This window comes from Dinoponera quadriceps, unplaced genomic scaffold (assembly GCF_001313825.1).
Source record: "Dinoponera quadriceps isolate SergipeBrazil2010 unplaced genomic scaffold, ASM131382v1 scaffold676, whole genome shotgun sequence".
Lineage (NCBI taxonomy): Eukaryota > Metazoa > Arthropoda > Insecta > Hymenoptera > Formicidae > Dinoponera > Dinoponera quadriceps.
In genome coordinates this window covers 113,250-183,422 of record NW_014554818.1, presented here as the reverse complement: position 1 = coordinate 183,422, position 70,173 = coordinate 113,250, and the positions used below count along the sequence as shown (strand labels likewise).

Genomic DNA, 70,173 nt, shown 5'->3' with positions numbered 1-70,173 from the left:
ACAAGTTCATCAAAGGACAATATTGATAAACGATGAAACTTTGTCGAGTGTGCAAGCTAAATATCTGTCCTGCAGTTAGAAATTATGGCAGTCAAAGGTTTGAATCTCGTTCTGTGGTTTTTGTCGAATTGTTGAGCTCAAACTGTTCCTTTTAGCTGCACTTTCTGTACTTTCTTGCAATCTTTCCCTTATGTTTTCCTCCAAAACACAGTACATTTTATCTTACTCGGAATGCAGAAAGTAACATGATGTAGTTAAAGGTGAGAGTTATAAAAATAGTTGTAACGTGACTTCATCAATATATGTGATATTTAACACATTTTTCCTTAGATACCAGCAAAATTATTATGAGACGTTAAAAGTTTCACCTGAGGCATCGCAGGAAGACATCAAGCAAGCCTTTTTCAAATTGTCAAAGCAAGCAAGTATTTAATATGTATCAAAATTAATATTCTGGATTGTTTACTTTTGATGAAAAATACCTTTGATGAAGGATATCTGTTAACAACAATATTTTGATATTTTGATGTTTCTCTGTGATATATCTTTATACAAACTTTACTTTTGTTTTTATTAGCTTCATCCTGATATTAATGGAAAAAACAGTCACACTGATTTTGTGAAACTAAATGAAGCTTATTCAGTACTAGGGAAGGTAAATACAAGACGCAAGTATGATGCAGATATAAAGTATAGGTATAATCCATATACATATGGCTATTCACAGGACAAGTAAGATTACATTCAGTATGTTATAATATAGACTGTATCGATACAATAATTATTAGTTAATGACAATGTGACGAATGCTCCCTTATAATATTATACTAAATAATCCATATCGATATAAATATACCGGAATAAAAATAGACTTGATTTAAGAAAAAACTCTTTAGTTGGTTTTGGTTATAAGAAATATAATGTAATTGATAAAAAATGTAATATATTACAGACAATATGGGAGTCAGTGGGAATATGAGGTACGTACAGCAGGAGGAATGTGGCCACCTCCTAAACAAAAACCAAACTCATCTATTGGACTCGTTGTCTCCCTTTTATTTTTCGGGATGGGGATGTTTCAACTCATTTTTATGGTTTATTCGATGAAAGTGAAAAACCTTAATCAATTACGAAGTATACAATTAGAACATCAGTATCAGGATATACAAAATGTATCACGTAATCGATACAATAACATACGTGAGCTAGAAGCAACAAATCTTAACGAGTTCCTTGCTGAGAACGATAGTGAATGTAAATAAACATTTTATTAGTAACTGGATTAAAAGAGAGTAACACAAGTTGTTGCAGATATCAGTATTTTTCTTACCTTTTCATGTTTTCCCGATATGGTTTTCCTTGCCATATTAAAGAATGAAAAAACATCACTTTTTTATAAGTGGACCTTAAGTTCAAAATGAAGTTTTATATTTGTAATTTTGAGCTCTGCTTTATTCTCATCAAATTCTATTTACAGTTCAAAATATGGAAAATTTAAAAGCGTGTGATATTTTTAATATAGGTTTGATTCTATAGATTTGAACCTAACCTAACCTAACCCTTTTAATAAAATACCTAATATTCTTTTATATAAAAAGATGCAAGGATGAATAACTGCTTTTAATCATAATTACATTTTGAAATCTTTACAAAACCTTTTTTTACAATAAAAATTAGTGCACCTGCAATAAGGAAAAAAGTTATTTTAATAATGAAACCTGTTCACTTATATATACTTTACATTATATCTTATGAATGATATCATACGATGTAAAGAAAGAGTGAATTAATCGTTAAATAACTTATGTCTGAACATTTTTGTGACCACGCGCCGATAGTACAATTTTTTTTATGTTATAAATAATTACAATCAATTTCTCATTATTTCAGAATAATTTATACCTCTTGAAATCATTATATCTATTGCCATATCACTTACAATATACATCTATCTTTCTATGCTGTACAATAAGTTATAAAATATAGCGATTTCGTTTTCCTCGGTCGTGTTTGAAAAATCGCGGTCGTATTAACTATACGTCTCTAACACGACTTTCTTTCTTAAAACAAACGTTTCGTGTCGGGTCTTCAGTTTTAGAGATGACTTGATATGGTCCTCATAATTTCTTCACATATGAGGTCACCGATGTATGAGGTAACACAGGTGAAAAAATTGGCTTTCCATCGTCATCCACGTAGTCACTGTAATCGAGCTTGTACACCATGTCGAAGCCGGCTCGTGCGCAGAGCTTGGCGGAGAACAGGGACGTGCAGTCTGCCCTCACGTAATGAAACTCTTGTTCCTTCGCGATTTCCCTGCAACGCAAATGAATGGAAAGCATCAGTTTACGTTTTCTGATCTTTACATCAACCGTCTTAAATGGAATCAGTCAACGTTAGTACTTTCTTCGTTGCATAATTAAATAACGGTGACGTTGCAGACACTACAAACGCCGATTTAAACGCGTTACTTGCATCACGTAATACTTACACCGTCTTTTCTATAAGGGCCTTCGCGATGCCTTGTCCCCTCCAATTTGTATCCACCGAGATTATTCGAATCTCCATGATGTTCAAGTCCCGAAATTGACCGCCTGCGTTCACCCTTTCATCCACGTAGCGCAGTAATCGCAATATTTTCTTGAATTTCACGTTTGTGCATGACCATATGTATTCTGGCTCTTCGCTCGACGGAGGATCCATTTTGCCTATAAAGATACATCTCGGGTTATGTATTGAGTCGATTAGTAGCCCATTTACATACATTTGTTCATTTTAAAGTTACCTCTCTACTGCGAGCGTTATATATAGTTCATAAATCGCGTTTTGCCTATACTTATTAATATGTAATCAAACTATGTTAAACTGTATGTAATGGGGCAAATGATTATAACGTTTCCCTTATTTGCTATCTCGTCGCTTATAATATATTATCACATACAAGTTGCAGTAACCATTAAAAGTTCCTCTCTCGTGATCATGCGAGCCATTAGCAATTATATGCGATTATTCGCGACGCTCCGAAACAAAACTATTTTTTTTTTAGTTTTTTTCTTTTTTTTCTCGCTTAATTTTCCACGCTTGTTCTAATAGATGCGATCCCATGCACGTGACGGATATAGCCACGCGCCTTGCGATGAATTTACATGTTACTTCAATGATGGCCGTTAATTGCGACCCAAGTGAATTAAATTAGCAATCGCACAAGTGGTATGACGAATAAAGAGTGTATACGTGTGTTTTGTTCGCGGAAAATCACAAATAGACTAGCAGTGACATATTTTCGAACAAATTGTGCCATCGAATCGCTCGATACGCGGTTCCGCGGATATTATCGATCGTTTAGAATATCTTGCTAATGCCTCTCGCAGCACTGTTAGAACAGCATGACTCGTATTTGAGCGATGTTTCATTATAATTTTCGTAATCTTGTTTGCGTGTTTAACGCGCATTCGAATGTGGATACATATTTATTAGCAGAATCCGTGCGCGATGCAGTTATCTATTTTGAATCACAACCGGTATTGTATAATAGCTCACGGAGTCATTCGAGATCCATAACGCCTTACGTAACACCGAATGGTACCGTTGTATCTCTTCGGTTTCCTCCTCGTGCTGCATTTATCTACATACGTGATATATCTCAAATTAACGGGTAATTTTTTGCCTCTATTCAACCGAGACTTACGCGCACTAAAAAGAGTACGAAGACAAAAACCGTTTATCCTCTCCATTTCTTGCCCATATTCGTTTTATTGTCCATATTCGTCTTATCTCTACGTCTTATCTCTACGTATTATCTATCTTTGCATATTTATTTTTTATTTCTTAGACACTAATGAAGATGCACGTGCCGCGTCGCAAATATGAGATACCGAAGCAACGCAAAAACGATTTATTTAACGCAACATTATCCATTCGATTCGCGATTAACGTTTCAACGATACGAGCAACACGAGACAAGCGTGAAATTGAAATGAAATTCCAAGGTTTGATTATGTACGTTAATTGGGAGAAATGCTACACGGCAAGTTTTCCAAGAATGCATTCACGATGACGACATTCCGGCATTCGGAAAATATAGCGCGATGATTGACCCGGATGTGATGTAAAACGGTGGGCAAACAAAATTTGTCGCAGTGCGAGGTCGATCGTATACAAGTCGAGCTGGTGCCTCGAGGGTGTAAACGAAGGATGTCGCGGACATTGACATCGAAGTTTTGTGGAACACCCGTTGAGCGGATGAGAGACTGTCGCGATCTTACCATTGAGTATAACTCCGACAATCGCACCACTCGCGGAAACTGCCATCAGACTGAAGTTGTTTCCAAGCGATGCATTGCTGCAGTAGTCCTCGAGTTCTATGCAGGTACTATCTTCGCCTTCCGGGATTAACTTAATATACTGATTGAGCGGTTCGTCCCTGAAGAAGAACCTCCTTAGGAATTTCAGTACCCTCAGTTTGTCATCCTTGTTGATTATCTCGATATGATAATCCATATCGCTGTTCGACCCGTCGGCCGAGTCGGCCAACTGAAATGAAAATATCACGGGGTCGGATTTTGCGAAATTTTCGAAATTTTCGCGATTTCTCGGAAATTTGACGAGAATGATAGTAAAGACTCTACAGAATCAAAGCAAAGAAAGAGGGCAAATAAGAGCTAAACGCTACTATTAATATTGAATATTTACAAGTATATTAATTAAACAGTGAAGCAATGAAGATGAAGTTCAAAAATGTGCGTTTCGGTCCATACTTTTTGGACTCTCTTCAGCGTTACAAAAGTAAAAAGAAAAACGATTTGTTATCTTGACAAGGAATTTACTTAATATCACGAAGAAACGAAGAAATAACGATGCAATTTTCGTATTGGACGTTTGATTTATCATCACCCACTATGTTTACATTCAACAGTGGATGTACGGTGTTTTAATTGCAGCAACATCGCAACACACCTTGACGGGATTTTCATGTTTGACCGAGGCATTAAGCCGAGAGCATTGCGCAATTCGGACAATGACAAGTGCAAACTTAATGTTAATTCGCGCGAAACACTGTGACATCGTTTCCGTGGGCTCGAAGGAGGTTTTCGCGCACGGGCGATACTCAGGCCGTTCTCAGCGTCGTTGATGCGCGTGAGACATTCTCATTTATTCAGCGTTTTATCGAGATCGGTCGTTACGCGGTCAACGTCACCCGTGGCTTTAATTCGTCATTGATCTACTTCTAAGCAGTGATTTATAAGAGTCGATAAGACGGCAGATTGCGAGCGCAGATGACGCGCATTTCGGGAACGAGTTTCGCGAACCACGAAATTCTCGAAGGAACTGGAAGACACGTAAAGCATGGAGACTCCGAATGAATTTCGCCTTGTGTGATATACGTTATCTCGGCCGCTAGAAATGCAAAGAGATTTCGTAAAATGTAAAGTTCCTTCACCTTGGACGTTACGCCGTTGTTACGATTCGCAGTGTCCTTCCTGCGACTGTATTATTTCGATGATAACTATTAATTAAAGCTGACAATATTTGTCGCGACAGAACCGCACGCTACCCGCGAGCATTACCGTACCATCACGCTTCCGTTAGCATATACGTTTTGAAGATTACATCGTCAATTGTCTTTGTCACATCAGTCATCGTGTCAAGGGAACCGCATTCTTACCTGCGCCAGGAGACCTTACGTACATTCTTTTCGATGTAATTAATAATCTGCATAATAATATCTGGTGTCCTACAATTGCCGTGAGAGAATGATTAGATCATCGGGCTAGAGCATTATGCGCTACGTTTGCTCATATATCATTGACCAAGGCGAAGCGTACAACGCATCCTATTCTTCCGTGCAAAGGAGTATCATTTACTTCGAGAGAGAAGAATATCGTCGCGCAATCGATGACATTGACTGACTCGGCAATTGAAATCGACGCTATGGAATTCGACGTGACTTATACGCGAAACTGATCTCTGCGCCTTGCGGCCGGAACAACGATGACAATCGCCCAAGTCGAAATTCTATATTAAGTCTACTTGGTTCTATATTATTAAGTCTTCATTAAATCTTCCATGTGCTCCTTTGATACTACGAATGGAAAGTTATTTCCGTTTTCTCCACCTAAAAACTTAATGTAGGATTAAAATTTCGACACAGACATTCCCGAGTTTGTCCCGGATCTACTTAGCTCTAAATCTTCAAGTGGAGGAAACAGAAGTAATTTCGCACTTGCAGCATCAAAGAAGCACTAATAATGCTCCTTTAATGCTACGGGGAAAAAGGGAATTTAGACTTCTCCGGAGGGAAATTTTACATTCTATATTAAGTCTTCAAGTAGAAAAAACAGAAATATCTTCCTATTTATAACATCAAAGGAAGTATAATATAAGATCTTTGAAGACTTCATATAGAATTGAAATTTCGACTTGGATTCGTTCGAGGTACGCTTCTGCCATCTCACGATCTCGTACCGAATATGAGCTCTCCAAAAATATACCGATATCTCGAAGTGAAGCATCTCACGGGCGATATATCACACGAAACGCGGTAAATTTGACGCTCCTCGAGCCGGTCCTCAAGACGAACAGAGAAAAATTTGTCACTGACGTAGCAAATTGTTACAGTAGTGACAACAAAAAGATTCGTTTGGATAGCAAGAAGATTTATTTGAACGGCAAGAAGATTTGTTAAGAATATTAATTGCTAATTATGCCAATTAAATTTTATTGCTGTCGCAACGACGTATTGCTACAATAGCAAAATTATTTTTTCCGTGTAACAAATCTTCGTTGTGCCAGCGAAAAATTTTTCCCCGTCAGTGCCGATTAAATTCACGTTCAACGATTCTTCGCTCTGGCTCATCTTACCGAGTATCTCGCAATCTTCGGCGCATCTTTCACGAAACTGGCGGCGGCGTTGATCTTTTCGGTGTCGATGCGCGTCGCATCGACCAGATTTGAAACGCGTATGCTCTCCATGACGAACAATAAATGTCCAGGGAACTTTGCACTTTCTGTCAAACCACGGGCGAGACGAGGAGTTTTGGATGTCGATGCGTGTATGAATTACGGGGACCGACTGTGGAAGTGAGTTACTGCTAAGAGCTGACAACGCGATGGCCGTTGTCGTCGAGGTGGTAATCTAACACTGCGCATTGTGATAGAACGCCTTCCGTCTTATATACGCTCAGTAGCAGCAAAAGGCGCTCTTACAGGTTCAGGGACAGGCAGATATAATTTAGAATCGTCAGGATCGGTAATGTCTCCGTTCAATACGAAGGATATCTAATTAGCCTTGTATCGACTACTCTACAAGCGTTATATAATTATGTTGCGGCTTCGTATGATATTGCAAAAATTCGTATTATCATTCGTGGAAAATTACATTCACCGGTTCTCCGCCGGTTTCTTATCGTTGAAACACGTGGCGGATGGGATGAAACCGCGATAATGATGAAACCCGGATAATGATGAAAGAATGATGAATAAAATATGTTGATTTTGGCCGCCGAAGTGGCAAATAAAAGTTCTTTTTGTAGTTTTTGAGTTGCTGAGTTTGATTCTGATCTTTAAACAAATTTTAATTTGTCGGGGAAATATTAAAATTAGCATATTAAGTTATTAAACACCTAGTATCGTAAATTATTATTATTGAGCGTTATGAATGTATTCATTCGTATTTTCTTGTTAGTAAAATATGATAATGCTCTAATGGTTCATAATTCTGATTAGCTCTGATTAGTTCTGATTAGCTCACACCCGTGCATTCTGTACATTGAAACCTCTTTATGATCACATTCTCGGGGCCGAAATGTTATTATTTATTTTTTTCTCAATACTTTGTTTCATTCTTATGTATATATTCCTCTACAATATATAGATTTTTGTTCATTAAATGTATTTTACTATTGTAGTATTTTACTATTGTGGTATTTTACTAATGAAATTGTAAGATTTACACAAAAAACATTTTCGAAATCTATCAAGATCTTTGGCCGAATAAGGCCTTTTCATTTATTAATTTGTTCACATATCAGTCGATTTTCACTTAATAATATTTATTTTATTATAGTTTTACATTTTCACTAACTGTTCTCATAATAGCTTCTTATGTATTTAATAGATTCATGTACTGATTTTTATATTTTTCCAACAAATTAAAATTTTTTAAAGGTCGGACTCAGATTCAGCAGCTCAAAAATTACAAAAATTACAAAAAAACATGCCATTTTTGTTTGCCACTCCGAAGATTAAAATCAGTCCATTTTATTCATTGTTTTTTTCGACATCGTGACACGAAACGATTCAATTTTTCGTGGAAAAGCATAAAACAATTTGTCAATTCGCGAGATTTCGCTAAGTATATATGTGAGTCGTTTTTGAAGTAAAAAAAATGATTTTGAGAAAATTAAAGAGTACGCATAATAGTGTCTAGTTACATGATCAGCAATAGGATCCGCTATTCTCAGATTGCACGAGTTCGATACGTGATTCTATGCGAATGAATAAGTACTCTAGCAGGACGACATTTGCCATTTAGAACTTATAGAATACGCGCGTTGCATACGAAATTAGAAAATAATTCCTGCCCGACGTTTCTTTCTCGCAATGGCCGTGCGTATGGCGAGGGTAATTAGTGTTAATTGGTACATCCGTGTGGTTTTAACACTCGACCTGTCGCTGTGTATGCAGTCGTCGGCTAATTGTCAGCGCTGTTTGCCGTGTGGGGCAATACATAAAAAATCAATTAAATTAATATGCATTGTTCGCTTTGCATTTGTAATTTAATCATATTGAAATATAAACACGCTTGCGTTTATATTTAAACATGTATTCTCCGGAAATAAGTCGAGAGCTTGACAAACAGTTTTGTCGTTCGTCGATCGATTTCTGCGTCGAATCCTCTCTGAACCGTGATTTTCTTAGCGTTTCCTAGTTACGCGATTTAGAACTTTTAATCGCAACGATCGAACGATCACTTTTACGAACTATTGTGATTTCCATTGTCCATAGGAAAACCGGTTTAATTCTAAACAGGTTCGGTTTTCAATGATCTAGTTTTCATCGAAACCTTCCATCCGGTTCTACTTCGTACCTTATGCGGTAGAAAACGAAATTTAAGTCGGTGGAAATGCGAACTTCACTACTACTCTTCTTCCAATAGAAGCACCACACTACACTTACATTCGCTCCGCACCGAAATAGAACCGGATTGAAGGCTTCGATAGGAACTAGACTAGAGTGTCGCAGATACAGGAGGAGAATGTATCTCCTCTCGTAGCAATGCACTTAATGTATCTATCTATAATATCTCGTTGTATCATTTGTACCCTTATATGATTGTGCCGAGAAGCAACATGGAACAGGACATGCTAGAAACAACGATTGATCGCTCCCTGTTCGCGTTGCGAAGGTCGCAAGATCGTAATCGTACGACTGTGTGTGAAATAGAATACGATACCTTAGAGAGCGAATGTCATATAGTTCAAGATTAAGGCTATCCTTGTCCTATATATATGTGTGTGTGTGTGTGTGTGTGTGTGTGTGTGTGTGTGTGTGTGTGTGTAAAACAGATGAATTAATCATTCCCAGATGCAATTTATCAAGTCCGAAGAGCGGGGTGAGTTTACTCTCTAAAAGCCTCGAAGTGAAATTTCACTCGAAAAGTGATAGCCGAGTCATTCAGATTCGAATGATTTTTCAGAGTAAACTCTCCATTCTAAATTGTCGAGTGAATATTTTCATTCGAACTGAAAAGTGAATCTGATATATTTCATTGCCGCGGGGACAAATTCACTCTAATCGATTAAAACGTTCATTCGTATGGAGTTGGAATCCACTCTGAGCTCGAATGAAGCACTTGTGATTTCGAGTGATAGTATCTTCACTATCGCTTCGAATGAAAATATTGTCAGTTTTCATTCACATAGAGAAAAAGATTTATTTGGATTTAGTATACGTATTTGTTCGACTTGGTTTAATATAAGTAACATAATTTAACCAACTATCTAATAATTTTATCAGCCATCATTTTATTTGAATAGAAATATTGTTACTTCACTAAACTATGTTTATTGATAGAAAAATATTATTTAGAAGAAATAATTTCCAACAAAAAAAATTATTTCTTTACATATTAAATATTGTTCTACTGAAACAATCAAGTTCTTTAATGTTTTTCTAACATTACTTACTAATAGTGTTATTTCTTCCACATAATTTATTGCTTGTGACAATTAGTCAATGTAATATGTTTGGATGAAAATACGAAAGAAATATGTTATTTGACATAAAAATATTTATTGTTTGACAAAACCAAACAATCCTTGTTTGTTGAGTCGAATATTTGCTTGTTTGTTCTATTCCAAAAGATAAATTTGTTTCAATTGAAGAGATTTTATTAAATCCAAAGAAATCTGTCTGTGCGCTGCAAGAAATTTATATAGAATAGAAAATATTGATGCGCGCGCGCACGAAATGTTTGTGGAATAGCGCTTTCGGAAAAACATCGCAAAGCATCGCGTCAGAATGCGGTAGATTCCTCGATCAATTTGAAGAAACGTTTCCGCGAGGTAAATAATTTTTTTTGCAGTTGTGTGTACAACGGTTATGCATTAAACATCCTAATCGTTTTCGCACGCGTGATCGTTCGGTTTTTAACGAGCTGTCCCATTTGTCCATCATACGGCGGTCAGCCCGTAATTTAAATAGTGCGAAGGCGCGGCAAGAATTATGAAGCATCCCGGTAAATGTGTATCCGCGCGCGATCTGCACATCGCTGCGGCTTTAGATTGTGATATTCGATAAGCGAAACGATCGATAAACGATTGACAATGACATACAGCAGCACTCTCGAACGTTCCTCGAACGAGTCCTTTCGAACCGGATGCGGTAGCGGCGACTCCTTCGGAACAAATGTGCTAAATAGCTTCCGTGTCCGTGGACGTCTGTGAGCGGCGGCAAGGTTTCGTTGTCGCGCACGATAATGCAAAGGCATTAGAATTTTCGAAAGGTCTTTACGTCGATAAATTTGCAGGCGAAAGCTGCCAGACGAAGGCATTCACGTTCTCGGACTTATCGAAAGCTAATTGTTAGATTCGTTATATCGCTATCTACAATAATTTATTTTTTTTTTTACACCGTCTTGAACATTTCTGTCGTTAGTGGACGGATAGAAGTTTCTGTCTTCTTGAATCTGATTCTGACAGCACAGATGACGCTTGTGCAACTTTATTATCGCGTTCGCTCGTGTGAGAGAGATATCGATTTTCAAGCATCCTTTTTAACGCACCGGGCGAACGCCGGTGAAATTCAATCCTTGCTCGTTGAAATCGGATATTTACCGGTGTATCGAATGCTCTGATATTCAGGACGCAACTTTATTCTGTTAGTCCCGGTTGTGCGAACTTGTTAATCGTCGAACGAAAATCAATTCTGCTGCAGCTTGACAAGTCGGTCGTAAGAGTAGAATCGCGCGTCGCTTCGGTTCGTCGCGATTCGTCGATGAAATGAAATCGGAGCTCGATAAAAATAACCGTAGGCCGACATCCAGCTTTCTTGGAATGGGAATAATTGATTTTGACTTTAATTGGGCCGCGAATAATGCTGGGGAAGGTCGATCACACCGTGTCGACTCGACAGGCGAACACGATTTATTGAAGCACTTTCGGCGCGCTCAATGAAGAACAGGTCCGTGTAGTCGCTGACAGCCGTCCGATCGCGATCCGGCTGTGTCGTTTTGATAGATCGCGCATACGGCAATTATGTATTCGATAGTGAACGATAGCGAGAACGCGGCAATCCTATTGACCGTTCGCTCAAGGACGCAGCCGCTGCCTCTAACCGGCGATATCACATACAGTTCTCCTCTTCTCACTATCGTTTACCGTCGAACGCATATTCCGTTCATTACGCGGCCAACACTTCGGGAAAAGTCAAGCGTAATCGATCGAACACACACATATACACGGGGGTAACGATCAAACATCCTTCCATTCACATTTGCGCGAGAAAAATATGCGCGTACACGTGCACCATCTCGTGATTGGATCGAGACACCCGGTCCCTTATCTACTCCGAAAAGTATCGTAATTTCTAAGCCCACGTACTTTCGAACAGGGACTGATTACTGAAATTATTTCGCTAGCATTTTTATATCGATATATTGTATATACCATTATTTTATAATATTAGTATTTACACACGGAGCAAAATATTTTGACGGCACAGCAAATTGTTAGTTATTATAAGGACAGTGAAAAAATTCGTTGAGAGTATTAATTGCTATTTGTTGGATATATAGACAGTAAAATAATTTGATTGGTGCCAAATTAAATTTTATCGCTGTCACAACCAACGGTTTCACTATAACAGCGAAGTTATTTTTTCCGTGTAACAAATCTTCGTTAACCTAGTATATAACAATTTGCTGTGCCAGCAAAATTATTTTTCTCCGCGCGAAAATTCGTTCTTCTTTCGGTTGTTATGCAATAACGAAAAATACCGATGCAAAACTGGTACTTCCAATATCAGCTTCAATCGTTGCCTTCGAACAGATCGTTACCGATCGAAATATAGGATTTTACCGAGAAATCTTCAAGATTAAAGTATCTCAACATTGCACTTCTTTCTCCCGTGCCAGTGCTTTCTCGTCGACAAGCCGAAAGTCACGCCGGGCGATACTTGTTTCGAGATTAATGCGATATTAAATGACACACGTCGACGGACAACCGGACAAGTTGTCCTCGATGTGGCCGCGCGTAACACGATCCTTCGTGAAGTTTTATTATTCTCGATCGCTGCAAAATGGGTTTTAATAGATGATCACGCTACGTGTGCAACGCGACGAATTAATCAGCTCGCACGTGAGGTCGTTATCACTTCGTCCGTGAATACGTTAATAACTCCAACAGAAAGCCAAATGAGCATCTATTTATCTCGACACGTGATAATAAACAACTTTAGACGCGCCATTACGCGATACAATCCACGTAGCTGATCCGCGCCGAGTGACTGTTTTCCAAGGCACTTAAAGTCCATCAAATCACGTTACAATTATTTCGCGAGCTGATATTGACATGAGGTTGCATGCACGCCGCGGTAATTAAACTGTTTACATGAACCGGGCAGATGCGACATTGTAAACGCGCGCTCTCGTGCGCTCGCATGAACACGGACGTTTGAGTTGGAAGGTAAACGCGGCAATGAGTCTTTGTTTTTCAAAATAGATCAATCGTGCCTGCCTGGCCGGCCGTAAAAGGCCGTTGATAAAGGGAAAAATCGATTTTTCCAGTTTCACAGTCTGTTGGTTCCTTTCTCAAATAAATTTACGTTTGACACCGTAAAAAAAGGCGGATGTAAAGAGACAAAAAACAAATCGGTATTTATCATTGCATAGCTCGTTAATTCCTTTCTCGAACGAACCCGTGTGTCAGATATTCAGCGTGAAAGGCACGCCTTCGTTTTCGCCACGTCTCGCTAATGTTTCGTCCTGCGCACTGTTATCCGTTATATTAATTTTCGGAATACTGACCGTACTTAAAAAAAAAACACGCAAAGCGCTGGACACTTTCGTCGTTTTTCCGCGTGCATCGTTTCGCGGCCCGAAAGAATGGCACGTGAAGGTCTACACCTAATACATGTTTCAACATCAACTTTGAGTCATTGACTTCGAGCATGTGCTCGCATGCCGCTGCGTGATGCGGACGAAAATCCGTCTGAATGAGATCGCCGATTAAGGAGATTGTAAGGCGAAATGAGTTTGATAAGAATTTTATGAAAAACTTGCTCTACGTGTACACTGAAATATTATCTATTAGAGAAACTACTCGTATACGATTAGAAAAAGATTGATCATTTGACAGCTGAAATATTTGCAACTAAAGTTGACACTTTTTATACGTGTTCTTTGAGAGATTAGAATGTTATTTTTAATTCCTATTTTTAACACTTTGACTGCCACGCCGAAATTACATGTTTCGTTCAGGACGCCACGTGACCACCGCCAATGAAAATTATTATGATATTAAAGACTAATAAAGAGCATACAAATATCAAAATTATTGGCAATTTTGTTTTGAAAATGCAGAAGTGTGAAGTTCATAATTCATAATAATACTCGAAATACATATATACTACATATATTTAAACACTTATATACTTCTTTCTATTATTTATACATCTCTATTAGATCAACTAATACATAGTGTATTAACCCTTTGAGTGCTATGGACGCATATATGCGTTCAGCGAAAGCTATCGATGTGAATTATGGACGCATATATGCGTTTGGCTCCGCCTGGCGCGCGGTTCGACTGTCACCGGTGCGTGTTTGCGTCGTGCGTAAAATTAATTATAATAATTAACCTTTGCACTCGAGGGCTCCGGAACGGAACCATTTAAAATTTGTCTTCAAACTCTTCAAACTCAAATGCAAATAGCAAGAGCGGAATATCCTATACACAATAGTTTTTACGATTTGTCTTTGTTCTTATGTTATGAACTGAAAGTTATTTGCATTGCCATAGCGGAGCCCTCGAGTTTGAAGACAAATTTTAAATGGCTCCGCTCCGGAGCCCTCGAGTGCCAAGGGTTAATGTTCGAAAATAACTTTCTTGTATTCAAGTAGTTACGCTTTGCATATTCAATCGACAGAGTTCACATTAACGAAAACAAGTATTCCGTCCCCAGCGATCGAAACCTCTAGGCGAGTGCTGTTCACGCGGATTGCTTGCGTTGGAAGTATTCAGCACTCAAAAGGTTAATAAGAAATATAAAAAATAATAAAATTTTTGTATTTGTAATATTTTGTGTATATACAGAGTGTCCCAGATCAACGTGGACAAATTTCGTGAGGCAGACATCAATATATTAAACTTGAAATCTCGAATCTTGAACCTATCGTTAGGAATAACAATGGTCATATATTTGTAGACAACTCTGAAAAAAAAGTCCTGTATCATTTTGCAAACTGCACAATATGCAAATTTTTTACTTATTAATTGAAGAAGCCTCATGGCCATTTTCAGTAATTAATAACAAAATTTTGCGTGTTGTTTGCAAAATGGTAGAAAACATCTTTGTTCACGTTAATCGTTCTACGTCCTTACGAGGTTTGTTCATGCTGATCTAGGACATTCTATATATGTTTACCTCACCAAACTTCGTTTCAAATTAACATCTATTATTTAGATGGTGAAATTAATGTATAAGAACATAATTTTGCTTGATAAATATTAAATTTCTGAATAGCTTCCTTGAAAATACGTCGCTGAAAATACGATGTTTACCACTCTTTAGTATTGAGCGAGTTATTCATGCTCGTCACGCACCACGTGAGATCAACACATGCGAATATCAGCGTATATTGCACGAAAATCAAGTATTCAGCATCCACTTAACTTCACCTGTGAAACGCTCACAGGACCCGTTTCGCTTCTACAGCCGGTTATCCGCATTATCCGCGCGTTAATATTGTGCGTCATACGCGTTAACAAAATCACGTAGCTATTGATCGCGACAGGATACGAACTTTCATGCCGAAAAGCGTAACGCGTAATCGAGATGCACGCCGAGAACGATAGATGACATGACGCTCATGTGACGTCGCTCCAATGGTATGTCACGATGAATGTATTACTATCGAGAACTATGAACTGCACGCGGTCGTATGTCGGGGAGATATTGTATCGCGTTGTGCTGAATGTCCAGATAAATCGCTACATCACTCGATGAAACATCAATTCGCAATAATCGCTTTCGTGACGCGGGTATTTGTAATTTGTTGCGTAATCGCGTCAGAGCGACCGACATGGCGATATACAGGGTCTATCGAGCAGTCGCTTTGCGTCTAAGTGTTCCTCTACCATCCAATCCTGTATCGATGTTTCTTTAACCCGAGAGTAGTCATCTTATTTATTTTTTTACATAAACGCCTGGGGTCACTTGATAACGATTACAACCTAATTAAAAACCGCTATTATCAATAAAATATAGCATATTATCGATTGCTCTGTGATATATTATTATTATTTAGAAACATTATAAATTTAGATTTATTCCCCATCTTTTGAAAAAAATGAGGAGAAACTAAAAAAATATTTAAGAAACGAAACAAGCACATCGAGTGTCTTATTATGACAGACATTCCAATGACTAAAGATATCAATTTTAAAAACGCTGCTTTATTGCCTATTTTCGATGGAATAAAATATTTAAAGGTTCGTAAAGAATTATTAAAAAAGAGTGAAAATATATTAAATATCATTCATTTTATAAGAATGTCAAGTTAAATCGCGGTCATATAGAATTACTAGTATTGATTCAGGATCGCAACAATTATTTTAATATTTCTTTACTGTATTATATAGATGTATAGCATAAAAGATATTTTTAAGCAAAAAAATCATAAATTTTTTAAAATATAGATATTTTTATGTTTAAATAAAAAATATAGTTTAAAATATTCATTTGAAATAAATGTTAATGTAAATTATATATGTTAATTATAAACAAAAAATATAAATATTAGATATTTAATAATTGCACTATTACCTATTTTCTTAGACATTTTTATCAGTATCAGATGTAATGTGAATGTTTAATGTTTACTAGATATGGATATTTAATAATTGCACTATTACCTATTTTCTTAGACATTTTTATCAGTATCAGATGTAATGTGAATGTTTAATGTTTACTAGATATGGGTATTTAATAATTGCACTATTACCTATTTTCTTAGACATTTTTATCAGTATCAGATGTAATGTGAATGTTTAATGTTTACTAGATATGGATATTTAATAATTGCACTATTACCTATTTTCTTAGACATTTTTATCAGTATCAGATGTAATGTGAATGTTTAATGTTTACTAGATATGGGTATTTAATAATTGCACTATTACCTATTTTCTTAGACATTTTTATCAGTATCAGATGTAATGTGAATGTTTAATGTTTACTAGATATGGATATTTAATAATTGCACTATTACCTATTTTCTTAGACATTTTTATCAGTATCAGATGTAATGTGAATGTTTAATGTTTACTAGATATGGGTATTTAATAATTGCACTATTACCTATTTTCTTAGACATTTTTATCAGTATCAGATGTAATGTGAATGTTTAATGTTTACTAGATATGGGTACATATTACTTCATTCAAACTTATTATTATCATGTGTTCACAATATGAAATCTTGCTATATTTTGCAACGTAATTTTATTACATGAACGATTACTTGGGGTCGTTTTGTATCTCAATGAGTTTTTACAGGCTTATATTATGAATAATATGGATCACAACCAGTTCTTGTTGCACAGATTAGGTCTTTAAATATCCAAATGAAAGGTAGATATTAATTTCTGATCAGTAAAAAAAAGCTAATTACGACGTGAGCTTCATTTTCTGACCACTGGTATATAAAACAACCCCAGATGACTATTCCCGGATTAATCCTTTAGCGTGCACATTTTTCTAAAAATTTCAATTTTTTAAATTATTTATGATTTTAGGAGCTCTGGAAAAATATTTAAAAAAATCTGTTTTGTATGTTTGATCTTTTATTAGAAAATATTTAGTATTTGCACATTTCAAGAAAAAGATGTAGATAAATAAACGAAGACACAAATTGCTGTTTCGAACTCAGATACATAAACAGAAAACTCTAAATACCATATAAAAACAAATATAACATGAATACATTATTGTTCTTTTATTAATGCAACAAAAATACCACCAACACGCTACTGACACGTGTCTAACTTCACGTTTAATTATGAAGAAAACTGAAATATCGAACAATGACCGCGATATTTATATTTAGCGATAAGAGCGCGAAGTACATTTGTGGAACGTTCTTTGCAGATATGGAAACCCACGAGTTTAAATTTCGAAGTTTAACGGGGACGGGAAATTGAACATTAATATGTAGTTTCACATATATGAGAAGCGGCGCACTAAAGGGTTAATGAAGCGAATTTCCATCTCCCCAATAACTCCTCGACTCGGTGACTAACCGAGTTTATCTTGGTAACTGACAGATCCATCAAAGAATCTGCGAATGACTGCAGCGCGACAGGTGTGGGCTGCTTTATATAGATGGTATCGCGATTGTGACACGTAGCGCTTAATTGCTCATTAATGCGGATGAATTGAATCTAATCGAATCTTACTCGGATTGACAGTTCAGCGACAATATTCACGCCACTGTCGAGATATGTTCGACCGTTACACTTCCGGCTATTGAATGCACTATTTCAATCAGGATCGGAAGTTCTAATATGAAAATCGGTGTCACACGCAGCTGAAATACAAGAATTAATTGCAGACGAGGAATCGGTGTACCTCTGGTTGTGTAATGAAAATATATATAATAGTTTATATATTAATTATCATTTATCATATTAATTATATAATTGAGTAAATATCATATTAATTATATAATTTATCATATAAATTATTATAACTTTTAAGAAATATCTCTTATATGGTACTCTAGAACGATCATTTATTTAAACCTTGATCTTATGCATCTCGTTTCGACGACTTGTGCAGCACGTAGGTACTCAACACGAGTTATTATTGGCATAGTCGCTTATATGTAACGCGTTCCTTGCGTTTGTGTTTATCAATGACCGACATCGCTTAGTTAGATATAGATAGAGTAGATATTTATATTATACTAAAGCTCTGTGCGACACAAACATCTAACAATTGAAAGAAATAAAATGACGCATGTGTCGGTTATTTTACTTTCATATTCACATAATATTAATCACTCACATATTTTTAAACTAATGCGTCATTCGACGGATGATGAAGCATTCGTTGACCTGCATATAATTTAGAAAACAGTAAAGGGATCTCACTGAATGCGAGACCGATCACAAGAAATAACATGTTAAACTTAAAAATATTGAGTAACTTTTCAAATGTCGTAAACAACTATTTATATCTAAAGAGGCGCACGAGCATATACGTACAATATAATACGACGCGTGACGTAAAAGGAAATGATACGTAATCATTCGACTCGTGATTGATAATGAATATTGTGTACCAACGGGTCATAATATTTGGCTAACAGCGCATTATCCATTGATATCCACTTTTTAACATCTTATTTTCTCCTGAAATATTAAACTTCTTTGATACCCTCAAAGGAGGATATCCTCAAAGCACAAAAGTGTTAATATTGTTGCGTAATAACGTTAGCAATGTTTCTACAAGTTTCTGTGCTACGGGCAGTTATTATAAGTGAAACGTTAATTATTAATTGAAACTTATATTTAAATTGCTGTTCGCAGAAACGGCAGAACGATGTCGCACCCAAGTAAAAACGGAAATCGCAGCTCCACCGAGACTCCACCGTCGACCATGTTCGTTCACCCGACAAAATACGAAACGTTTTCTTTCGTCATCACGAATATGTTACAGCGCACACCTCACGTCAGTATCTGTTCCAATTTCCATGAATGCTTACGTTCGTCGTTTCATCTCGACCGTTTACGCGAATCAGAGCATGCTAAATATTTACAATCTTAATTACGCACTGTGAACAACAGTGTGATCGCGTACTGCGACTGACGATTGCGAAGCTCGTAACTGTATGGCGCGACGCTCGAAATAAAATCGCACTTTAGCGGGACGTCCAACGAGACGTGCTGCCGCGTCAATGATGATTTCTTTACCTCGCGCGTTGCACATTACCATCGCACCTTATCATACTCACGGAGCTGTTTTGAAGAACGGGCGTTTTCTATCGTTCTACCGATTCGCAGGGAGAGATGCACACCGTGTCTCTTAATGTGTAGTACAGCCAACTGCGTACTGGCAACGTGAGAAGGATGATAGTGCATCAGGGAGGGTCATTACTACCCGGCGATATAATAGGAGAACGAGACTCCCCCTGCTCTATTTTTCTATTAAATTTGATTAGGAAACGAGATCTATACGGCGATCAGCAATGCTTCCCCTGATACACTCGGGACGAGCCGTACGATGCATCCATGCACAGGCTGTTCGTTTGACGTAACGACCGCTCGCAAATGTGCCGTAAAATTCCAGTCAAAATCGGGTTACGGGCTTACGCGTTAAAATAGAAGAATAAAAAATAATAGAAAATAAAAATAAAAATAAAAAGATTTTTAACAATTGCCCCACCTTTGTATCAAATTTTTAATATTTCTATCGTGTTCTACGTCAAATTTCCTCTCGAAAACGCTTTTTTAATCGATGGACAAATAATTATTACTATAAGAAAAAAATTAATTAATCTAGCGCGGTTTGTCACATCGGCGCGCGGGTCACACCGCACGGCACATTTTTTTGTCTCATGTCGTTTTTCTCTGAAATATTAATGATTATTCCATTTTTTAAATTAAATAATCTCATTTGTTAGCCAAGAAGATTTTATAAAAAATTGAGGAAATAAATAAATAAATAAATAAATAAATAAATAACATCATTATTGAAAAATGTTAATTACTTTATTAATATTTCGATACGTTATAACTAGTTAATAAGTACCTCGTTCAGTATTATATAACATAATAGTCTTAAAATATGTACATGTACATGTACCTCGTCCAGTATTATATAACATAATAGTCTTAAAATATGTACATGTACATGTACATGTACCTCGTCCAGTATTATATAACATAATAGTCTTAAAACATATATGTATGTATGTTCAATTTTGACAGTTAACTGACCATCAATTGCGCATGTTCGTAAATTATTGATTCGTTTTGTCGTATCTTTTGTGTCTTTCCAAAGTATATAAAAAAAACCTGTCGCAACCGTCCTGTGACCGACTGTACGCGGAGAAAGGAATAGCTCCCACAGGTAAAAATTAACTGTCCATATGATACAACTGAAATTTAGTTAATTTAACCAATTCTTCTTGTCCCTGTAACTAACTTTTAGCTCCCACAGCTAAAAACCAAGCCTGATAACTAAAGTTCAGTTGTATTATATAGACTCTTAATTTTTACCTGTGGAAACTACTCCTTTTTCTGTTTTATACAATCAGTTATAAGATAGTGTAACGGTTTTCTTTATATACTTCGGAATACACAAAAGATACGACGAAGCGAATCTATGATTCATAATAATTACACAGATCATTTATTACGCATGTTCATAAATTATAAATTACGATAGCTATTAAAATTACATATATACAATTAAATGAATTATAGATTCGCTTTGTCATATCTTTTCCTATGTTCCGACATAAAAAAAAACAGTTGCAACCTACCTATGATCGACTATACGTATCCTCGTTGATTATTTGCGTTTAAAGTTGTTTTTTCTCGTATATATTTTCCTATTGAATTATTCACGTGCATGTGCACTATTGCGAATTTTTTTTCTTTTTATCAGATCAGTCAGAAAGTTCGGTTCGATTTTTTAGTCAAATTTGACCTTATTACATTCAATGGAAACGAACGATTGATCCAACCAAGAAATCGTGGTCTATGATTCTCCGTTGATATTCTAGCAGCATTCGTATAATTTTATCGTAAAAGGTGATCGAGTTACTGTCGGAAAAAGCCAAGAAATCGAACAAAACTTTTTGACTTCCCACACAATATTTTCTCACCACTCAGAAATTCACGATTTTACAGACTAAATGCTTATTGATCCCGCTAAATCCACCTTTATTCTTTTTTTATACGATTAACTAGAAACGCGACCTGTTACAATACACGTTCTGCAGTGCAAGGAACTTGCGTCAACGCGACGAAAACAGATATTAAATAGTGAGCGCATTATGCCAAACTAGCCGACAAAGCGCTTTCTAATTAAACGTTGCTCGTTTGTACGTTTCGCCGTGTTTTATTCTAATCTTATCGAATTTTATCTTATCTAATCGCCATTTATCGTGAACTTGCAACAATGGTATCCTGATGCACGTATGCGATTAGGCGCACATAATGTCGCTCTCGCACGTGCGACTCGGGAGCTCGGGTTTTAATCGTCGGGAGATCTCACAATTAGTAATGCTTTCGTCGCGATTAGAGAGCCATTGGATCGTAACGAGATCGAAAGACCGTTGCGTGTTCGTCGTTTGAATTGACCTAATTGCGTATAGCGAGATTTATTCTTCGTAGATATCGGTGCGCCGCATTGCGGACAGTTATCGCGCACGGCGCATATGCGCCGCGCGAGATATACGTCCTACGTACGTTTGTTACCACGAGCGATTTATGAGCGACGTTTATGGGAAGATGTTGATTTAGAATTATCCTTTCATTTATTCCTATATGGCAACGAGGATGAGAACCGACAAATATCGAATAACACTATCAACAGATTACTATAGTGAAGCATCACCGGTTTCTTTCGACTTCACTCAATCATTACAAAATTAATTATGTACAATCTCGTTCGAATGATTTAGATCATGTTCGCTGAACACATTTATTATTTTATATTCCGACCGAAAACTCGCTTATTTGACTTTCTCTTTTCCTTCGCGAGTCTCATGCGTGTGCGAAAATATGATCACTTTTTACATTATTTTGACTTCTATTGAAAAAGACTCGAATAAGATCAAAACGTCTGGATTATTTGATTTTAACATCGTAAAACATCGTCTCACTGTAAAAACAAATGTTAGTTACAGCATAAAAATATTACTTTGATTTGGTACTAAGAAATCTATGCTCTTACTGGCTCTATCTCTTTATTGATTTGGTATCAAAGAGCCTTGTAACTTGTACCCTCATGAAGATTTATGTCGGCTCGTACGAATAACGATCCGTCGATCCCTGACATCCTCACCAGTCCTCGAGTCACCCGATATTGGATAACATCAGATTCTCCTTAGGATTTTTTGGGGATTTTTCCGCGAATCTCATCTTATATATGCGTATTATCGGCGGTGTACGATAACACCGAGCGTAATTTGTTCGTAATTTGTTCGGCTGTCTTCTCCCGCAGGACGATAAATAATCTCTTTCGCTGATGTTTCGACTCGCAAACGGCGCGAGATGTTTCAATGAATTACATACGTAATATCCGGCGTTTATCGACATTGAATTTGAAAGCCAGATTCTTCATGTTGGCGAGGAACGTCCGCTCGGTTACGGGGAAAATTGATATCTGCGCCAGCGACGGGGCTCTTACGACAACGGCATGCATAAAATACGAGCAAAAGGAGCGTGGGTTTGTCAATACGTTACATTTACGATCATTCTGCATAATAGTTAACGGCAGCGCGTAATCGAAATTGCGACATGATTTGATCGCTTTATTATTGATTTTAAACGCTATTTACTGCTAAACGGCTGGAGCAATAAAATCGCGATTAGGGCAGCTAATTAGCACATAAATAGCATTAAATTGTTTTGTTAGTGCGAACTCAATTTGCGATGGTGGGACGTCTAACTTAATAAGGGGTGCTTTATTACGTTAACACTCGGATTTAATCATACTATCCGATTCGCTTCTCCCTTTTTTTTTCTACTTGATTGGAGACGCAGAAATTCTTGCGAGCGCCGAATAGCGTCACTCTTGCATTTTGTAATCGTTATTGATGTAACACAATGTGCACCGAATGACGATAAAATATCATGGATATCTTTAATATTTGCGTTACATTCACGTTTTATCGAATATTCATAAATTGTACGAGTTATAATAGCATTGTAGTATACAGAATGATGTAACATAAAAATATCCGCGGATAATGACATGCAGATTTTTCGCATATCTGGTGCAAATGTAATTAATGTTTAAAGATATGGTCTGTATACATCATATATACGCGGAAAAATATCAGTGAATTTAATGGCAGCAAAGTAGAATATATTTATAATTATAATTAATTATAATTAATTGTCCCTAATTATACAGACTCCAAATTCTCCAAATCTCCGCTACCACACATCAATAAATTACTGAATCACGACACATACGATATTTTTCTCGCATTTAGCATTTTAATCATTCCCGATATTATGCGGACACGGTATGTAAATGTGGCACATTTACCGTCTAATTTCCCAATGATATATATTTGTATCCCCTGTCCTGTCAGAAATTATTATTTACCCGATACTAAGTCAAAAACGTTTTCCAATGAAAGTTCGAGTCCTATCTCCATGTGCGAGGGAAAAGAAACTTAAAAAGATAAAGCCCACACATCCATAATATGAATCATTCAAGCATCGCTGACTGGTTATAACCAGTTAAAACTAATTACCATATGTACTAATTAACCATATGTACTAACTAACCATAATACGGTTATCTTAATCAAATATGTTGCATTGCCGTTCGCTGATTTTGTTTTTCACGAAAATTTATGACCCACAATCTATAAAAATATATATCATCACATGCGGTAAATAAAAATATCACCGATGAAGCTTAAGAGAGAAAGAGAAAATAAAAAAATAATCCAAAAATAAATAAATAAAGCATTGAAAATTTGTAAGCAGAGGAGGAGCGATTGGGTTTACAAGAAAGTTGTGTTGGAAGAACATTTGTTTCGAATATATTACGCAGCTTTTATCGCCATCGTACGCGAGTATTATGTCTTTAGAATCTAATGTGTGATGTAAGCGTTTATCGTTTTTACCGTCTCTTAATCGTTCACTCCTCAATATGCTTTAACTGCTAAATAAACCGTTCCGTACCAGGAAAGATCGAATGCATAATCCATCGCGAGATCGAGACGGCCGTTAAAAAAACATGCAAATAATTGTTCAAGAAATGACCTGCTCTATCGCTCTCGGACATCTTGAACGTTAAACTATGTCTAGCTATAAACCGTATTCGATCGGTGAGATTATGCGAGTGGCGATCGATTAATATCGCGGCGAAACGACGACAAGATTTACGGTATACTTTGCGCTTCGGAAATTGGATTAGCATACGCGGTAAAGCGGAAACAACTTAATTCAGCGGTGTGATATCGCGTTCACTATTCGCGTATCGCACTCGTGCGTCTTACACAATTTCCTGTCCAATTGTAATCCGCGGGGATTGCGATAGAAATCATCCCTGACATGTCGACGCGTCAGAAACGGCCGTAGGAATTAGTGTGCGCTTAACGCGCAATGTGTCACTTGACATTCTTGACTCTATATGGTAAAAAATTTTACTAAATTTAACACATTTTACATGTCCCAAACGGTCCACACCAATTTTTGTGTTAATTTAAAATAAAGTGAATATGTTGAAAAATAATACAAATATTATTTCAAAAATGAACACAGAATCGTAATATCCATAATATATTAATCGACACTGAAATATAAAATATTATTTTAACGTTTAAAAGTGTTATTTTATAACAGTTATGAATTAAACTTTCAACATAGATATATGTATATATATATTCATATTCATATGGTCGAAAATTTAGATATTTGTGGTTAAAAACCAAGGCAATAAGAATGTGTGTGTGTGTGTGTGTCCAAGTTGACATATCTGGGTGTTGGTACTTTTACCTTACATATGTTGAATATTGACTTAGTACAAAATATCGTGGGGTAACATAAACACAATATGTTAAATTAACATACGGATATGTAAAAAAATTAACTTAGAAATTTTAACAAGGATCGATTTTAACAAATGTTTTTTACCGTTTACACATAAACACATTTTGACGATTTTCAAAAATATCACACGTCAATCGTCTATAATTGATTTGTTGATCATTCATAGTTGATCTTATTTAAGATTTTTTTAATTTAAGACTGTGTACATTATCAGCATATATTACATACATATAATATTATATATTATATATTTTATATTTTATACATTATATTTTATCCTAATTTTTTACAATGATAAAATTTTCCATTGTGGGAATTCTCACTGTGGAGAATTTCAGCGCCGAGTTAACTAGTTCCTAGAGGGCGTTTTCGACATCATTTTTATTTAAAAAAAATCGTCCGCCGTTGACAAAGCAGTTTATGTTGCGAGAGGTGCGATGCCAAGGCTGACTACAATCCCTCATTTATTGTCTTTCTTTCCGCACACACACACACGCGCGCGCTTGCGCGCACACATATACTCCGCCTGCACTAACACAGGCACGTATCAGCATCGAAGTTGTTTGGAATTGTTTTCCAATACGACGATAAAAGTTTATGACAGATATAGATTGCCGGCCGTTGCCCGCGCTTCGGGCGATCGGCGGCACGGAGAGTGCGAAATTTACGAATGTGAGTAATTCTGCCTTGAAAGAAAATAGTCCTTAATCTCGTTTCTTTAGTTTTTTAATTCGTTTTGTATGTCTGAGGATTCCTTGAATACATACATTAAGATTTCAAAATCTCTTTCTGAACTCAACTAAATTAAATTTTGTTCTTTAATCAGATATTAATAAGCGTAAGATATTAATAAGCGCAGTTAATATACGTTATCTCGAGATGTGTTTGGAAATCAAGTAAGAAACTTAAAAATTAACTAAGATTTCTATAAATGTAAAACAAAGAAACTGCCATTAACCGTTTTTCTCTCGAAAGGTACGAAAATGATTATCAAGAAAATAACGGGCGGTAGCTTGATACTTGAAAAATGCGCGTTATCGTACGAGATTTTACGGAAAACTAACAACACCTGCTATACGTACCGATGCAAAGGTATATAATAAAATCGTGAATTACGTATTACAGGTGACGACGTTATTCTGTTTTACGACATGCATCACGAAGCATGTGATTATCTATCCGTCGCTTCGCCAAGGATGAAAATCAGATCGCGCGTTCTTTCGAGCTCGGCTCGATAATCGCCTTGCTTCTTTATGCAACTCGCGAATGGCTGAATACTTTTTTCTGCAGCATTCGAGTTATCACCTAGGTGGCATTAATGTTTATTGGCTCATTTCGAGTATCTATTAAGAGCTCAACGGAATACTTTTTCTCTGTAAAAGCAGAATATTCAGCTGTGCAGACATTTTGATTTCGATAATATTATAATATAATGTTCAATAATATAATAATATAATGTTGAATTATATTTCTGCCGTGACTGATGAGTAGCTATGAGATTACTATATTTTTTTATATAATCTCTCATCAATCGTATTTTACAGAAATTATTTATTTGCATTCTTAAAGTGCTATTTGGTGTAGTCCTTGTTTCAATCAAACACAGCTCGAAAACTATTTGTGTCTCGACATTAAAGAAAAATTAATTGTGTTCAATTTATTCAAACTAAAGAAGGTTGGAAATATCTAGATAAAAAAGGTTTTATTTAACTGGGTTGCAAACTGCAATTTGTAATATATTATCCATATTATACAGAATGAGGCAATAACTATTTCCATACCTTGAAGTATATACAAGGTGTCCGGAAAGTTTTGACGAAACGGCCGTATGCAGGTAAAACGGAGTAAACTAAATAAAAAAGTCCTCTACCATTTTGCAAATAATCATATAAAAATTCAAGTTATTAATTATTCAAAATGGTCATGTATAAAAACTTTTTTGATTAACAACTTAAAAATTTGCATGTTATTTGCAACATGGTAATTTTGCAAAATCGCAAAGGACTTTTCTGTTTAGAATGGCCTAATCTATAAATATATGACTAATTATAACTAGCGACAGGTTCAAGATTCGAAGTTGAAGATTCAACATAGTGATGTCTATTACTAGATACAAGCCATATACTTATATAGATTAGAAACCACTTTGAACAAAAAGGTCCTTTACCATTTTGCGAATAACGCGTAAATTTTGTAATTATCAGTTAAAGAATATATATGGCTATTTTCAATAATTAATAATATGAAATTTTGTGTGGTTGTTTGCAAAATGGTAAATTACTTTTCTCAATTTAATCTGTTCTACCTATACCTATACCTGTACACGGCCGTTTCGCCAAAACTTCCCAGACAGCCTGTATATTTATGAAATATGAGAGTAGGAAAAAAAAATTGTTTAATAAAAATAATATTGGTACCAATGATCACTACTTTGAACACTTTCTGTAAATATAAACTTTTTCATTTTCACACATTAAATCGTTAATAAAATACTTTTATTTATCGGAGATATTCAAGGTGGTAATAATTATTGCCTCATCCTGTATTTTAGTATTTGACAGAGGACATCGTTGCTTTTACACCAAAACTACAATTGCGCACAGCATTATACATCACATGGAAATAAAGGTTTTAATGCCATGTATCGGCTGTCACTAACAATTGCTAAAGACGTTATCGATTGCTGCACTATTAGCTATATCATTAAACCGTTACCTTTCGAGGAAATCTGACATCCATTCAGGTAACGTCTTAAAGACATCTTATGTCCCGATTTAAACATTATATTGTCTAAGTATTTTTTAATTTTATATTTTCATCTTATCAATGTTCTGTTTTATTTTCCTCTTTTATCATTAATTATAATTAGTGACATAACGAAAAATAAGTAAAATAGAAGAAAATTCGGGAACTTCATTTTATGACAATATTGTTGACATTTATTTCCTTGCGGCATCAATACGGCAGCCACTGATAAGGTAATACCAAAGACTATTGGCCTTACCGAATTTAACGTGCGGCAAAATTTCGCTGTTTAATAATCTCCGGTCGATAAATTTATCAGTAAATTCGTATCAAATGAGCATAGACGATAATTGCAAAGATGCAGTTTCATAAAAATATTTAATATACTTCATTGTAGGACTATATATATATATCGAGAGAACATCGATAGATAACTGTAAATTGTAAAATTAATATTAATTATATGCCACAATCCAGATATTTATATCGAATGATTAAAAATAGTCGGTAATGTCACCTTTCTTCAGGTACCTTCGGGCTTCGAAGCATGCACGAAATTCACCCAGGATGGTCTAGTATTACACTTCGTCGGTGTGGCAGCTTTCATCACTGACAGCGACATCTTACCGTCTCGTTGGCAAGATTGTCTTCTATCCAAAGAGCGATGAAGCGTATCGCAATATCGTACGATTAAGGTACGATTACATCAACACCAATGTTCTGAAGCAAGTTTTCGGATCTTCCAAGAAAATCTATCAAATATGAAAAGATGCTTGAGAAGAAGTTTGTTTGCGAAAAGCTGACTTTACGCTCGCAGACTAAGCAATTGGTAAGCTCGACTTGTGATAAGTCAGTCATCTTTTTCATATTTCGCTCCGACGATGAAATTCGCGATCTAAACGATCTGGCGTGAATCGATGTCTCGTACCAAGCCACGTTTTGACGAGCCACGCGAGAATAGAGCTCCCAAGGAGCTCTCAAGGAGCTCACCTAAGGAAATTCCGCAGGTATCGTATCAACGTAGATACGACGGTACACGTGATTATGCGCCTTCCTGAGATACGCAGTCTGAGAGTCCAAATATCACAATCTTATCTGTAAACAGCTGACACAGGCAGGATAAATTTACTTAGGCAAAGTGCAAAATCGCATTAGCTTCGTCCAACAAATCTATAGCTTTAAAACCCCCGGTTTTCCCCCCATTTTCCCCAAATTTCTCCGGTTCTCGTTCCAAGGGTAGAAAAATTCACGTGTGTTCGGTTAAAACCCGCCTTTATTTTTCTTCCGGTGAAAAAAATCATCAAAGAAATTCACGGAAAAAAATGGGAGAAAACCGGGTCTCTTAAAACTATGGAGAAAAAACGAAAGGTGGGATAAATTCCGATAACATCTTCAGCCGATAGAGCCGGTCCTGAGAGATGATTCGTGACATCAGCGCGCTCAGCCAGCGGTTGCCATGGCGACGAGCGATCATCTTCCACCTCTGCCTCCTCCACCACGGCTGCCCACCATGACCCACCACTACTACTGCCGCCGCCGCCGCCGCCGCCACCACTGTCGCCACTCCGCTCCGCTCCTCCACCACCACCACCGCCACCATCACCACCACCACCACGGCCACCGAGGAACAGCGAAGAGGAGTAACCCCCTCCGCGGTAGCGTCCGCGTCAGTCGGCTCGCTCGCGTGTGTTGACAGAGGTTATCGCGCGGCGTCCCGGGTGTGCGTGGTTCCTCCTTCATGTTTCGGCCGACTCGTCGTCACCTCGGCCGTTCGCGAGATCTCGTCGGATAAGGAGAGAGAGAGGCGCGACGTCGCGGCGGCGGCCTCGGAAGCGCGACGCGATCGCGGGAGCTACGTCGCGAATTGTCCCGCCGCGCCCGGTACTCCCTCACGCTCAATAATGAGGGACATGGCAGGCAAGATCGCCGAGTTGAAGTTCGAGGCACCCCTCGCGCGCTTCGAGGAGGAGGACACCGCCAGCCTGAAGAACATGAATCTCCTGACAGGTGCGGCAACAGAAATACACACGCTCGCTGCGCGTTTTTCTCTTCTTTGCCATCTCGTTACCGCGGACCTTTTTCGCCCGGACGCGCCCGGGAACAGCATGCACGGCCCGCGCTGCGCTTTAACGTCAGCTCGTCTCGTTGTTGATCTCTCCAATTCCGCTCTCCTTTTAAATGATCCTTAAACGATCGGCGATAGCGTTCGCAGCGATGACGTAATTCCGCGCAAGTTGTCTCGCGCGACACTCTCGACACTCGGATTTTTACGACAGGCTTGCCGGTCCATTTTTCCGAGCGGTCGTCTTCCGTGAGTTTCGGGGAAAAAATAAGAAAAGAAATCCCGGCGATACCTGCGATGCATTCCTCGGGCATCGCCAGGTGTCATGGGTCTCGTAGCTTCTCGAAAACCCGGCGCAGCCTTCACGAAGGGATATCGGGACCGGTCGCCTATTCTCGCCGTTTATTGTTCGTGAAATGTTCCACTTTGGCTGCGAGTTGGCAGATAGGCTCTCGATGGAGGAGAAACGAGAGAGCCAGGTTTGTCTAACCTAGACCGTCACCGGTGCAACCGGAGCTCGCTTCTTCGCGCACGAATTTATTTTCGTCGTTCGGTCGCCTTGACGTGGCCGAAAAATGGTCGCTCTTCTTCGCCCGGCTAGCTTCGCACGGGGATTCCTCCCGAGATTCCTGCCCGCCGTGTTTTCATTCGCGTGCGATATTCGAACCGTCCCTCGGCTTCCCAGATATCCTTGATTTTCTGTCATGCGATGTGCCGATTCTGCCCACGCCGGACACCATTGATCTCGTTGAGATTTAATTGATCTTCTCTCTCTCTTTCTCCCCCTCCCCCCCCCTCTCTCTCTCTCTCTTTCTCTCTTTCTAGGCCGTGACATTGACTGCGATGCAGGCACTCCTCTGTAGATTTCGTCTCTAAAAAGAACGAGGGGACCTCCGAGAAACGTTCAGCCAATTTCAATCAACCTTTGCGGAGATCGTCTTGTTTTCGTTTTTGTAGTTTACGCGATATTTCTCGGAATATTTCTATTATTTGTCCGTATAGAATCGGAATACACATGAAAAAAGAAACGAAGCGTATCGAAGGATAAGCGTACATTTATTGACGCGACGAGCGGTGTCACGTCCGATAACGCTCGATACCGCGACGCCAGTCGTGACCTCGGTTCATCTTTGCGTTTCGTCGGCGCTGGTGTAATACACACGAAGGGATTTTAAACCGGCACATGTCTGCGGGAGGAAAAATCGATTCCGGATTGGCCGGAGAATCCGAGAAAGACGAGCTTTTACCCGTCTCTCACCTCTCGACGTGCACCGCGTTGGTAAAATTCGCCATCTTTTCTTCGCGGTTTACATATTTATTCAAGATTGATGGCGGTCCACGCTTTTCACGGGAGAACGCGCCCAGTGAAATGCGGAATCCGCGTGGTGCGGGGGAAGCTATTTCGGATGCGTAGGTGTGAATTTGTCTAACTCTTGATCGTTCTCTCGATGGCGCAGAGCAACTGTTGGACGCCAGCCTGGACGCGACTTTCGGCGAGAATTGCAACGCGAACGAGCCACCGAAGACCCACGAGAATGGCACCGACATCCTTCAGGAAGGCACCTTTAGCCCGTTCAGCGGCAGCCTCGAAGACCTCGTCAACACCTTCGACGAGAAGATCACGTCCTGCTTCCGCGACTACGGCACCGACGTCGAGTCATTGGCTCCGGTGCAGGTGCGAACACAGGAGGAAATCATGAATGAGTGCCAGTGAGTGCAAAATGTATATCTTCCTTTTATTTTCTGTTCTGTTCTGGGTTGTTCGATAAGTTGGATTTTCACGAAGGTTTCAAGACCGATGCTTCTCCAAGGTCTGTTCTTTTTCGCTAAACTAATGTACACTTGTAGAACTTAAAACAGTACAGTTATACGCAGTTAAAACGTGGTGGAAGCAGGAGGAGGAGAGAACTAATACAAGCTAGCGCAGCCAGGTCAGCGAAAAAGAGCAGACCTACAGTTGGGCGTGACTTTATTCAATGCATCGATCGTTTTTTTTTATTCGACGGCGGGCATCGTCGGAAAAAGAAAACGAGATAAATAAAGTCGCGCTTGACTATGGGAGTATCGGCTTCGAGTTTTTCGCGCGGAAGTCCACACGAACTTTTCGAACAGCCTGATATTTTCGCGTAAAATATATTCCCACTCGCGCACAAATGATCCGATGATTCTTGGGAAGTTGGGACTTTAGTCACGATTAAAAATGAGACGCGTTCACTTTAACACACGCCAGATGCTGTTGGTCGTGCGATACCCGGCATTAAATGCGTCACCGTGATATTCCCCGACTGTGTAATTAAGACATCGTCTCTAATCGTATCTCCTAATACCCTCCGCATTTCTCACGCATCCATCAAGTCAAATAAATGTCTGTTAAGTAAGATTAATATTACCACCTCCGATGATTGCATTGCGACCGTCAGATCGATCGTCGAAGAATACTCGAGTCTCGTGGTTATTGCATCGCCGCAATTATCCCAATTAATCTGCCACTGCAAAGTGGCAGCGTTGGTATATGGTTTTCGGCTCGCGTAACTTACCGGTTATCGGCGGCGCGCACCGGTTTCCCGCGCGCGGATCGGAAAATAAATCACGTGTTCGCGACGGGACACGCTCGCCCTGAAAATTGCCGGGTAGCCGCGGGTGCGCTAAAGAAAAACGCGACTTACGTTCTGCCGATCCCGCTTCGCCCTAGCCCGCCGGCGAAGCTCGTCCGAAAGCTGGTAATTGCGGAAATAATCACTTATCGCATTTGCCGTTACACCCGGCCCGTCGTAACGCGCGTAATACGTAACGCGCGCAATAACGGGGAGCGGAGTGCTATTCGCGATTCGAAGTCTACGGTCCGTAAGTAATCTATCGCGTTTCGATTACTGCCCGACGTCTCTCGTCTCTCGCCTCTCTCTCTCTCTCTCTCTTTCTTTCCCGCTTCTCCTCTCTTCCGCCGGTGCACGTCAGCGGTTTCACCTACTGCTCCGTTTAATGCAGCGTCGGGGAACGTGCAACCTGATTAAGTATAGGGTTCGGCTGTGTGCTCGAGCTGCGTTAGCGAGTGAAGCGTACAGTCGCAGGCCTCTCATCACGTGGCTGAAACTCGACAATTTCAGGAATCAGCTTAGTGAAAAGAGAAAACCAGTACACTGAGAGAAGAATGTTTGTTTTGTCAACAAGATACCGCACGGGAAAAAAAATTAGTCTTAAATCAAGAATAGATATTCTCGTATATATAAACAAGAATATCATAATCTTCTTAGGAAACGTTTTAGTCTTGATTTGATTGAATTTATATTATTTATATGTGATACAAGTATATATTTGAACTTAATTCAAGACTTAATATCTCCCAAGAAGGTTATCACATTCTTGCTTACGCACGAGAATATCTATTCTTGATTTATAAGACTAATTTTTTTTCCGTACCCGCGACAAATGGTTTGTAGATGTGGGACTACCAAATGACCTTGTAGCGGGAGCAAGTGATTTGTACTCTCAACTTGCTGTTCTAACGAACACTTTTATGTTGGCTTGGTAATGATTTGTTAAAAATTATTCAGTGTTGCCATTCAGTCACTTAAATCACTTTTTGTCACTTTTTCTTGACAAGTCATGAAAAAACTCGCTACAAAATGGGTCACACTTCGTACAAAACGGGTCATTATAGTCACACTTTTTTCCTGGGCTGTCGCTAAATATATAAAATATAGATGTTCTATTTATATTTTTGCCGTTTTGTCTGCTGACGATTGCTCCGAAAGCATACTTGTATCGTATCGTTCGCGTCCTTGGTCTTTCCTTGTTATGAATATATATTTCAAATTACTGTGAACTGAGTACTGTGAAAAGAACTCGCTATATGTTAAATTATCTTGAGATAATCTTCGATAGAATAAGTATTACTTTTTTGCTCGAATGATCTTAGTTGCTCTTAGAATTTGATGAAAAATGTCATTTTCAGTCGCTATTCTAATGTCTCAGGGATTACTTTTTGTCACCTATTCTGCTGAGAAGCGGTCACCGTTTCACTTTTTTGTACCGGTGAGACTGGATGACAGCCCTGTTAAAATCACAAATGATGATAAATCATTAGTAACATTCCGATCTATTTCACTAACGGATCTTCAAATAACAAAAGAGCTTTCGTTCTGGCAACTAAGGGATTCCCCTCAGTGCACGTTCGTCCAACGTGAATTCATCGTGTGCAGTCGAGAATTCTTTATCGCGATTACGTACTTGACCGTCATACACAACCTCGCGGTCAAATTCCTCTTAATAATGCTTAATGAGCGAGTCTCTTCGTGTTGCCGAATTGCCCTTAATAATACTTGAAAGAGCGTGTCTCGTCTCTCTATACAACTAATTGCATGATTCAACCGTTTCACGCTCACTCGAAGATGGATGTTGGAATCGGCGAAGACTCGTGTGTGTCATGATCTCTTCTTGTTAGCGACAGTATAGTCGAGTCTAAGAGCAGCGCTCCGATCTATCTCTCGCGTGTCGGACATGCTTAAGCAAAAAGCAGAGTAGTAAAAAAAAAAATACGGAGTTTTTTTTTTTGTACACGCAACCCGCGAGCGATGCGAGCGATCGCGGGTATCGATTGCCCGCTGAAGAAGTGTGTCGGCGCAGCTAGGTGCCTCTCTACGCGATGTTTACGGTACGCTTTGCAGCTTTCTCTTCGAAGCGGCCACAGCGTCGCCGCTCCGCTCCGCGTCGCGGGAGGAACGAAAAATGCGTCTTAATTGCAGAATTCGTACATTGATGTTTCGTTTGTGCAGCCCAGTTGCTATCGAGGTCGATTGGAGACAGATCCTTTGTCCCTTTATCCATTTTGAATCTATGAAATATCAATTGCCTGTAAAATATACGGGACGAGATGTTAAAGCGAACGTATTTGTCGACGAATAACCTTGAAAAAAAAAAAAAGGAAGAAATGGCCGAATGGCTCAGAACGGTTGTCTTTCGTAGTTTAGATTTCGTACCGCGGGATTTAAGAACAAAATTTACCCGAGAGAATTTTATAATAATTCATTCTTATATTTCTTAAATATTAATAATAATAATAATATATACAAGAGAAGGTGGTATTATAGTCTGCATTTACATTTTGCACACAATAACTTTGTTAATAATCGATATTTTACATTGAAAATTTAACAATTACACTCGTCAAAGTGTTGTCCAATCGATTCTACATTTCAAGTTATAAAATATTTATTTAAGATGTTGTTTATAAAAATGTGGCATAATATATACTGCATAATGAGTCGAAAAAAAACAGGAGTGGTAATGTGACCTTCCAGTAAAATAGATTTAAAAAATTAATTTCGTTTTAAACAACGCAGTATTTTGTTATCAATTTATATACTTATTCAAAATAAACTCTTTTGGAAAGAACAGTAATGAATATAATCTTGAATTTTCAATGTAGATACTGACTTACTTGTCAAAAGATAGATACAAAACTGTCAAAAGGACAATTTCTATAAAACGAATAGACTTTTAAAATTAACTTGAAATAACTAATTCGATATATGAAAAATTTGCAAAAGAAGCCATATTAAATATATTTTAATGGGAGGTCAAATTAGCAGTGAAATGTTATGGTATTGTTTAATTATTTATTGTTTGCATAACTCGAAATGTGTAGAGTGGATTAAAAATGTTAAATAACGAACAAAATACGCAAGTGCACGTATATTCGTGTGATAATAAGTCAAAGAAGGAGGAGGAAGTAATTATGTAATTAAATGGTAAAATATACCTTGAAAATATTTCAAAATGCTCGAAGTCAAAGATGCATTATAAAAATTGCCGGCTAGTGTATATTTGCGCCGTTGCGTAACAGCGAGCTACCAAGTAAATTATTCCATAAGTAATTGCTAGAATTCATCACCTAATAGCGGAGATATCAAGGGGAGATATGATATCTACAAAAGACATAATACTACCTTCTCTTCTAATAATATATCTTTATCAGTCGACATTACAATTTTATAAGACAAATTTTTTATTTTCATTTTATTTCATTGTTAAACGGAAAAAAGTACATTTTCGTACAAATTAATACATAATATCCCTCTTTTAGTACAAATTAGTACATAAAAAATACCAATAGTAATTATACATTTACTTTATTGACAAAAATACATAACGCATTCGACAACAGTTCTTATATAATCCCGGCGATCCTCTACATTCCCGGCTGTTTTTTATTCTTTATTATTTGGCAATGCCGTGGCGGTGTACTCGTGGATCTCCTAACAAGGTACGACGAGATCTGCCACAGCAGCAGCCTCACCGGGGACATCTCTTTCGCAGAACCCGCTGACGCACGCACGGTTCACGTAAGTTCCGCGCACGGAGCGTCGCGAGACACAACATATTTATTTAACGTATTCACATATTATTTAACCGGCCGCATATTATTTATCCCGAGACGATCAGCGCGACGCTTTAAAGAAACCGGCAATCGGGAATCTCCGACATCGGACATTTCGGCGTAGAGAGCGTCTCACAGCTGCAGAACCGTCTGGCGGATTTTTGACAATTGCGCGGAGAGGGTCGTTCACACACCACGGCGGACGACCCTGGCAAATATTTTCGTCATAAGGCGCAAACGACGGGGACGGTGACAAGGTTGCGCTAACGAGCGTGAGCGAACAGGTGAAATTCAACGAAGCGCGAAATTGTCTCATCTTCCGCGCCCAGCCACGCACAGAGCCGTTAAATTCATATCGAGCCCCGCCGTTCGCCGCTATGCAGACACATTATGTGGTCTCCGGTCGGCTCGTTGATTTTTTCCGCGCCCCTTGAAGGTGCGAGCCGTCCCTTCTGCCGCAGGTGCGTTCCACCGGGCGTTTTCGAGAACAGGAAAAGCGAACGGAGAGCGGGGAAAAGCGAGTCTTCGTCTTCGCGGCGTAGTGTTCGTAAACTTGATCGACGCAAGCCGACAAACCGCGTGATACAAATGTACACATGTGCGTGTCTCTTCATCTTGAGGGAGAAATGGAAAATCAATTAGCACACCGCTCGAGACTCGGCCGACTTGGCTGTCTTTCTTTCATCGCCGAAAAGCGTTTCCGGTGACTCACGGCCCCTCCGATTCAAATGTGCCATCGATCGGCCGCGTTGTACGTGCGGTATTATTAAAGGGCACTCTCGGCGAGGGTGATGGCGGCTAGTATCCAAATGGAACGTCCTCTATTCCGCACTAATAAGGCCATCGACCCGCGATTGCGACAAAGCTGCCGCGGCGATGCGAATGCACGCGTTTGCGGGGCGCGCGCGCGCCTGCACATTCCGCGGCAGCATCATGTGCGCATTACGCCGGCCCGTCGTCGCGATTCGACGCGTTTAAACGCAATTTCCACGTAATTTTGTAAGCGTACTTTCTAACGCGCGACTAAGTAACGTATACCCAGGTAGCACCGCCGGTCGCCCCGGAAGCGCTCCTCGAGCCGAAGGTTAGATACGTCTATCGTTAGATACGGCTTGAATATCGCGCTGATAAATGATCGAATCGTTGATCGAATCAATGATCGATATTCAACCCCCTGCGAATTCTTAACCCGAGATTAACCCGGGGTAGACTCGGGAGGAATTTGTGAGAAAGCAAGGAGGAGGTGGCGGATTTCGTCCTCTTTTATGGTGTTTTGATGCCGCACGGCATGAAAATTTAATCTCTGTTTTGCTCCTTCGTTCGTATCGAGCTTACACCACCCTCCGAATAGGGGACGAACGTCAATATCGGCGCGCACGCGCCTCGGACGACGACTACCAGCTACGATACCCTCCTCAGGGGCGAATTTGCAGGGGAGCTATGCGCGGAAGAGCGTGTATGTTGATTTTAAATAAATAAATATGCGCAAGTCTCAACACTGCGCATCTTCTCGTTTCTCGGTTTGATGCGCTCCAAAAGCGAGGCGAGTTCGATAGGTCCTCGAAATTTGCTCGTGTTCTCGGGACTGTTTAATCTCGCGCGGCAAGGAAATTTTACTCGCGATTTATCTTAATTTGAAGGAATTCGCGTGAAAATTCAGTTTCCCGGCAGAAAATGAGATTCGCTCGAAAATTCATGGATTTCGCACAAGCAGAATTCAACGAGAGACGCCCTCGGTGCTGATAAACGCGTGCGCTGGAGATGAAGGTACTTTAATCAGAAACTCAAGTGGACTGAGTTGACCTCGATTTGTTAACCCACGATATCGAATAGCCGATCAATGCGTCGGCTTTTTCTAATATCCGTCACAACGTTTTTCTATTTCCGCAAATGCAATCACGTCTGTAATATTCAGGTGGGTCAAGGAAACCGATCGTCTCAGCTATGTAGCTTCAAGTCGCATTATTTAGGCCAGGTGCGATTCATTTCTTTACACACAGAAAAATATATACTGCATTCAAGTAATATTATATTTTTTTCTAGTGTTTTCTGGTATTTAGTATATTTCACAAGTTTATATATCCACAAGTATAAATTCATCATAAGCATCAAATTGATTAAAATATATTCAAAATTCTATACAATAAGAAACAGTTTGTACTTGTGTAAAAATCGGTCCTTGTTAAAATTTTTGTAATAAATTTATAATATATACCCGTAATAGAATATATTATATTTACGTTATCTCAATAATTTGTGTCAAGACTCGATATTCAACATCTGTAAATGTTAAATAATACTTATGGATATATGAACTATTATGGATATTTATTTTGTGTTAATTATTGATGTAATATTTGCAATACTTTTAAATATATTCATATTGTGCGTCACATTAAATTAACACAAAAATGTATGTGAACCATTTGGGACATATGAAATGTGTTAAATTTGACACCAAATTTTTTACTGTGTAAGTTTAGTATTTCAGAATATTAAAGTAAAATACTAAAACTAAAACTTCGGTTTACTTATATTCAAATTGGCTGAATTTAACTTTTCTTCGATTTCGAAAGTTTATTATATACTTAAAAGGAGGGCAAATTCTTCTTTTGATGATAATGAACTTTTCTAATATTTGTGATATATTTTAATACTATTGTCTAGAAAATGTTCTTTAGGATAACCATTATTTAGAAGAAGAGAAATAAGCCAAATAATTGCTTTCCTTCACAGCACAATTAATATTTTCCTCTGTGTACGGAGTGATTCGCGCAATCGGCGATTAGAAAGTACTGGAATTTGAGTGTGATCATCATTATTCTCCAAAAGTTCGATTCTCGAGGCGGAAACAGACAGAATGTCGATCCCCTTTAGATTCTGCATCGAAGATTTCGTCGACGCGTTTCTACGTTAAATCGCTCCCGTTTACAACAAAGCGTCGTGAGAAATTTATCGGCGGCCGTCGATTTATCGATCGCGGAGGTATTAGAACGGGTTCTCGCGAGGGAAAAATTCGTAAGAGCGGCTAATTAGAGATCATTACGTCGGTCCCCAGGTAACGCCGCGGATTCGGTCTCCGTTTTGCGCGGACTCCCACGACACATTGTTTGCAAATTCGCGACGCGAATGAAAGATGCCCTCGTTCCTTCCTCCGGCGTTCTACCGGCGTCCGCGTGAAAAATCGCACTTCCTCCCAGGGCATGCCGCCGCGTCGTTGACTGGCGTTTTATTTGCACAAGATTAAACGCCTTATCTATGCAGTGCGTACATGTACGCCCGTAGCGCAGGAAACGCCCACAGCTTCAATGATTCATGCGGCGTCCCAGAAAACGAGAAGACTCTGCGAATTGTCTTCCCCTCCCCGCTTCTCTCTCTCTCTCTCTCTCTCACATGCGCTTCTCTCTGTCTGTCCTGTCGCCTGTATACGGAATGTGTCCTAAATGTGTCCCAAATACCGCGTGTCTCTATAACGCGCTCGAAAACGTGAAAGCGCCTCGAAATCGTGGGATACTGCGTTGTGCGTGTGTGTGTACGTACGTGTGTTGTACGTCGCGATTTAATAATACCGCAACATTATATCATTCCCCCGGGAACATCTGCATTTATCGATCGCGCATTAAGCGTCACGCTCTTGTAATACCTCGTAAAACCGTGTCCTTCGTGCTAAAATTACCTGACATCTCTATCATTCCCCCGGCTAATCAGCCTTTAAAGGGCCGGAAAATGTTACGAGACGTGTGTGCAAGCACTTTTAACGGAAAGAGGAACGGGGAAAGGCCGCGTCGTGTTCCCGACGAACGGAACACATGAATCACTCGTGGTAATATCATGAGCGAAAGAAACCGATGACACGAGAGTGCGAATTGTGACATAAGAATCGAAGCGAAGTCGTTTTCCTTGACCGGAAGACGCAACACGGCCTGGAGGAAATGCATCACGAGGAGACTCGCGTCTGTTCACGCGCGTATGTTCTTAGGAAAAAACTACGCGCGACATGTGAGCGACTAACACCGGTGAGAGCGAAACGTGTGACTTTCGGCAGACGTCTCGGAATGTTTCATGCGTCAGCGTGTTATCGCTTGAAGCACTTATCAGTACGAGAGAAAGAGCCGGTATATATCTGACACGTCAAATTTTCTTGCAGGATGTGGTGGACCATCACCGGGACTTTCGGCAATATACTGCCCATCGATTGGAGCAAGTCCTACGCGAGGAAGATGCACATGCCCGCTTTAAATTTGAACGAAGCGCCAGCTTCGACGGAGAGGTGAGTATGTCGCGTCCCGATATCGCACGCACGCGTTCGATTACTTTCTCGTCGATTTACTTTGCAGTGCGGTCGAATGTTGCCACGCACGAATATGTCAATCCGCAGAATTATGAGGAGATATTAAGACTCCCCTCCCATCTCCCTTGTTACAGTCGTCTTGCTCGATGACGTCAGAAGCGAGATAACGTATGCCCAAAATCCTTGCGGAATACGTCGAATCAATGTTCATAAAATGGCACTTGCGATTAATTGAGCATATTTCCTTTCCTTTCGCTCTAATTAGAGGTGAAAGTGACCCAATCTGACGGTTAAAACAATTTAACTTGCCCGGTAAATTACCGGTAAATTACCTGGAACTTTTGGAAAGCTGGTAAGATGGTAATTTAGAACAAAATTACAGAAATAAAAATGTTGATATAAAGGCTCAAAAGAGCCATTTACCTTTAAGATGAGTAAAACATTTTAACTCATATTTTCATAATATTTCAAAGTATTTTGATGTTTTATATTGATATACTATATATAATATATAACAATTAGAAAATTAGGTACATAATAACTGTGGAGAAACTTAATAAAACTGTTCGATAATAAGGCTCGTTTTCAGATGCATTTTATCAACTATGAGAAGAAAAGCTTCATATTAAAATGCGCGCTATAATAGTCAATCAACTTTTGCGGCTTTTACAGAAAAGCGGCAAATGGATTGGCTACATGGCTAAATGTTTCACCAACCAATTTCTAGCATCGTGACCACAAAACTTAATAAAATCTACTTTTTCTATGCAAAGAATTATATAAAAAGGCGACTTAGCAATATTTTAAGAAATGGAAATTTTAATATCTCCGAAGAATTATAAATAGTTTCCTCTCTTTCATCTGAAAGACATTTCAGAGATTATCACATACACAAATGTACATTGAATAAGAATATAAGAAGAATGTTGTTTTACCTTACGCCATTAAGTGACGAAAAACATGAACAAGCTATTTGTGCATAAAAAACCACGAATTTTACTAAAGTTAATTCCGAATAAATCATCATCTTGCCATAATTTTATCGTAAGTAATCGTCACTTTGAATCCGACGGTAATGTCACATTTCTAGCAATCTCGCAGCTCTGATAATCGATAAATAATCGTAAAATTCACGTGACGTGCAACCTTCTTTTTTAGCCTATCATTTCTCGTGATTTTGCCGCATTAATTTTACATAGTTATTGATTGATTGTCAAAGTAAAACAAGAGAGGAGAATTTTCGGACTATTTCACAAGTGTGCATCGATCGCAAGTTCACATCTTACGGACACATCCCTCGGCTTCGAGCGTATCCCGCGAGAATTTGTGCATACGCATTTTCACGCTTCTGACGTCATTAATCTAGATAGCTGGGGCGAGGGAACAGGAGCCTTAATTGTGACATACACGGCTCAATTGCTCGACAGGGAGCTACGTGTGCTCAACGAGAAACGTTTAGAACGACCGCTCTCTCGACTTTCCTTTACTTACGACGAATTGACCGCATGTTCTTTGCGCCCGTTCTGACCGTCGATCATCGTTAGCGCGCTTAAATTCGATGCTTTTGTTCTGTTCGCTGTAGACCCGAGCTAGAGGATTTAAGTAGCGAAGATGAGGCGGTTGCGACAGATTTGGACATGCATGCTTTAATCTTATCCAGCAGTACCGACACTCACAGCCCGGAGGAACCGCTGAAGACCGCCGAGGAGGTTCTGCGTGAGATAGATGACATAATGCAGGTAATCACGGCGTGATAAATCATTCTCGGCGCGGCATAAACGGTTTAACGAGCGGCTTATGATATTGCGTCTTCCTGTCATCGCAGGAGAGTCCATCAATGGAGAGATCCCCGGATTCAGATGGTTCCTTGTTGGACAGCGACGAGGCGCTGGAAAGAAGCCGAGAAGTGCTCGGATCACCGCTCCAGGAGAAAAGTAATACTCCGAAATCCGATTCCTCGCTCTCTGCTATCCGACGAGGAGTATCTCTCGAGTACCTCTAACGGAAGAAAGAAAGGAAAGAAAGAACGAAGCGTTAAACGTTTAAACGTGTTTTCAGAATTGAAGCAACTGTCCTCCAGTCAGCTGACGGAGCTTCTCGGGGAGATGGAGTCCTTGGTCGCAGCCTTGAGCGAGACTCTGATCGCCGAGCTCGCGCTCAGGGACGAGTTGGAGTACGAGAAGGAGCTGAAGAATCAGTTTATCTCTTTACTGTTGGCTGTGCAGAATCGACGTAGGCAGCATCACGTGACAAAGAAGAGGAATCAAATGCAGAATGGTACTAGTCCGTTACCGCAGCATAGGTCTTTGCAGGAGCCGAAGGTAACGCAACACCGGCGTGTCGAATTACGCGTTCGCCCGCTGCATTTTATGCGGCATCAACAATATCAACGAACGCATGGCGCTTGCGGACGATTGATTTGTAAGTTAAGAAGGAGAAAGAGAGACGACTGTAATTTATTATTTTGCAGTACCTGACGACTGTTATCCCATATCATACGGACAGCGGTCCGCCGAACAATCAAGCCTTGCAAGTACTTATCAAAAGTAAGTGATTATTCAACGTGAACTATCGCCACACATGTGTGCGTCTAAATATACATACGTATCAACAATAATTTCATTTGTAGTACTAAAAGCCATTAGCGAGGATAGCCCAACTGTACCCACTCTGTTGACGGATTATATACTCAAAGGTAATGAAGTTCAGACTCAATTCAATTTTGCTTCGTTAATCACCCATTTCGAAACCCGGTTTTCCATTTCATAATTAACTTGTGGTTTAGACTTAACGATGCAAAATAATGCAATAATAATGCTTCATTATTATGATAATAATGCAAAAATGATGCTTTTTTATTCATTAAATTGATAGTTTTGTAGTGGTAACTTTTAAAGTTTAATGAGGCTCCGGAATAGTCACCATGACTGTCGTTAATGACGTCAGAAGCGAGAAAACGCATGCCAAGGTTTCTTGCGTTATACTTTCAAACAAAAAGATGTTTATCTCTTTACTGTTGGCTGTGCAGAATCGACGTAGGCAGCACGTGTCTATAAAATGACCTTTGTGATCGGTTCAGCAAATTTATAAAATTGGACGAACACTTTTCTTTTACTCGAACGATCAATAAGTAGTCGTAAAATTAACATTGACAAAATCATGAGAAAAGAGGTTGGACAAGAAAGTTCCGTGTCAAATTAATTTTGCGACTATGACTAAGCATGAATAAAAAAATATAATATAATTTTACATTATCATCAGGTTAAGCCTAAACCACAAATTAACCAGAAAATGAAAAACCGGGTCTAAAATTTGCACCTTTGAGTTTAGTTCTCGAACTTGTAGAACATTTGTGTCGAGTTTATTTTTCTAACCAAGCTAATTCTCAGATTTACTGAATCTCATTTACAAAACTTGATAAACTTTCGACGGAAACCAACTAGCGTCACTAATTCATGATAATAACTTTCGAGAAACACTAACGGGATTGCTATTATAATTTCAGTATTATGCCCGACTTAGGGCAGGATGTGTCGAGAAACGAGAAAAGAAAAGAAAAAGCGAAACCGAATCAACGTCAGCGGATGCAATGTGCTCTCTTCTTCTTGCCAGTACGCTTTCAGCCGTCATTGTGCCGCGTGTTACTACGTTAAAACAACTAGCTTATGAGTTATACCTTCGATCACACTCGATCTGTATTGGCGCCGTAGAAGTAGATAAGGTCTTTCTGATATTCTATCTAGTCTTAATTTACATATTACCATGTGTATATTACTTGCTTAAGGTACGGTAAGTATATATTTTTAATAATTCGCGTAACATATGTGTTATTGACTCGCGCAAAAAAAGATTGTACTGTCACTCGTACATTTTTCATATTTATATTGTACCATTGACTCGCGTAATATCGATTCAGTTTTATACATATATAAATATATATATTTTCCTTTTTGTACATAAAGATCATGCAGGAGAGAACGTTTTCTCATGCATAGTCGTCAGCAATGGCAGCACAGAGCTCCTCCCTATTTAGACTCGTGTAAACTGCTACTTTATAGAGATCAGTTTCTACTTTTAAGAGATTCAAATTAGTGTACATTGTTGTAACGTTAGCGTATTTAGAGATACTGCATTTATCCGATGTGTACACAATGCAGAGTGAAAATCTTGCAGTGTCAGTCAGTTAAATCACTTGCCGCCCCACCATACAATTAACATAATTGTTCTCACGCAATGCGCAAAGGTTCGGAACACTGTGTTTGTTAAAGCGAGAAAAATAAATTGAACGACCTCACTATACTCTCGATCTCGTCGTTCGTTGATTGATTTATTAATTGCATCACCACTTACATCCTTGTATCTCTCCCTACTTCTATTTCTATTTCTTTTTGTATACGTAGCGCGAATAAACGAATAGTGAAGGTCTGCAAATAGCGAAGGAAATATTCGATCGACATCGTGACTCGGAGGAAACAAGATAGGGAGAACAAGAATATCCCGTTTAATGGATTCCACCAACTGATTAACAACAATTGTATCTTGGACAACGCAGTACAGGACATTGCGGAGCTAAACAACTAGGTTGACAGCAACCGTCCGGACCACGTCGGTACCATTTCGGCGTCTGAAAATGAATATAACATACAATAGCCCGGGGAAAAAAAAAGATTATATACAGAGTATCCCAAACTAATCTCGATTCCCGTGATGTGCAAGTAAAATGGACGAAACTGAGCAGAAAAGTCATGTATCATTTTGCAAAATTCACAATAGTTAGTGAGGAATTAATTATTTTGTCTGAGCTAATGAGCGCACGGGAAGGGATAGACTAGACATTATATTTAAAAAAATGGCTTACTTCTGAAGATTTTTGAACAATGATGAGCATCAATTAATTTCTAAAGAGATGCAGCAAACAACGAGTGGCATATGGGCTGTGTGCTGAAAAGAAACATGCCTCTAGCTATCAGTTGATATTCATCGTTACTAGGAGATCTTCAGAAATAAGCCATTTTTCTTTATACCGAGTTTCGCTCACCCCTTCCCATGCGCTCGGTTAGTTCAGGCAAAATAATTAATTCATGGCTAATTATTGCGAATTTTGCAAAATGGTACACGACTGTTCTGTTCGGTTTCACCCGTCCTACTTGCACACCACAGGAACCGAGATTAGTTTGGGACATCCTGTATAATCACATAAAATTATATATAATCATATATAATTATACATGTCCACACGAAATAAAAATACTGTTGAATGAAAAGCGGAAGAAATATTTTGATTGAATTAAGTTCACATCGTGGGTAGCCACAAACACAAGCATTTACTTCAATTATATTTGTATAACAATATTTTTTTTTAATGTAGGATATATATAATATTATATGATTATATATAGACTATTCAAAACATAGACATCATAATCCTTTTTTCCCGCGAGTAGTTTTCACTTTGGAGAATACAAGACGATTGACATGTATTCGGCAAGAATGTGTACGTACGCCTTGTTGGACATAAGTGCGGCCTGGTATAACGTAGTCCAAGTCTGTTCCGACATTAATCAAACTGGCGACCTTTAGAGATGTAGCGGTGGATGTATAAGTGATTAGGGGTCTGTTTATAGGAAATCTCCATGCTGGTTTGCACTCTTCAGGACTAGGCTTAACGTGCCAGGCTTCGGGATCATATCTGCAATCGTACTTGACGCACACCGGTTTGGCGGACGGTTTGCGTCTGAAATCCATCGACACGATCTCCTTAACTTTTTCTGACACACACACACATAGTCGGCAGATTAAAAATTGCAACATTTTCCCATGAGTTTCGCAACACATCTCGTATCCAATGTGAAAATATCCCAGTAAGCAAGAAACATTAAATCAATCTTTTGAAATATTGATTTTATATGGATTTTACAAGCATTTTGACATAAGATTTTATCAATATTTTCAAAATGTTATTTGGTAATATAATATTCCTAAATATTAAAATTATAGTGTAGAAATAGTATTTTTAATATTTGGGTTAAATATTGTTAACAATGTGACGTTATATAAAACATTAAGAACTACATATTTGAAAGCGCTAGATGTTATAACATATCATTGTAAATAACGTTGTGTAAACGATTTCTTGCTTACTGTAATATCTCCAGAGAATGACTAAAAAAACAAAATCTCTTAAAGGACACGAGATATGTAGCGAAACTCGTCGGAAAATAGTATTGTGACTTTTAGTCCACCGATGGTGTACAGATTGACATGACGGGGTTCTTCGATGACATTGAAAATGTAAAATGTTGATTTGATTTTATTTAAAAGATGTCACAGAGAATATATATGTAATGCGGTGGGTCTCGACGATTTCGATGGGATTAAAGCTCATTTCTCACAAAGAATCCATTTTTGCGAAGAGACACTTAATACGTTGCAATTCGTGGCCGGCGTTAAATACTCTGTTAGAGAAGCCCCAATTTCCGATCGCTTCCGCCACGCCGGTGCCATTGCCTCTGGAAAACTCGAACGTACACGGTATCTGCAACGTTGCTGCCATTTTTTTTAGGTATAGAAATACTTGTCAATTTTACAAAAATATGTCACTCGTACAAATATATTGCTTTAGATGGAAAAATTATAGTAGATGTTCTTTTGTTTCTCGTTTAACATCTTGAGCAGTGAAGTATGCCAATATAAAATCTAAACTTCTCCTGGATACGACACAATTAACAGATTTTTTGTTTTTAGTTTTCTTCTTATTGCTTCTAGTTTTTACCAAGTTACCGGCGAAACGTTCATAATCTTACTCGAAGTTATCGTATTTGTCACACATGTAAGAAAGTTATTATGTTAAAGTTAAAAACCAGCAACTTTTGGATCTTCTCTCTTTATAACACCTTTTACGAGGCCGTTTACAAAATCTTACACCTTATTACAAACCAACAGAACGACATACATTTATGTTGAATTGATATCTTGCGGAGATGTCGCAAAAGTTTTGCTAGCCAGCAAATTTAGTCCACCGAAGATACAGTTACAATCAATACAGAATGTAATTTTATTTTTAACCTAACAATAATAACATACTGCGGAAAAGTATTTGTATATATTTATAATATATTTTTTTATATATAATAAATTTATATCTAAATGATCTCTAATAGTAAAATAGTCCATCTGTTTTTGAGAGTGATTCAATATCTTATATCTAAAATATCGTGCGTTGACGTAGAATGTTACACCAGAAGTATATGCTTTTTTTTGACCTTACACGTATATTTGTATTATTCACAAATCGTCATTCCCGATTTCTAACACAGATTGTTGGGTCACAATATATTGGTAGTAGTTGCACTGGAAATTAACCATCCACGATAAATAGTCGCACAATACCCTGAACAAATATTGCAACTCGTGATTCTCTTCGCGCGAATCGGAAGTACTTACCATTGTCTATTGAATTTTTCCATCAATATAAGCTTTTATAGCAGTCTGACACTCGGCGGAACACCATTGCTGTATCAACAGGTACGTTTCCGACTCGAGTGCGGCGTCTAACTTTTTCCGTAGGCTGTGACGTAGTAGAGCCTTGGTTGCTTCCATAGACTATGGGAAAAACGGAGATTTCCTTTTACAATGTGAAATAATAGGCTTCCTCCGCATTTTTTTTTTTCTTTTTTATTTACTGCGTGTTGCGACACCTCTGTATAAATTTACTCCACGAGCGACGCCGAAGGCAACGATATAATGTCATAAATATTAATAAGTTTCGTAATTACGAGTCATGTGGGAGGAAACGTGGAATTGAGATTGTATCAGCAATTCCGCTTGCGTCAATATCAATCGCTCGCCACAGTCAAGTGACAAGTCGAATCTAACGCGCTCAAAGCTCAAGCCGCGAGTATGTTCACCGGAGTTTGTTTGTTCGTCGGCACGATAAGCGCGGTAGCCGGCGTGTACGCGACAATCAGCAGTAAGGATAACAATGTTACGTTGAAGTATATGAAAGGAGTTCGTATATATGAAATTCTATCGCGTAATAATACTTAATAATTCTCCGGCAAGTGCACGACAGCATGACGAAGGTCCGTTGAACTCTTTCAAACAGGTTCAGGGGGAGAGCGATTTACATCTCTGTGAATCTCACGAGGTATGCAATGTGGTCCACGACCTGTTTTGGATGTCCGGTTTGACGGAAAGGCTGTGCCGTTGTCCGAATGGGAGGAAGTGCCCGTGGCGGTGGACGAAAACCCCGGACAATTCGTCCGCGATACTCAACAACAGATCGCTTCTGAAGGTAACCGAAACGGATAACCCGACGATCGAGACGATATCTGTGAGCGCCCGAAACGTCACGACGTTTCCCAACTTGGCCTCTAATGTATTCCTAACAAGTCACCGTTGTTCGGCAGTTCTGCACGCAAATAGCGGAACTGGAGACATGCGCGCACAGGCAGGAGGCGGTGATAGTGCACGGAGAAGGCAATACGAGTAACAGCTACTTAATACCGCATAACGTGACGGTGAATTGCAGGTGCCCGCAGACGCATTACTGGAAGTTGCAAAAATACACGTACGAGGAGCACGGTCTTGTTCAAGTATTCAGGTGTGTCAAGGTACGTCTTGCATGTGTGATGACGCACAACGAGAGAATTGTCTCAATACTTTGCTGAATAATAAAATTATATATATGCGTTATTATTATTATTAGAACTATAATAATAGTAATATATATACATAGTTTAAAAATTCACTTTTTTCAATTTTTACTCGGAAAGAAATCGAAAAAAAATGAAAAATGTTTCCCCATCTTTTTCATTCGTCCATGGAAAGAAACCGAAAAAACCGCTGAAAATGTGGAAAAAAACAGATTTTTTTCCGAGAGAGAGAGAGAGAGAGAATGTTATATGACATTGTGCAAACTAAGGAGCATATTTCTGGTGTAAATTGAAATAGAAAGTATCCTATAAACATGGATCCAATTCAAAACTATCTACGAATGTTTAGAGTTTATGGAATAATGACAAAATTTTTTGGTACGTTCTTTTTATTAAAAATGAAAAATAAGAAAGGAAGCATAAAGATTATATAAATTGTTCAAATTGACGTCCTTCGGTATTAATATGCAGTACGGTGCGACCTAAAATGAATTGAGTAGCCGCACGAAAAACATGATCGGTCCTTATTTGTTCACACGCGTCATTAAACGTTCTATTAAAATTCCGGAGTCGCCACAGTCATATCTGATTCGTGACCTCATAGGCGAGAAATGACGCGTTGTGAAATATTGCATGTCATTTGCAAATAAAAAGATATTTGGATAAAACAACATTTGAGATCGCTTGAAGATCGCTTGTGAAAATAGACGGAAATTCTCCTTTTCCCTTCTGACAATCTATAAATAGCTGTGAAAGGTATATGAAATAAGGCCTTGTTCATATAGGAAAACATACGGTTTCACAGATATTGAAAGGAATAGAAAATATGCTTCTATGTATAATTCTCGATCTATAATACAGGTGTAATAAGCTGTAAGAAATTGAGTAATCACAAATGATTTTTTCTCTATAATTCGACTGTAATCGGTCGATTTTTTACGGCTCAAAGCTTACTTCATCTATTGTAGATCGAGACTAAAGCGGGGTGTACAACAAGAATTCAAGGTGTAAGCTTTAAATTCTCTTCATAGACCCTGCTTAAATTTCAAGCTAATCTAGATTTTTGTCCACTTTATATCACAAGTCACACCTGCAATTAAGTAAATAATAATGAAATAGTACGCAACACAAAATTTCATTGTCAACACGCCACTTTTCACGCATATAAGTGCGAAAACGCTGCAAATCCTTCAAAGCGTTTCTTCTTTTCCTTCCTTGTTTTGAAGCATTTGTAGCACTTGCTAGACGCATTCTATTAGTTCATCCTTTTTGTCATTCTGAACTATGTCGCTACTGTCAACGCCAAGTTCTTGGCTGACTACTCCGAAGCCTTAATTCAGCTTAAGTATTAACTTTCCTTCCGTATACTAAGTTTTTAATTTGAAAACTTGTTCTTTTTTATTTTCCATTTTTAATAACAAATTTTCTAAAAATTGTTATAGATAAATATAAATGTTTAACATTTATAGATGGATAACTGTTTTGAATTGGACCCATGTTTATAGAATAATTTTCTACCTCAATTTACATCAGAAAGATGCTCCTTAAGTTTGTACAATATATCATGTAACACTTGTATATGTACTGATAATATATATTATCTTATTATAATAATAATAGCCATTATTATTACTATAATTATTTACAGGGTGTTTGAAATCTTTCTCGAGATCCGTGATGTGTAAATAGAACAGATTAAACTGACAGGAAAATCACGTACCATTTTGCAAAAATCGCAATAGTCAATAAGAAATTAATTAAACTATATGAATTAATGATCGTTGAAAATAATAGGCTGGCCTCTATATAAAGAAAAATGGCTTATTTCTGAAGATGTCTTAGCAACGATGGGTATCAACCGATACCCCTCCCTCATTTCTCACTGTGTTACTCCGCTTCTAGAAATCAGACGTTCATCTTTGCTAGGACATTTTCAGAAATAACCTATTTTTCTTCATAGAATCCGATCTAATGTTTCTCATAAATGTTATTTTGTGCATCTATTCTTTTATTTCCACATATACTATCATATAAATTGACATGATTTTCCTCGCTTCTGATGTCATCAAAGAAGGATAGCCATAGCGAGTATCCAAGAGCCTTAACTCATACAGATTCATTCTTCGTTAACTATCGCGATTTTTTACAAAACGGTACATAATTTTCCCATTCGGTTTAATCTACCTGCACATCACGGATCCCGAGATAATTATCGGACATCCTGCATGATAAATTTTATATATGATTTTACACAGAAGAGAATGTGCGATACGTTGGAATTTTGCGGTTACATACGAACTGACCTGTATTCGACGTATTACCGATGCACATGCCCGGAGAGGCACTTATGCATTTTCAATACTGAGGATAAGACCGAAGTAAACGTGCAGGAGTTACTCTATTCCGGTCCCGCATACATGGCTTACTGCTATCGCTTGTGAAGGTAAACAAAAGGCGCTCGTGCAAGATTCAACGAGTCCGAACAAAGCCGTTAGTAGCGTGCTTGGCTATAATACTGTGCAATTATGTGCGAAGTAACGTATGTAGCGAAACTGGGCGAGAATATACTTGCAATAATAAATGTAAACATCGACGCGAATGCCCGTCGTTAAAGTTACAATCGAGAAGCATTGCCGTACGTGACTCACCTGTGACGATTGCTCACCCATGGCCCGTAACGATGGTACCAATTCTGCTTGAAATCGATCGGGCCATAGAACTCGCGTTACGAGGCCCGCTCTTAACGCCTCGCTGGCTGTCAGCGTTCTTCCACCCAGCAGAAGCTCGCTCGTCTGTCGAAACGAAGAAGACACTTTAGTCTCTTACACATGAATTCCCTTTTGAATTGACGTCACGATAACGCGCGCGTGAGACTTACAACTGGGCTGCCCAGTATGTGCGAAAGAGTGTAGACGGCGGCTCCTTCGGCGATCTGGCCTAATTTCGCGTAAGGAGTACAGAATGTCGCCTTATCGCTGGCGATCACGAGGTCGAATAAGGGTAACATGGTCACACCGAGTCCAATTGCAGCCCCCTGTACGCCGGCCACTATAGGCTTGTTAAAGGTAGCTAAACTTTTAATGAAGTCTCTGAAACGAGAAGCGACAGGTTCGAAAAGGTATTCTATATTCAGCGATATTCGCTGTTCAAATACCTACTTGACAGCGTGCGCTAATTCCTGCGTGACAGTCCGCCGTTCTTCTTTATTCGAGCGTAATAACGTCGAGAGCTCGAGACCTTCGCAAAAACTCGTGCCCGTAGAAGTCAACAGTACTACCCTACATTTGTCGTCTCTGTTTAATATCGAGAGAGCCTCTCTGAACTCCTGCATCACCTGATGGCGTTACAAATAACACGTACAGATCTGACGAGATATGCAAACGAGATATGAGGAAAGTATATCCATAAAATTATTAAGTATTTCCAGACACATCATTATTCAACTCTCTATTTAATAACAATTCAATTCGATCATTCTTATGTATTTAAATGATTGAAGTAATATAATTCTCGGATATTTAACATATCATATTAATTAATTAACAATAATATAATGCACGGTACTAATAACGGGCCGAGTCAAATAATTCAAAATAAATTATATAGTCAAAATAAATAATAAAGTCAAATAATTCTAATCAATATAGGCGTTTCTTATGGATTTTCGGTTTCCCATCACAAAAACAATGTCGCTGGCCAAATTATTTCATCGCGTCAGGTTTTAGTTATTTTGAATTTTAAGATGAGAAATTTGTGATTTCATCAGCTATTTATCAAAATACTTATCGGCTAAATAAATTTGTGTTACTAAAATGTCGAAATTTATTGTGACTTAATTAAAAAAAATTATTTTAAAAGACTTCGTTTTTGAAATTTAATAAAACTTCTTTATTTCGACACATTTTTTTCATCAGCCATTTTAGAATTATACTTTTTTCGTACACTTTTAATAAAATTTTAGAAATTTTATCACGAAAAGATTTTATCACGAACAGAACCCATTACATTAAAATCCAACTATTCGCTCTCACTCATCTTGCTAAACGGGAAAAAAGTGCTTGCTTTTCTATGCACAATAATCTTAACAAACAAATACTTTTACTATTTGTGAGACGATTTTCCATCCTTTGCTAACGAGGAATCAATGTAAATAATTCACGTATTTTTACCATTTAATTGACGATTAGTGGCTTATTATATATTTTTTATTTTTATAAATCGTTAGTTTCTCATCTTAAAATTCAAAACAACTTTAAATCCTGATGTGATGGGCAAGCGACATTGTTTTTTATGATCGGGAATCTATAAGAAACTCCTATTCTGATTAGAGTTATTTGACAAAAAATCTTTTAATCTGTAATTAATAATTAAACAACAAATAATAATATAGTTAAATATAGCCATTGAAATACAGTAGACTCCCGTATAACGCGGTAAACTTTAAATTTCTAAGTCAGTATTCTGAACTTTCATTATCGATAGAAATCAAATAACGTGACAAGTATTCTGAGCGCATTCATCGGAACTTTAAGAGGGCGTCAGTCTTCCTTTAAAAGACATACTTTAAACAAAAATACTATTCTGGTACCACATTTGTAAATCCATATTCTGAACTCATTTTTATCCAGAAAAATGCCTCTAAAAGTGGTTTAGGAACCACCCGATTGGCTGAGAAGCTACGTTTCAGACATTTTTATTGATAAAAGAGAATATGAACCATAGTCTTTTCGACTCTTGTCGCTTTATCTCTTTCTCCTACGCCTCTTCTAAAAAGATGTTCTTTTGCATAAATATAGTACTATTTCAAGTGAAATAAGAGAATTTAATATTATAACGTTAACCTCTTAACGCACAGTTTTTTTGAAAAAAACCGGCCGAAAAAATCAATTTTTTTATGTAAAAAAATTGTTTTCTTTGCTTTCACATTGTTATTTTCAATTCTCGATTATATTTGAGTGTGAAAAATTATAGCAGCATAAAATACAACGCCGCTCGAATTATCTCGAGTGTGCACAGTTTGGTCTGTTTAGCGCGCTCGAATTAACTCGAGCGTACAAGTTAAGGGGTTAAAGATTCATTTTATAATGATAATAATAATAATAATTTTATACCTTCCTTTTATCAAGTATTTTCATATAATCTACGGATGACCCATGGAGCTCAGATAACGCGAAACTGCAGGATTCTCCGCGTTAAGCATCTACAGTGAGAATTTAAGATGTATGACTTAAAGTTTAAACACTCAGCTGTAAAAAATTGACCAATCACAGTTAAATATGAGAAGAATAATCGGCCGTGGTTGGTCAATTTCACAAGGCTTAAGGCTCAAGTCTTACACCTTAAATTCTCATTGTAGATGCCGGAGCTATACAGGAGTCAACCGTATTATATTTGCGTCCTGAAGTATACCGAAGGATTTGATTATCACATCCTCACCTGCAACGTCAGGGCGTTCCTTACTCTCGTCGATGAGGATGGCGTAAGTATTAATTGCACAAGATTACCGTGCCGTCGTACATTTATCTCCTTATTGCGGAATTGACCTGGCGCCTCGGTTTTGGTATTACCTAATTCCAACATTTTCACGATACTTGTACTTACTGGAATATTTTATGATACTCAGTATGTGTATTGTCGTTACCAACCGATTGAATCGCAATCAGTTTAACAATCATACCAAGTATTAATATCGATGAGAGATGCACGATCGTCTTTACCTTTGCTCTTTCGAGTGTTGGCGTTATTCCCAGACCGGCCGGCATTGACGATCGCGAGAGCGGTGGCGGCTTCGGCGAGGCAGGCCGACAACTCGGCCTCCTCCTTGGAAGAATCCTCCGGACTTTCGGCTTCGCTAGGCTTGACGAAGCTCACCTTGCTCTTCACGGCTCTTTTGCTCTTGGCGGTTACCTTCCCCGTTGCCGCGCCGTTCGACCTCGTCGTCACTTTACTCGACGTGACGCTGTTCTCGACCGGCGGGATATGTTCCTGCTGCTTGCTGGCGACTTTTTTGATTTCCGACTTCTTACTCGGACGCACAGCGGCGACCGCTCCTTTCTCCTCCGCGCTGTTGGCGGTGGTCGTGCTCGCGGTAGCGGTGGTGGTGGAAGCGGTGACACTAGCAGCGGCGGTGGCGGTGACGCCGGCGTCGACGGCGTCGGGCTTCTCCGCTTTCTTCTTGCTCTTCTTCACGCTGACCTTCTCGTCCTGCGAATGCCGCCTCTTCGCGGACGACCTCAGCGAGTGGACCGCGCCGTCGTCGGTCGACTTGGCGGCCTCGCCGGCGGGCTTGTCCGGCGTGTCGACGCTGACCCTGGGGCTGCCGGACGCGCTCGAGAACGAGCTCGACGAATGCCTCCTGACGATGATGGACGCCTCGGCGGCGTTCCTGATCTTCGCCGGGAGGATAAACTCCGTGGGCGAGGCGGCGTTCGGGGCCTTCGGCGACGTCAGCTGTTCCGCCGTGCTCTTCTTGTCCGCGGCGTCGCTCGGCTGGGCCGTTCTCTTCGACCTCGGCGACACCTTCGTCACGCTGCCGGACGAGGTGCGCAACCGCAGCACGGCGTTGCGCACGAGCTTCTTCCGGATCTTCAGTTCGCGCTGCACCTTCTGCAGATCCATCACCTTCGCCCGCGACTTGGTGATCGGGACCAGACGCTTCTTCTTGTCCGGCTGCTCCACGTCGTACAGCAGGTTCACCACGCCTTCGTCCTGCAGCAGTCTGTCGATCTCGTTGATGTTCTTCTTCTTGGGCTTCGCGTCGCTGGACGCGCTCTCGCTCGCCGTTCGTTTCTGCGACTTCGGTATCACTTTGGGGGAGGGCGTCTTCTTCGGCGAAGGCGGGCTTAATTTCGCCTTCAGCTTCACCTGCTTCTTGTTGGGCGTGATCTTCTGGCGCAGCAGCTTCTTCACCACGACTTTCCTCTTGGTGATCGGCTGCGAGCCCTTCTTCGCGAGGCTCTGCTTCGGCCGTCTCAGCGGCGAGTTCTCGGGCTTGCTCAGAGTCGGCTCCGCCGCCTTGCCGTCGAACCGCTCGCCGTCCGGCTCCTTCGCGTCGACGCTCGGCATCTCCAACGCACCGTCCGCTTCGGCCTGGGCTTCGTTCGCCGAGCCCTCGTCGGACGCGACGTTGCCGTCCTGCTTCCTGAGCGCGACTTTACCCTTGTACACCTTCTGCCGCTTCATCGTCGTCTGCTGCTCGTGCTCCCTCGCCTTCTCGGTGAGCTTGCGCTTCCTACCCGACCTCGACTCCTCGGCGCGCGCTGCCTGACCGACGTCCTGCTCCTTCGGGCTGTTGCTCCGCTCGCGCGCCGGCTCCAGGTCGATCTGCTCCGTGCGCTCCTCGTTCGCGCGCGCGTTCTTCGCGCCCTGCGCCAAAGGGCTCTTCGCCTCGGCGGCGTCCTTGGACGCCCTGCCGGGCGCCGGCTTGAACGTCTTCTTCTTCCGCGTCCCGGTCTTCTTGGACGACGAGACCGGCAACTCCAGGAGCTGCTTCAGCGCCATCTCCCGCTCGACCAGGGGGTCGAGTTTCGGCGGGCCGACGGTGTAATCGGAGTGCTCGACGTTCGACGTTGGTGCCTTGCTCTCCTCGGTGAGGGTCGGGGGCTTCAGGATGGCCCAGTCGGGATCGACGTCGCCCTCCAAGATGGCCAACAGCTCCTTGTTGTCGGAATTGCCGTCCTTGATCGTCGTCGCGTTCCTATCACAGTTCTCCACCGTCGGTGGTGCGGGTGTGGAAGAGGGTGGGGCAGGTTGCTGTGGCAGTGACGGTATCGGGTTGCCGGCCAGTTTGCTGGACAGCCGCTGCGTGAGCTTTTTCACGAAGAATATGTCGGGCGAGCGCGGAGCGTCCACGACCTTCTGCTTCTCGCGAAAACGCTCCTTCAACACCTCCGTCACCTCCGCCGAGGACGCTACCTGACTGGTCAGGTGGCGGGAGCGGTTCTTCGCGGTGTGCTGCAGCGTCGCGTTGAACGCGCGCGAACCTCTCGGCGAGTCCTTCTCGTTCAACGACGGCGCGTCCGGGTTCGCGGCAGTCTTACTCTTCTTTTGATTCTCCGTTTGCCCGGCCGGCTTCCTCGTTACGCTCTTCTCGCTCGCGGCCGTCTCCTCGAGGGCCGCTTGAGGAGGCTTGCTCGGAGGCTGCTCCGGCTTGGCCTCGTCCAACAGGCTCTTCAGCTCGATCTCCACGGAGTCGTGCTCCTTCGAGCTCGACTGCGCGTCCTCGTCCGTGTTCTCGACGCCCCAGTCGTCGAAAATGTCCTGGATGACGCTCCTCTTCCTCGTCGAGTCCGCCTCTTTGCTCTCGGTGCTCGGTGTGCGTTCGTTTTCAAGTCTCGGTGCACTCGGCGCCGGCGGGCCGACGTCCTCGGTAATCGTGATCTCCTCGTCTATGACGAGGACGGTGCCGAGCACCGGTGCGTCGTCCTTCTTGCTCAACGAGTTCGTCAGACTTCTGCCACTCTCCTCTCCCTTCGTACTTCCGTCAGTCGCTGCCTCGTTCTCGGTTACCTTCGCATTTTCCTTATCACATTTATCGCTCGCAGCCGCGCACTCCTCGCTGCTCCGCACCGGCTCCGTCGCGATCACCTCTATTATAGCGCTGTCGTCGCTCTCCTGGCCGCGGTCGATTGAATCGCCGAGCTCCGGGGACTTCTTCTCCTGCGGAACGCCCGTCGTCTTCTGGTTGCACTCCTTGCCGGCGTCCTTGTCGCACAAGTCGATGACGAAACTGTCCGTCGCTGCGTCCACGTCCGGGATAGTCTCTTCTAACACTACCACTATTTCCGTCTCGTCGTTTACTAATTTGGTCAGTTCGGCGTTCGTTACTATCGAGCTATTCTGGTTACTGTCGTTCTCGTGTAACTCCTTGATCGTCTCCCCGGCCGATTCGTCGCTAATCTGCGTCTCGGAGTGCTCGCTGACAGGTTTGTCCAGCTCGGGACACCGCTTATCTACAACTTCCGATTGATTGGCATCTTCCACTACGTTAGAGTCGCCGCTTATATCAGCGACGTGTATCGCATCCTTCTTCTCCTCCTTTACTACTTTAGACTCGGTTATCACATTTAGGCTTTGGTCTTCCTCGTTTGACAAGGACTCCAATTCGTAAGTTGAATTGTTCACTTCATCCTTAATATGCTCGTAGACCTCGATAGGTTCCTCTTCCAGGACGTATGCCTCCGGCTTCTGTTGCACCGAATCGTGCTTCAAGTTATCAGTCGCGTCATTGTGAACATCGCCGGATAATACTTCGCTGTTGCTCACGTCCGCACTATCTTCTGACTTAGATTCTACGTTACTATGGACATTATCCGCTGACAGGATAGCTTGCGGCTGTGGCTCGCACACAACTGACGAATCTCGGCCATCTTCCGTAGCAGCAGCAGCAGCAGTTTTTGTATCCTCATCAATGACGATCTCCGTGACATGGATCGATTGGACATCGACATCAGTGGTTAGTCCTTCGGATTTCAGAACCTGTATTTGTGTTGTGTCCGGCTGTTCCATGGTAAGGTACCGGGATTGGTTGCCCAAGTTTATCGCTAAATCGTGCAGTTTCCTGTTTCGCAAAAAGAATAATTTCACAATGAATTACCGTAGGCAACACGACGCACGCATGTGTGTATTTATAAAAACTGCCATAACCTAGTAAAGGCCGATCATTGCACGAATGCCCGCGCAAATACTCGGCACGATATCTCCCACGATCGTCTATCATCCGATCTTTATCGCAATGACGCTACCGTTTCCCAAATCGTAACGCGAATTACCGTCGGACGTAGGGATGTCGGGGAAAACAAGCACGATTCGAGTGATTCCAGATAAGCTCGTAGGCAGTGGGTAACGAAGGCACGAAACTTCCCCGATTTCACGCGTTGACGCGTCGAAGCAGGGAAACGGCATGCCGCCGCTAACGACGACCCGATAATCCCGCTCATTACGAGCGAATATTCATAACGCCAATTTATAATATGTCTAATGGCAGATCGGTGAGCTTACCGTGCAGCAAATATGCGTCCATACTTTTCCCCCGGTTCCGGTGAATATCACATAGCACGCCGGTTCCGTGGCGTAAATCGCGCGCGCGGCTCGGCCGCAGTGTTATTCGCAAAATTCGCGCCCGCTAATCGATCTTGCGGAAAAAAACAATTATTCCGACGAGTCCAAACACCATGTTTACAAGGACGAGATGTGAGCCACGCACGAGGAATGTGATTCAAATAAACGTCCGTCGTGGACTCGACGCGACTCCTGTATCGTTACCCTGAACCCCTATCGAAAGCTCTACGTTATCACGTGCGAGATACAATACGCGACATTTTCCGCGGCTTACACCGTAAAACAAGCGTACTTTTATCATTAATTAACGAATACGAGCTAGATACTTTAGCTTCGTTACGTCCGCTCGTAAAGATGATTCACAACGAAGTGATTACGCGCCTCTCGTATTGGCTGCTTTCCACGACAGGCAAACGAATATCTCGCCATTGGGTGCTTCCGTTAATGCCCGCCTGAGATTGCTTTCCAGCAAGAGACACATAGCGTTTTCGATTTGACAACTCGATCCGACTCCGGCAGCGTCACTCCGCTAATCGCTACGGTATTGCAAACTATACGTAACTTGAACTATAGATTACGGTACTGCGTAGATTACTCGAGCACTACCCGAGTCGGGTTGAATCAGCAAATCGAAAACGCCAACAAATTGACGCAAGTCTAGTTATATCATTGTTTATCCTTCCTTCGCACTTGGTAAAGAAAACGATAATTGATGATACAATTACACTTGTGTCGACCAGTGTCTCTTGCTGGAAAGCAACCTGAGTTAGTTCTTTAAGTCCTAGTTTATAGTGTTTGGCCGGTATCTAGATAAAATTATCTAAATGATTATCCAGATGAATAAATAGATCATCTTTATCTTTATTTAGATGGAAGAAATACAAAACACTTTCATCTTCCTCTTAGATAAAAAAATGTTATCTCATCTAAAAATTATCTGAAATGATGTTATGAGCCATATTCTGAAGTCATTTTTCGATCAAATGAATGAAATAATATGAACCTATGCATTAAGCCCGTATCAGACTAGGGACTGGAGATTAAGATTTTAACGAATCAACAAATTTCGATTTTATCTCCTTTGGTCTGTTCTTTTTAGTTACACTACTGAACTGGTGCAATAAGTTAAGACGAGACAAAACGTCTGTTCGTTTTCGCTGCACCGCTGAACTAGTGCAATAAGTTGAAGCGAGACAGGTATATGTTTTCTCACTTCAACTTATTGCACTAGTTCAGCGGTGCAGCGAAAACGAACAGACCTAAAATATACTTACCTCGAACTTATTGCATCAATTTAGCAGTGAAACTATTATAAAAAAAACAGACCATTTATTTCAATTGATCAATCTACATTAAGTCCGTATCAAACTGTTAACTGTGAAGACCGATTCGACTGCCGTTTCCGACTGCCAACTCTTAATGGACCAATGACTGCGTTCAAAAAATACAGCGATTAGTGAGCAGTTAATGATTATTGATTTTTTTGACGAATTACTTAACCATTGTGCAATTTTATGGTCTGCGTAATTTTTATTATAAATTTTTGATAGAGTCTAATAAAAAACAATATCATCTAAAAAAGTATCTAGGTAAGTAGAGATATTTAACTTATCTATCATTTAGATATTGGGAGTGTGAATATATAGATAAATCTAAAATCAACTAAGGTAAACACCGTCTACAATACATACTTTAAGCTCTAAGCTTTAAGCCTGTATCAGACTATGGATTGGGGACTGAAATTGAGATTGAATTTAATCATTAGTACAAAGTTAATTGAATTCAAGTTTAGCGAAATTTAGTGAACTTTGCACTGATTGGTCAAATTTCAATTCAATCTCAATCTCCAATCCGTAGTCTAATGCGGGTTTTAAGAAATTGATTAATCACAGTCGAATTTGAGGAGAATAATCGACTGTGATTAGTCAATTTCTTAAACCTTAGAGCTTAAATTCTCATTGTGGATCCCGCTTAACGGATGAAATATACAATAGGCACAACCATCTATTACTATTATATTCAGGACTTTCACTGCCAGTGTGATGTGCAATGCGCGATATCCAATGAGCGTACTGCTTTCCTAGAAAAACTGTACGCTCATTGGATATCATTCGCATGTTACGTATATGAATACTAACGAATAATTCAAGAATCGAGCCCCTGACCTTCAAGTCCGTAACCTCAAGTCTGAACTCTCTTTTATCGATAAAAATGTTTCTAAAAGAAACTTAGGAACTACCTGATTGGCTGAAAAGCCACATTTAAGGCTTTTTCGTCGATAAAAGAGAGTTCAGAACACGAGTCTTAGCCAAGATTCGAATCTAGTCGGGAATCTTTTGGTCGGTAGAACTTTTGGTCGATATAGCTAGATGGTGCCAGGCTATCTATTATTTCCCTAAAAATAATGGATCTAGGTGTGTTCGGGAATATACGTTAAAGATAAGGCGGCATTTAATCATCCAATCATGATAAAAAAATTATAATTTTTTTGTTATGACAAATAAATACAATTCTTACATTATTATTAGATTAAGTTTAAACCTTAAGTTAACTAGAAAATGAAAGACCTGATCTAAGACCGAATTATAAAATCTGCAGCACACAGCCTTGTGCTGGATTTAATTAGATCTAGTGATATACTAGAAATTCTGTGTTTCGATTGGGGCATTCCTAATATTATATTATCTTATTATTATATAATCTAATATTATATTATCCTGTTATTATATCTCACTAGATCCAACTCGAAATAAACTTATGCTGCGTTCAACGGAAAAAGCAGCTTAATAAGCGCTTTTTGCTGGTGAAGTATGAGGGAGAATTCACACTTTAACAGAAAAGCACCGGCCAATCAGAACTCGCGCTGATAGTCAACAGTTTCTGTTTCATCTAACTTACTATCTTTTATCTAACTTACTAACTTTTATCTAGCTTACTATCAGCTCTGAATTCTGATTGGCTGTTCTGTTTTTCTGCCTCTGTTTTTCTGTCAATATGTGAATTCTCCCTGAATTCTCCCTCACGACAGTTGCAAAGCGTAGCGAAAAACGTTTATTAGCTGCTTCTTTTGCTGAACGCAACTGCTATGTCTCGCGAACTTGTGACTCCTGCTCGCAAAACGCGAAAACACTCACCGCTAAACAAGAAGCGACAGAGTAGCCAATAAACTTAAAGTTCTACGGAAAAACGGCATGTCGATTGGCTACTATGTAGCTCTTTGCCGCGCGGTAAGCGCGTTTTGTGTGTAACAGCCATTATTGTTTACGTTTGTGCGTATTTCCTGGGGCTAAGTCGTTTGTAGTCATTCAAGTTTCAAATAATATTTATTCGTGTGTTTTTGTAGAAAAAACGGTGGTTTCCTCTTTTAATATATCGAATAGATTATTTCTGAAAATATGTGCCGCATGCAATTAATAATCAATACGGCATCATGAGTGCTAAGGTGAAAACAATACCACATCGAACAATTGCATACATTGTTGTGTGTTATTTTATAATGTTATATGATTGCTTAGAATGTTATTACCTTCTCTTAAAAATGTTAAACACATTACTTTTATGATAATTAAATTGTAGTGCCCGTAAAATGTAAAATAATAAAAGGTTATGCCTGCTCAATATGCACTGGAATTCCATACTTATAACTCCATTTCATTTTACCATTATTTTCATTTTATAATTTTATGCGATACTTACTTTTTTTTTTCATTTGATTCTACACAGTACGTAACAAGGGAAAACTCTTCACCTTCCAAGGAAATAGTGTTAGTTGGCGAATTAGTCGAGGTTATTGTAAAAAAGCAAGATAAGACAAAGAGATCAGAAAGTACACCAATCAAGCCGACTTCTAATACCGCTGGGCAAAAAGCATCAGCGGAGAAAAAGAAGTCTACTCCGATCAGCACTGAAACTCCCCGGAACTGGGGTCATATTTTTGGAAAGCAGAATCTATTATATATGAAGCAAACACAATCTAAGTCTACTAAACATACGGAGAATAAAGATGCAAAAAGGAATACAAATGTTCAGGAATTGCAGAAAAATAGATGTAACGTAAGTATTATGTATTGTTTTTTTTTTATTAATACATATGTATTAGTTTAGTCAGAAAGTTCAGTTTAATTTTCAGGTCATCCAACTTATTATATTTAGTAGAATCCAATTATTCATCAATCAAGAGACTGTCATTATTATCTATAATTTTTTGTCATGTTTCGATAGCATTCTCATACTTCTTTTATGGAAGCTGGCTTATCATTTTAGAACTCTAGGAAATATAAAATAAAACCAAACTTTCTGATCAAACTGACATAGGTACATTTTTATATTGTAATTTAATTATCTCATTTAATTAGTATAACAGCAAACAGCCGGATGCGACTCGCTCGAAAAGGATATTCTCTCAAAAGAAGACGGAGGATCATTTCAAGCCTCGCGCATGTAGGAAACCGTCCCCATCTTCCACGAATAGCGTACAGTCTGTACTTGTCCAGGACCGAGCTGTACAAGTTCCTGAAACAAGTAACGGTTCCTATAAATTTGGCGAATTTAATCCAGTGCGCGCGTTGCGCTTTTTAATAAAAGAACTGGAGGATCTGTCCGTGAAAGACAAGAAGACCAATGAAATCTTTAATGAAATACAACAGATATTGTGCAGGATACCTGTGGATTCTTCTCCGAGGAAATCATTGCTTGGGGTATGCTATGTTGCATCATGCGTTTCATATTCATCTTTGTGAATGAATTATATGTGCCATTGTCCATTATTCACAGGAGTTAGACATCATCTCCATGCAATCTAAACTGGAAGACAGTCAAGTTAAACTGCAGGAATACACTAAACAGATGAAGGCGAAATGTGAGTCATGGATGTTAGAACGAGAAACGTTGCTTAGGTTTGTACATGATGAGGCATAAAGAATCGAAGAATTGATTTCCGTCTAACGTAGATAACGTTGTGAACGTTGCATTTCGATTCGAACTCCCGAACTTCTCATTTTCTTGCCTCCGCCTTGATACAAATATCACCTCTTCGTTCTAACAGCCAGATTCAAGAGCTAGACGCGCGTTTAAGGGAGGCTGATCACAAGCAGGCGGGTTTAGAAAACCAAGTGAAAGTGCTCACGCATCAGTTGGAAGTCACTCGAACAACAGAGGGTAAAGATGAAGCGGTGTCGACGTTAAAGCAGCAAATTAAGGACGACGAGAAAGTAATGTCAGAATTAAGAACGGAACTCGCTAAGCAGACGAAACTTGCACGCGAGCGGCACATTAAAAATCAGTACATGATAATAGAAAAGGAAAAGCTCTCGGTACTGTCTTCCTACAAAGATACTCTGAACGTCGAGCTTCGAAACACGATCAAGTTGGTTCATCCTCTTCGCTGATACAGAGCAGAGAGAAATTGTGTCTTTAATTAATGTACGTCACCCACTTTCGTGTGTTGCAGAGAATTTCAGAATAACATTGCGGAACAATTGATGGCTCTGAAGAAGGAACATGTGAACGGTGGCAATGTGAATTTTCCAATGTCGCCCGTCGACACGGGACCGGCGTGCTCCTCACCCAATTCAAGCTCCAGCGACGGACACGGTTTATCGGACATCTCCCTGTCCGTGGTGGAGCGGGTACCTCAGGAATGCGTCGTTCTAAAGGGGAACGCGAGCAAAGAATCCACGCAGTTCGTTAGCTTAGCTGTCGGAGAGTCGTCCGTCATGCCTGAATCTTTCCAAAAGCAAGGCAAGTTCGCTCGAATTCATTGCTTATATCAATATTCCTGACAACACAATTATGTATAACACACATGAGAGTGTTCCATCCTTAGTGCGGTTTTCGAGAACGTTGTGCTTCATGTCAACAGTTGCGAATGATGGGGGAACGGCGGCGCAACTTCACAACAAGAATGACTTTCCCGTCCCTCATCAAAACGCGAACGAGATCGTGAGGAAGTCCTTGCATCAGTTTCCAAGGAACAATCACGATAAGGTGTCTGATAAGCCGATAGTTTCCGACATAGAGAAGCAAGTTCAAAGTATATTAGACGATATGCAAAATAGGAGGCCTGTGGACGTGCCGAGTCCGCTGAGAGACTGCCCACCGCCCGATTGGAGCGACAGCAGCTTATCCAGCGTTAATACGGCCACCGATTTAGATATTGTGCCGTCCACCGACATTTAAGTCGGACGTATGTACTTCAAGTTAGCAATACCGATCGCCGATCTCCACTACGGTATGCAGATTTATGTAATTGCCGCAGAGCTGTGATAATCCGTCGCGTCTGTGAAACGAACCATTCCATTTGGCGATGAAACTCACGAATTGTGCCGTTCGCATTGAACAATATCGTTTGTCGATGCGTTGGCTCACACCTTCAGGACGCGTGTTGTGCGTGCGTGTGTATGTGTGTGTGTGACACGCTATTTTGTAAATGAAGATTAATTTATCGACACGTTGAATCGCGAAAGTTCTCTCATCGACAGGTGTCGGTGACGTTAGCACAAGTACTTCTCGCGCACGAATCCCTGTCAAAGTGATAAGACACCAAATTGCAATCCGCTTGTTTCTTTTTGCACAAACTGAAAGTGTCTGTCTCACACGTTCGTTTTCCTTTTTATTAGTTAAAACTAAGCGTGTAAATTTTTTTTTTTTTTTTTAATGAAATCGTAAAAATAGGTCAAAAATATGTCTTTTCTGTAAATATATAAAATTTTTATTTATAAATTCGATTGTGTAATTCTTACGGTATCGATTCTCCCCGTCATGTTGCTTGACATATACCTGTATTATTACGAATTAACTAGGCATATAATACGTCTCAACATACACTTGCTTTTGCACGGAGAACCGGAGGTGTCACGAATATAAATTTTACATACAAGAACAAGATGTATATATAGATATATATATATTTTTTTATCACATATGTATATATACAAGTAAAGTATAATACTTATAATATTTTGTAAGTCTTAATAGGATTAAAAGGGAACATTTTAATACACGTAAAACATTCATCGGCTTTGCATGAAGACGTCTCGAGAAATACATATTTCGTGTTTTTTGTCCAGTAAGCGTGTACATGGTATGTACCTTTTCTCCTGTGAACGGTCGATCTCTCTTTTTCTTCCTTCTTTTTACCTTTTGGTTCGGACTTGTGATGATCGAGAAACGTTTATCTGCTAACGGCTAATAACATTACGAACACAGTCCCAACGATTCGATGCGCGCGAAATGAGTTAACGACTGAACCTCGAAACGAAAAAGACTGTCTTCGCGTTTTCTTCTTCTTCTTCTTTCCCGATCGTTTGGATGAAAATGCGAGAAAACGGACGATAATGTTTAAAAATCTCTTTATTTATACTCGTGCGTGTCTCACAAGGGAATTTTCCTCGATTCGTTCTTTCCTTTTTTTTCGCTCTATTTTTTCTTTTTCTCTTTTTCTCTTCCCTCTCTTCCTCTTTACATTTAATCGTAATATACCTAAGGACGTACCGCGTATCGGTCTTCTAAAGTAGTAAATCACAAGTTTCGCCAGTCGTTTAATTTTGATTATTAATTTCAGGCTCGATTCAACACGATTTACTCCCGCCGCCTGCTGCCCTCCCCCTTCCCTTCCTCCTTCGCCTCCCCACCCCCCTCCCACGCCACGCTCCCTTCGTTCTCGCACACTCATAGATATTCGATCACCTCTCGTTTCCACCCGGAAAGCAATGTCCAATTGTAGCGCGACGCTCCGCTTCGCGTTCGAAGAAAATTCCGTCGCGATTTGGCGAATTGAAGATATATTAAAGTTCCCTTCTCGGATACGTATACTTTCACGTACGTGTGAGTACGGTTCTTTTTTCTTTTTTTTTTGCCTTTTTTCATTTTTGTCCTTACGATGTATTTAGAGGCGTTTTAAAAAACGTGAATTCTTATTTGATTCGTTCGTGTACGCCGGTAGTCTCCGTCGCTATGCTTAAGTCGTCTCTCCTTAACTTACAATATCAAATCTCACGTATACAGGCCGTGTCGAAGGTCGCGCGCTTTTTTCAAAAAAACAAAATGCTGCGCGCTCGGACAATTCCATCGCGGTTTTCGATCGATCCTTTCGACTTTCAGCCCGAAACTCGCGCTTGAAATTCGCCGCAAGACAAGATTCCGCTACTCCCGTATCTCAGGCAAATAATCCCGCAATTTAAAATATTGAATCATCCACAGAAGGAAAATTACTATGTCTCTCTTTCTCTCTCTCTCTCTCTCTCTTAAGAAAAAGTGTATAACTGCGAAAGATCGCGGGACTTTCGAGCACGGCCTCTATGTAACAATCGTGTAAATTAAATTCGACAATATTTAAAGGCTATAATAAACCGCGCGGTGTGTGTGTATGTGTATACGGTACTTTGTCGAGATGAGAAACTACCTCGATGAGACACTGCAAGTCGATCGACCAGGTGATAACGCGGCGGTGACGTCGCTGATGGAAGGACGTGTTGTATACGTAAATGTTTGTCCATGTAACGTCTTGATATCGGCTAACTTTATCCCTCGGAGGGACATTTTTATCAGCGAGCTATACACGGGAAATTAAATGCGACGATAATTTCGCGACGCTCGCTCGGTCGACGTTGACGAAATTCCGCGAGAATTTAATTTGAAAAATGACCTTACGCGTATAATGAAGTCGCGCGACTTTTATCTTTTTTTCTCTCTCTCTCTCTCTCTCTCTTTTTCTCTGTTTTGTTCTCGCTCTCTCTCTTTCTCTCTCTTGCTCTCTTTTTTTCTCGACAGTGCTCGAAGTAGCTTTTCGTCCGCTATTTAATATAAAACTTTTATCCCTCATCGTGTTCTCTCTCTCTCTCTCTTTCTCTTTCACGCGTGTGTCACAAACGTGAAACGTCCGCGGACATTCGCGCGTTCCGTTTCTTTCTTATTTATCGCTAAATTCGCATTCTCGGAGATGTCGGGAACGGAGATTCACGACGCCCTATCGAAACCTCGATCGCACGATCGCCTCGTGTCGCGAGTCCTCCCGCAGCTTCCAATCCCAGGTGCGCGATCGTGCGATCGGTCATCGATCATCTATACATCTGGTGTCATTACATCAAAGGCTGTCACGCGTGCGGCATTTTGCAGGGATTTACATCGAGATTAAAGGGCAATTTCCGCGCAACAAGCGATAAGTTTCGTCGCTTATATTGTTTGACTTGATTCCCGCGGATTACGGATTCGATCAAAGGATCGTGTCGGAGCGGAGGGAAATAATATTCGACAGGACGTTCGGCACGGTGGAAACCTTTGCGTAAAGAGTATGTACGTGGGTTTGTGCATGTGTGTGTGTGTGTGTGTGTGTTTGTGTACGTTTGCAATATATCTATCATGTTCGTAAATACATATGTACACGCGTGCCGGTGTCGTAGAGTCGAACGCATCGGCGCTTTCGCAAATTCCTCATCGCTTTTTTTGGTACCGCTTGCTTCTCTTCGCTTTTGATTTTCGAGCGCTTTTCGTTCATCGCGGCGGGACTAAGCCCTCGGTATTAACCTGCGTCAATGTACATGAATCGCGGCGCTGCGACAACGGACGAATGGAGAACGCTAATTATTTACTTGGACAGGCCAGCTCGTGACAATTTCCGTAGAGAGAAACGTGTGTTCCGAGTGAAGAAAATTAAAGACCCTTCGAGATATCCCTCCTGCGAATCAACGGCCGTGGAAACGTCGTCGCACGGTACAATATCACTAACGTATGTACGTATTCGTAATAATGCTTGTATATTACAGTTAGACGATCATTCGTGTAGAAATCGTAAAATTGTGAGTTGTCGATTAAAATGAATCTAGCCGACTTTAATATCCTAATTAATAATTCTCTCAACTATAATTATACGCTCAAATATAGCTCAGATATCGGAAGTGATAGTGGGCTGTTGTAAAAATAAAAATTTAACATTTGTCATCTTGAGGTTGCATGTATGGAAGGACATGTTTTATTGTTTATTGTACGTTATATACTGCTTTGTTCGGTGTAAAAATATAAAGCATTTCGATTACAGACTTCATACGTACGGGCGTTGCCATTGTTACGGAGTAATCGGCGGCTATTACGACACAACTTGTCTCACTTTCTTGCAACTTTTTCCTTCCTTGACGTAGGGTTGCGTGCACCGTTAGAAGAAGAAACGGCGGAAGAGAAAACCGTTAGTAGAAGGAAGCGATGATGGAGTGAAAATCATGAAAAAAAAAACGCAATTACGTACCGATCGGTCCATTGCAAGAATTATCCCCCCGACGTTCGGGCGAGATGAAAAAGATGTCGCGCTTATAGCGCCGAAAACCGATGACAACGAGTTCGAGTCAACGATCGCTGAAGCGACGATCGGGAAATTTCGCGTGGTTTCTTCAATTCAGTTGGACCCGTCGCCCCGTAAACGTTTACCGAGCAATTGTAAACAATTAGGATTAAGTAAGAGCGAAGAATCAT

The 70,173-nt window shown here is 39.8% G+C and overlaps 7 protein-coding genes across 13 annotated transcripts in view; 4 read left to right on the top strand and 3 right to left on the bottom strand.

Moving 5' to 3' along the window:
* The window catches only part of LOC106742196 (dnaJ homolog subfamily C member 4-like), a 1,395-nt gene extending 83 nt beyond the window's left edge, over positions 1-1,312 (top strand). Inside the window, exons 1-4 of one of the 2 annotated variants that reach the window (XM_014614921.1) lie at positions 1-97; positions 331-421; positions 578-732; positions 953-1,312. The exon at positions 1-97 is cut by the window's left edge and continues 83 nt beyond it. In XM_014614921.1, the coding sequence (XP_014470407.1) occupies positions 33-97; positions 331-421; positions 578-732; positions 953-1,262 (621 nt within the window). In that variant the 5' untranslated portion in view covers positions 1-32 and the 3' untranslated portion in view covers positions 1,263-1,312. The remainder of the gene's footprint in view (positions 98-330; positions 422-577; positions 733-952) is intronic. The other variant, XM_014614922.1, reaches the window with a different exon arrangement.
* A 293-nt stretch (positions 1,313-1,605) lies between these two features.
* LOC106742195 (dopamine N-acetyltransferase-like) lies at positions 1,606-19,826 on the bottom strand. 4 transcript variants are annotated; one of them, XM_014614917.1, is made up of 5 exons: positions 19,332-19,643; positions 6,862-7,072; positions 4,266-4,533; positions 2,492-2,708; positions 1,606-2,316 (listed from the first exon to the last, which is right to left on the bottom strand). In XM_014614917.1, exons 2-5 carry the CDS (start codon positions 6,970-6,972, stop codon positions 2,118-2,120), a joined length of 795 nt encoding a protein of 264 aa, XP_014470403.1. In that variant the 5' UTR covers positions 6,973-7,072; positions 19,332-19,643; the 3' UTR covers positions 1,606-2,117. The 4 variants fall into 4 exon arrangements, with proteins under 4 accessions (XP_014470403.1, XP_014470404.1, XP_014470406.1 ...); XM_014614918.1 differs by lacking the exons at positions 6,862-7,072; positions 19,332-19,643 and adding an exon at positions 19,735-19,826; XM_014614920.1 differs by lacking the exon at positions 6,862-7,072 and having other exon boundaries at positions 19,332-19,635.
* A 10,029-nt stretch (positions 19,827-29,855) lies between these two features.
* Positions 29,856-45,303, top strand: LOC106742154 (fasciculation and elongation protein zeta-2). The gene is made up of 9 exons (XM_014614834.1): positions 29,856-30,277; positions 31,790-32,042; positions 40,856-40,978; positions 42,582-42,738; positions 42,825-42,933; positions 43,058-43,320; positions 43,470-43,545; positions 43,629-43,694; positions 44,505-45,303. Exons 1-9 carry the CDS (start codon positions 30,172-30,174, stop codon positions 44,519-44,521), a joined length of 1,170 nt encoding a protein of 389 aa, XP_014470320.1. The 5' UTR covers positions 29,856-30,171; the 3' UTR covers positions 44,522-45,303.
* Positions 44,748-47,565, bottom strand: LOC106742156. The gene is made up of 3 exons (XM_014614836.1): positions 47,392-47,565; positions 46,502-46,733; positions 44,748-45,623 (listed from the first exon to the last, which is right to left on the bottom strand). The coding sequence occupies exons 1-3, from the start codon at positions 47,550-47,552 to the stop codon at positions 45,522-45,524; spliced, it is 495 nt and encodes a 164-aa protein (XP_014470322.1). The 5' UTR covers positions 47,553-47,565; the 3' UTR covers positions 44,748-45,521.
* Positions 47,562-60,459, bottom strand: LOC106742152 (proteoglycan 4-like). 3 transcript variants are annotated; one of them, XM_014614832.1, is made up of 8 exons: positions 59,653-60,459; positions 55,371-59,212; positions 55,090-55,253; positions 52,812-52,987; positions 52,532-52,742; positions 52,302-52,445; positions 48,443-48,601; positions 47,563-48,349 (listed from the first exon to the last, which is right to left on the bottom strand). In XM_014614832.1, exons 2-7 carry the CDS (start codon positions 59,158-59,160, stop codon positions 48,449-48,451), a joined length of 4,638 nt encoding a protein of 1,545 aa, XP_014470318.1. In that variant the 5' UTR covers positions 59,161-59,212; positions 59,653-60,459; the 3' UTR covers positions 47,563-48,349; positions 48,443-48,448. The 3 variants fall into 3 exon arrangements, with proteins under 3 accessions (XP_014470317.1, XP_014470318.1, XP_014470319.1); XM_014614831.1 differs by having other exon boundaries at positions 47,562-48,601; XM_014614833.1 differs by having other exon boundaries at positions 47,563-48,601; positions 55,090-55,220; positions 59,653-60,458.
* Positions 48,608-52,293, top strand: LOC106742155. Its single transcript, XM_014614835.1, has 4 exons — positions 48,608-49,006; positions 49,104-49,292; positions 49,408-49,611; positions 51,909-52,293. The coding sequence occupies exons 1-4, from the start codon at positions 48,899-48,901 to the stop codon at positions 52,092-52,094; spliced, it is 687 nt and encodes a 228-aa protein (XP_014470321.1). The 5' UTR covers positions 48,608-48,898; the 3' UTR covers positions 52,095-52,293.
* Positions 60,460-62,968: 2,509 nt separating the features above from the next.
* On the top strand, positions 62,969-67,303 carry LOC106742218. The gene is made up of 7 exons (XM_014614960.1): positions 62,969-63,154; positions 63,436-63,765; positions 64,068-64,409; positions 64,486-64,607; positions 64,757-65,077; positions 65,162-65,451; positions 65,573-67,303. Exons 1-7 carry the CDS (start codon positions 63,143-63,145, stop codon positions 65,887-65,889), a joined length of 1,734 nt encoding a protein of 577 aa, XP_014470446.1. The 5' UTR covers positions 62,969-63,142; the 3' UTR covers positions 65,890-67,303.
* Positions 67,304-70,173: the final 2,870 nt, after the last annotated feature.

What these genes read in the sequence shown, in the direction of transcription:
- LOC106742152 (XM_014614831.1), bottom strand. Translation starts at nt 59,160, where the DNA reads ATGGAACAGCCGGACACAACACAAATACAGGTTCTGAAATCCGAAGGA. An exon ending in GAATTAGCGCACGCTGTCAA is followed by an intron (nt 52,743 to 52,811) that starts GTAGGTATTTGA and finishes TTCTCGTTTCAG; the next exon opens with AGACTTCATTAAAAGTTTAG. An exon ending in TGGGTGAGCAATCGTCACAG is followed by an intron (nt 48,602 to 52,301) that starts GTGAGTCACGTA and finishes TTTTTCCCATAG; the next exon opens with TCTATGGAAGCAACCAAGGC.
- LOC106742218 (XM_014614960.1), top strand. An exon ending in GAACGAGAAACGTTGCTTAG is followed by an intron (nt 64,608 to 64,756) that starts GTTTGTACATGA and finishes TCGTTCTAACAG; the next exon opens with CCAGATTCAAGAGCTAGACG. An exon ending in GAGCTTCGAAACACGATCAA is followed by an intron (nt 65,078 to 65,161) that starts GTTGGTTCATCC and finishes CGTGTGTTGCAG; the next exon opens with AGAATTTCAGAATAACATTG.
- LOC106742195 (XM_014614917.1), bottom strand. Translation starts at nt 6,972, where the DNA reads ATGGAGAGCATACGCGTTTCAAATCTGGTCGATGCGACGCGCATCGAC. An exon ending in CGAAGATTGCGAGATACTCG is followed by an intron (nt 4,534 to 6,861) that starts GTAAGATGAGCC and finishes TTTTCATTTCAG; the next exon opens with TTGGCCGACTCGGCCGACGG. An exon ending in TGTCGGAGTTATACTCAATG is followed by an intron (nt 2,709 to 4,265) that starts GTAAGATCGCGA and finishes GTATCTTTATAG; the next exon opens with GCAAAATGGATCCTCCGTCG.
- LOC106742155 (XM_014614835.1), top strand. Translation starts at nt 48,899, where the DNA reads ATGTTCACCGGAGTTTGTTTGTTCGTCGGCACGATAAGCGCGGTAGCC. An exon ending in CGTTGAAGTATATGAAAGGA is followed by an intron (nt 49,007 to 49,103) that starts GTTCGTATATAT and finishes TCTTTCAAACAG; the next exon opens with GTTCAGGGGGAGAGCGATTT. An exon ending in AAGTATTCAGGTGTGTCAAG is followed by an intron (nt 49,612 to 51,908) that starts GTACGTCTTGCA and finishes GATTTTACACAG; the next exon opens with AAGAGAATGTGCGATACGTT.
- LOC106742156 (XM_014614836.1), bottom strand. Translation starts at nt 47,552, where the DNA reads ATGGCAGCAACGTTGCAGATACCGTGTACGTTCGAGTTTTCCAGAGGC. An exon ending in TTCGCAAAAATGGATTCTTT is followed by an intron (nt 46,734 to 47,391) that starts GTGAGAAATGAG and finishes GATGGATTTCAG; the next exon opens with ACGCAAACCGTCCGCCAAAC. An exon ending in GCACTTATGTCCAACAAGGC is followed by an intron (nt 45,624 to 46,501) that starts GTACGTACACAT and finishes ATTCATTTTCAG; the next exon opens with ACGCCGAAATGGTACCGACG.
- LOC106742154 (XM_014614834.1), top strand. Translation starts at nt 30,172, where the DNA reads ATGAGGGACATGGCAGGCAAGATCGCCGAGTTGAAGTTCGAGGCACCC. An exon ending in GCGCCAGCTTCGACGGAGAG is followed by an intron (nt 40,979 to 42,581) that starts GTGAGTATGTCG and finishes TGTTCGCTGTAG; the next exon opens with ACCCGAGCTAGAGGATTTAA. An exon ending in AGATAGATGACATAATGCAG is followed by an intron (nt 42,739 to 42,824) that starts GTAATCACGGCG and finishes CTGTCATCGCAG; the next exon opens with GAGAGTCCATCAATGGAGAG.